The sequence below is a fragment of the Meriones unguiculatus genome, chromosome 4 (assembly GCF_030254825.1).
Source record: "Meriones unguiculatus strain TT.TT164.6M chromosome 4, Bangor_MerUng_6.1, whole genome shotgun sequence".
Taxonomy (NCBI): domain Eukaryota; kingdom Metazoa; phylum Chordata; class Mammalia; order Rodentia; family Muridae; genus Meriones; species Meriones unguiculatus.
In genome coordinates, this window is record NC_083352.1 from 5,870,317 (window position 1) to 5,942,405 (window position 72,089).

Below are 72,089 nucleotides of genomic sequence, written 5' to 3' on the forward strand. Positions count from 1 at the left end.
CTTGGGCTTCTGTTGTTTGTTTAATTGGTTGGTTTTTCAAGACAGGGTTTCTCTGTGTAGCCTTAGCTTTTTTGGACTCCTTTTGTAGACAACGCTGGCCTCGAACTCACAGAGAACTGCCTGCCTCTGCCTCTCGGAATGCTGGGAGTGAATGCAAGAGTGTTAAGCTGCATTTGTCTAGATTCATGCATTTTAACATAGTGCTGCATTACCTTAGTGCCCTGGCTCTCAAGCTCTGCTGAGATGCCCAGAGACAATCACAGGCAGTACACAGGATAGGGACGAATAGCCCACACATGTATGTACACATGCAAGAGTTTGTTTTCTTCATAAAGTTCACTTGGATTATTATAAAAATTATTGCTATTTAAAATATATCAAATAGTGAAGTAGATACCTCCTACTATTAAAATTAGCTTTTAAAATAACTTTAACATATATTAAAAAGATAAAGGACTTTTACACACACTAAAAAGATAAACATAAAATATTTTTGTGGTAAGAGAGGGAATAGAATTAGTCTTTAAGTGTTACAAATAATTTGTATAGACTAAAAAGATAAATAGCATTTTTAACATTTATTTTTATTTATTTAATGCATGTGTGTGTGTGTGTGTGTGTGTGTGTGTGTGTGTGCAGTGCCACCAGAAGCCAGAAGAAGGCATTGAATTCCCCTAGCATTGGAGTAGTAGTCAGATGTGAGTCATCCAATGTGTGTGCTGGGAACCAAACTCTGGTCTTCGGAAGAGCAAAAAGAGCTCTTCATTGCTGAGTCATCGCTCTAACCTTAAAATTAACATCTCTTTTTCACTTACATGATAAAGATCACATTGTACATGTCTATAAGAAGGAACTGAAAGTTAAATTCTATGACAGCAAACTTTTCACAATTATGTAGAAACAAACCCTGAAGTCTGTAACCTAAGAACACACACAGAGTCGACGTAGTTTGCGATTTGAAGTGTGTGTTGTGACGATATATTATGGAGATATCTGTGTGTCGAGAAGCATCGTAACAGAACTGATTGAAGGTGTGTCATCTCTGATGCCCCTTTAAGAGCCTGCTGTTACTCCCCCCCAAGTCTATGGTGACAGCCCATTTAAAAATGGATGGTTTCGGGGCCTGGAGCAATGGCTCCTGAAGAGAACTAGAATTTATTTTCCAGCACGTGTGCTGAGGCTCACAACCATCTATATATCTCTAGCTCTAGGGGATCTGATGCCTCTGGCCTCCATAGACACCTACACACATACACACACACACACACACACACACACACACACACACACAGACATACACATAAAACTAAAACCAATGAAAACAAATATTCCAAGTATAGACTTTCTTGGAGAATGCAAAGAGGGAATATGAAAGCAACTCTACCCTCCCTGTGGAGAAGGATGAGGCTTCTGCACTCCCCACGAGGAGCTTCCTCCAAGGAGGACGTTTCCACCGCTACAGACATTAGTCTTGTGCTCACAAGAGTTACTTCTGTGTAGAACAAAACAATGAACTAAAAAAACAACAAACCAAACACGAATCGATTTCCACTGAGCTAGGAATTTACAGTGTTTTATGGGCAGAATGGCTCTCCACTGTATCCACTGGCATGGGTTCCTCCAGGCAACTTCAGCTGCAGCCAGCTGCCAGGCAAGAAGGGGCACAGAAGGCGCGGGCATTAGGACTGTGTACCGAAAGCTGGCTGCAGGCTACCTGGTCAGAAAGGTACGTGTGCGCGTGTGTGTGTGTGTGTGTATGTGTGTGTGTGTGTGTGTGTGTAAACAACAGGAAAGCCCTCTTCTGACTGTCTTCAGGGACCAGGCAGTGCTGCACTGCTGTGAGCAGGCCTGAGTACCCGGCCCTGCTAGCACTGAGCTGTGGCTGGCCAGCTCCTACAGAAGAGTGTTTTTGTGCTACCAGAGCATCAGCAGAGTCCTGGAAGGCTTTGAATTTCTTGATAACTAAATAGTACTTAAAATTTCCTCCCTTTAGAGCGGTGGTTTGTAACCAGTAGGTGGAGACCCCTTTGGGGATCGAATGACCCTTTCACGGGCTGCATGTCAGATACCCTGAATATCAGATATTTACATTACACTTCATAACCCTAGCAAAGTCACCATTTTGAAGTGATTTTACAGTTGTGGGTCACCACAACAGGAGCCCGTATTAAAGGGCCACAGCATGGGGAAGGCTGAGAAGTCCTGCTCTAGACATTTCCCAACTGTTCAGGGAGCAGTGTTTGATCAAGAAGGCTTCTTGGACAGCCCTGGGACGTGACCCTACAGCAGCAGAGGGCCCACCCATCCCTCATCCAGACGTGCGTGTGACAGCTTCCTCTTGCACATTTGAACAGAAGCAGAGGAGCTGCAAGGTAACGAGGGCCCTGTCTGTGCTACCACGCTTCAGTTTCTAATGAAGGTCTGTATTCCAGCCTGTTTCTGGGGCTGCTGTCAGAGGCTTCCCGTTGCTGGATGAAGAACAGCATGCCCTTCAGTTTGCGCTCTTTGGGACCTGAGAGAGATGGCCATGCTCTCCTGCCTTCCCCATGCAGATATTGGAACAGATTACAGCCTCTGTTCTTTGGTGGAGCTGTGCTTGGCAGCCTTGAGCACCATGACACTGGATTACGATGTTGAATGAATCCCAACAGGGGCAAAGGACAATAGGATTAGCCCTGAGGATAGTTCTAAGGACACATGGCTTTTGCCATTTATTAGCAGCATACATTTACTTTAATGAGTTTTATTATCAAAATTCACATGGCAACTGAGGCAGTGGCTATACCTTTAACCTCATGCTAGAGAGAGAGAGAGGCAGGAGGAGCACCACAAGATCAAATCCAGACCAGAGAGACCTCACTTTAAGCAACAGCCCTTCCTCCTCACCAAATCACCATACACACATGTGCGATCACACCAAAGATTCTGCTTTTGAGTGCAAGTGTTTTAAGACTTGAGTCAAGTCTTTCACAGATCTGGAAATCAGGAAGGACAACTTTTCTGCTCAGTGCCTGTCCTCTGGCCTTCACTTGCCTGCACCTCCTCTACAGTCTCAGGGGATTAGGGAGATGCTGGTCCTGTGAGGCCTGCCTCCACCTTTTTGGCATTTCAGTGAGAAGAGAGGACTAGGACTTCCCCTGCTCAGGCTCTGCCCAGCCCAGCTTTGGGACACTACCAGCCCAAGCATCAGAGACAGGCTGCCTTCTATCTCTCAGCTACATTCTGGAGAGAAAGGGTGGGTGCTCTGATACAGTGTGCCTTGCAGATCACAGCACATGACTAGATGGACTGCAAGATGCCTGCTGCCTTTCCTCACTAGTGTGTGTGAGAGAGACAGATGAGACTGGCTGTGTGTGTGTGATAGCTAAAACTGGCTGTCATTTGACATACCCAGAAGGAAGGACTCTAAATTGATGAATTGCCTCCAGCACACTGGCCTGTGGGCGCATTGATGGGGCATCTTCTTGATTGTTAATTGATAGACGAGAGTCTAGCCCCCTGTGGCTAGCACCTTCCCAAGGCAGTCAGCCTGAGTTGTACTAGAAAGGGAGATGAGTGGGAACCCAGAAGCCAGCAAGCAGCTGGCTCGGTGGCCTCTGTTTCAGTTTCTGCCTCCAGGGCCCTGCCTTGTGCTCCTGGATTGGCTTCCTGGGATGATAGCTGAAGTCTGTGAGCTGAAATACTATTTCCTCCTCAGTTTGCTTTCAGTCAGGGTTTTGTTACAGCAGTGTAAATGGAACCAGAGCAGTGGGCAGCTGGGATGTCTGCCGGTGTCTGCCACCACCTCCAGAAAGCCAGCTTCTCCTTCGGCAAATTCTTCACCAGCCTCCAGCCTCCACTGTACTCCACAACTGCGACCTTCTACCGGTTGCCATGGAAATAATTTCTGGATTATAAATAATGACGATGTGAGTTTCCTAGTTACCAAGTATGTTTGTAAAATGAATTCCAAAGGTACATGACATTTAATTCCAGTCTATTTTTAGAAACCAAAGGATAATAAAGGAAAATATTTTTAAGCATAAAAAACTGAAATGTTTCCTAAATCTCATCAGAGAGCAGTAGATCTATACAGCTTTGGGGGGGGGGGAAATGAAAGTTTTAGTAAGGCAGTGTCCTTGAGGTTCTGAGGAAAGCACCACAGAGTGTAGAGTCCAGGGTTAAAGTGCAATGGCTGCTCCTCAAAATGACCTATTATAAAACTAAAGAACATGAAAACAAGGAGAGAAGGCCCCTCACACTTCTTGCCAGATGTGTGCATAGGGAGGGCCATGGAGCCCTCTATTATGCAAAATGTTTTTGTTTAAGACCATCACTACTACTGTTGAAAATAGAAGTTTAACCTACTTAGCTCGTAGAGAATGCAACGTGAGGATTCATTCCCGGGGAAAATGTTACAAATGAAAATCTATCAGAAAGACTTTTAAGTCACTTTCTAATTGATTTTTGTAAAGATGCAAAAGACTGACTCAAAGAAGACAGGGCAGGGAAACTGATTTTCTGTCTGGTTTTCTATCTTGTCCTTTTGGGGAACAGTGCCAGGAGATCAAAGACATGGAAACACAATTATCTCTTCAACTTAGCCACAGTGTTTCAAAACCGGAAGTTTCCACTCTTCAGAAGCTGAGGTGAGGTATGTGTACAGGTCAGTGTGTGCATAGCTGTGTGTGTGAGAGAGTGGTAGAGTGTGTGCAAAGGTTGGTGTGTGTATACCTGTGTGTGTGAGAGAGAGAGTGGTAGGGTGTGTACACAGGTTGGTGTGTCATGTGTGGGGTAAGGTGTGCATGTGTGTGAGTGTGGAGGCCAGAGGAGCTGCTGGATGTTACTCACTACAGCTCTCTGCCTTGTCTGACTCAGAGGCCAAGTATCTCCCCAAGTACAGAGAGAGACGGAGAAAGGCTATCAGCCCGAAGAGCTGCACATGCTCTCTTCCTCCCAGCGTCCACCGCCACGCCCATTTTTCTTTACCACGAGTTCTGGGGATCAGGTCCATGTCTCTAAGCCTGTGCAGCAAGAGCTCTCCTGAGTCACCTCCCCATCCCTCTAAATTCTTTGAGGTAGGGCAGGGGTACTAAGGGTTGAACATGACCTGCAGATGCTAAGAATTCACTCTAACACAAAGGCAGGCCCTAAACCACCTTCTTACTTGACACAGGTCCTGCTAAGTTGCTGCACCTGGCTTTGAACTTGCTCCAGAGCTCAGGCAGAATTTGAACTGCAGCCCTCCTTGCTTGGCTCCTGAGTAGCTATTTTTACACATAGAGATATGAAGGAGGCCAAGGCCAAATTTTCTGGATATTAAACCAAGCCCCAGCTCATTTTGGCCTTTGGAACACAAAATTGAAGAACTCAGTAATGGAAGCAGAAGGTCTTCTTAGGATCTGAGGATCTTGAAGGTCTTAGGATCTTTCTTTCTCTGTGTCTATTTAGCAGATCATAAATTGTGAATTTGCTTTTTCTGTTGGTTTGATTTGAACAAACATGTTCACAGTGAATTTGTTTTCTGCGCCGCTGCAGCCAGTGACCACCAACTTGGCGATGCAAAATGATGCAAACATAGTTCTAAACATCTGAGGGCTGACATGGCCACGGTGCAGCCTAAGACTGCACTTATGCTGTGGGCTCTTGGGGAGATGCCAGTCTCTTTCTACCTCACCCCATCTGGCTTTTCATCCCCTCCATAGTCATCAAAGGCAGCAACAGCTAACCAAGGCTTTCCATGTTGAATCTGACCTCATCCACCCCAGTTTTCTTCTGGCTCTCTTCTCTGGCCCCCTCTCGCTCTTAAACCAGCCTGCATGTTTACATCAGCCCCACCTGGGCGCCCAGCATGCTCACCTCACCTCGGTGTCCCTAACCCCACCACATTCAAAGTCTGTTTGGCCAAGAAGTCAGTCTGCGTATATTCTGGGGATTAGAAGGTAGACCGTCCTTGGAGAGTGAAACAAATATTATTCCCATCACATGTGTGTGTTAGCTCCCCCAGCAAATGGATTTTGAATGTCTACTTGGCCACTGTGGAGATCTGAGCACAGAAAAACAGGCCCCTTGGTGAAATTGCCAACCATGTTTAGATGCCCATATTCAAGTCACTAGCATTCAAGGTCCCAGGAAGTCTCCCCTCTCTCAGAGATTTCTCTCCCCCTTATGCTCACCCTTGAACCTAAGGAAGAGCTAGCAGGCTCCTCGATGCTCTCCATGACAAACTGTCACTGTCTTCTGTCCCTTTCCTCATAGCAGGTACCACCTCTCACTTCTTAATCACGTGTATTTTCCACACCTCCTGCCTGCTAGCCTTCCTATGTCACACACAGTAAATACAGAAGCACAGCAGATGTGCTGTGGTGTTGTGAATGAAGACCAACTTCGATCACGGTGTCTACGTCTAAGCTGGGGAAAGTCGCCAGTGGCTGGAGTTGAGAATCCTCCTTTTCCATGCTGTTTTCTCAAAGCTAACATTCTGTCTTTTCCCCTTGCATCCATAGGGAATCATGGCATTGTGAAATTAAAAGGCATTATCAACAGAGTCTAATAATGGCATGCAGTAATTTAATGAATAGCAGGCAACTCATTACCCAAATCACATCTTAATATTAACTTCACAGCCAGGCATAGACTCACATGCATTCAAGATGCTGCCAGTCTGATCAGCTCTGCCTCTGGATGGTGATGGCTCCCAATGGTTTGCTTTCCTGTCTACGGAATGCTGCATCTTAGCCAAGGCTTCAAATGCTTGAACTAGAATTGGATAGACCTAGGAGATGAAAGTGAGTGAGAAGAGTATCATCAACTTTTACAAGTTTGAATAAAATCAAGTCAATTATCAATTTGCCTACAGCCTCTGCAGTCACCGGAAACTGCAGTGATCCTGTGTGTAAGGCAGATGCACACTGACTGCGTCTGTAAATGGTCAAGAAGTGAGAGGATATCCCACCTGTGTCACCCCAGACCTCAGCCAGCTACAGTGCTAAGCCACTACCCAACCCGGAAGGGACTAAGCACAGAACCGTCTGAAAGATGTTCTCTTACATTCTAACAGACACAAGTGGGCCCCGCCCACTGTGAATGATGCCAACCTGAGGGAAGTGGGCTTGGGCTGGATAAAAGAGCCAGCTGAGTGTGATCTCAGGAGCTAGCCAGTAAAGAGTGCTCCTCCATTGGCCTCTGCTTCAGTTCCTGCCTCCAGGTCCTTGTCTTGAGTTCTTATTCTGAATTTTCTAGAGGATGTGATCTGTAAGATGAAATACCCCCCCATCCCCACCCTCACACACAGAGCTGCTTTTGGTCGGTGTGTTACCACAGGAATAGAAACCCTAAGTAGTACAGTCTTCATTAAATGCACATCTTGGGCTGAAATCACTGGTTCGACTTTTTCTTTCCATTCAAGAAGTGTGTGTGTTTAAATTAGAAGGGAGAATGGGGGAACCAGGGAAGCCTAGAGAGAGATGATAGTGGAGCATATGATCAAATCCATTCTACAAATAATCGAAGCTTTAGAAAATGAACAAAATCTCTGTTGTGACCAAGTATTTGGTCTGAGGCCCTTCTACATTAAGAATATTTAGAAGAATTCAAAAAAAGCTCTTGTGAGCTGATTCTACTAATTCTTGCTGGACTGAAAATTATCTTGGAAAAAAAAAGGCAATATTTCCTCACTTGCTTGTGATGGATATGGGAACAACCACTTGGTACCATGAAAACACACATCTATTTAAAAGCAGCTCTATGAAATGGAGCAGTTTCCTATTTTCAAGAGATCTTTTAAATGTCTGGCTTTGCAAACAACAGCCAGGCCTTGCTGCTGAGACGAAGGAAGCATGGAGACTGCAGCAATGGCTACTCTCACCCTGAGCTCTGCGCTTGCTCCTGGTATAAAAGCCCCAGCTCAAATCAAGTTCTCCAAGGCAGCAGGTCAGAGGTATGTCAGTGCTGCTATCACAGCTACACACATCCCAGCTAACCTGGCCTTTCTTGAATGAGATCACTCCTACAGTGTCTACTTAGGTCTGGAAGCAGACAGTGGGAGCAAAAGGAGAAGCTGGAGGGAGACAGTGGCGCGCGGCTATGGTCAAAACCCATTGCACAAGTGTGTGGCAGTTCCCAGCATCCTTCACTGTCCTCTGCTTTTCTCATTCTGCTAATTCTTGCTAGCACCACTCCTGGCAACAGGATGGCTTTTCTTACTCCAAGCACCACAAACATGAGTGTAATTGTTCCCCCCCCCCCAGTGGGTGCATGCGTTTGTGAGGTGTGTGTGTGTGCCCATGTGCTAGCTCATGGAAGTATTTATGCATGCAAACACCTGTGCTCAAACATGTAAATGCACACAGAAGCCAGAAGTCAACCCTGGCTTCTCTCCTCAGGCACGATCCACCTTGCTTTTTGGCATGAATCTCTCACTGGCTTGGAATCTTCCCTCCTAGGCTGGCTAGCCAACAAGCCCCATGGGTCTATCTGTCTCTGTATTCCCACTGCTGGGATTAAAGTGCACACTGCCAACCTCAGTATCTCTTATGTGGGTGCTAGAACCTGACTCAGGTCCTTAGGTTTGCAAGCAAGCACTTCACAAACTGAGCTTTCTCCACAGTCCTCTTACAGTTTTCCTAAGAAAGAAGAGATACCTCCCCAGGCCTACCCCCCTAAATGAGTTCTGAGTCCTCTATGGGAAAGGAGGCCATAGCTTTATGCCACCAGACTCGTTGTGTAGCAGGCTTAAAGAGACTCCTTCACACGCAAAACACCATCCCAAGTGTTAGCTTCAGGCTACGCCCAGGAAAGGGCCCAGAGCTTCATTCTGCAGCCTTCATCGTCCGCCATGTGGTTGCTTTCAACTGCAAGTGGAAATCCCAATAAAGAAATTTTAGCTTGTAGCGCTGGCTTATCCATTCATTTTTGTATTCCACTTGTGTTTTCTTTAGTCTGACTTTCCCCACACATCTATGAACAACTATTATTTATTTTTTATAATTCAAACTTAAAACATAGACTCCTAACCTATTTCATTTATTTGGTATAAACCAGGCAGTTTCGAATTGAAGCAGAAGCAGAAGCAGAAGCAGAAGCAGAAGCAGAAGAAGAAGAAGAAGAAGAAGAAGAAGAAGAGGAAGAGGAAGAGGAAGAGGAAGAGGAAGAAGAAGAAGAAGAGGAAGAAGAAGAGGAAGAAGAAGAGGAAGAAGAAGAGGAAGAAGAAGAGGAAATGACCGAAAGTTTCTGAGGCTTATTAGGGTTTTATTGTGGCCATGCTTATTTTCTCCATACTCTCTATGATTAGCTATTCAGAGGAGGTACTCAGTCCCTACTTAAAGCATGGACAGACCCCCATCACCCCTCACTGCCCTGGGAGGGAAGCCAGGAACCCTCAGAAGCACAGTGAAGATGTTCTGAGAAGCAGAGAGACCCACCAACTTCCCAAACAGTTCCACTGCAGCAGTCTGCTTCTTACTCTCCCTGAATAGTTGATCACGAAATTATTTTATACTTAGGACGAGCATGTCAGAGTGGCAAGTATATAATGTGAAAGAAACACAAAGAAGGAGAGAGAATGGAGTAGAAAGAGAGAGGGGGAGGGGCATGAGGGGGGAACTGAAGGAGAAGCATAGGAAGGAGACCATAATAGAAGACAGGGGAGGAGGAGGGGGAGGGAGAACAAAGAGGAGGAGAGAGGAGGAAGGTGGGGAGCAGGAGTGTTGAGGAGGGTGGGGAGGAGAAGGATTGGTAAGAGGAGGATGGGGAAGAGGAGAGTGGGGGAGGAGGGGAGAGGAGGATGGGGAGGAGGACTGTTGAGGAGGAGGGTGGGGAAGAGGATTGGTAGGAGGATGGGGAGGAGGACTGTTGAGGAGGAGGGTGGGGAAGAGGATTGGTAGGAGGATGGGGAAGAGGAGAGTGGGGAGGAAGAGGAGGGTGGGAAGGAGGAGGATAGGAAGGTAGAGGCGAAGGCCTAGAGTGGAGGATAGGGAGCAGAGAGAAGAGGAAGAAGGGGAGGAGAAAGCATCCTGCTAGTTTTCTTCCTGGTCCTAAATGCCCCCTTTCTATTTCATCTCATATGTATGTGACTTATTTTGTTTAATATATTAACTTTCAATTCCACCGTTTTCCTGCAGGAGACATAATTTCATTATTTTTTCTAGCCAAATAAAGTCCCACATACACACAGCCCATATTTTCTTTTATTGATGGGCACGTAGCTTGCAGCAGGACTTGGCTGTCATTAGTAGTCTGAGCTGCTAAAGCCACCACACCCTTGGAGCAGCTGTCCCTGATGGTGGGTGGGCTGGACATGGGTGACACAGTGAGACTCAGTGGGCCCTTCAGGAAGGCATTGACTTTCTCCAGAGGCACGAAGCTTCCTGGGTAATTCCTTTCCAGAACCAGTCCCTAGTTCGGGCTAAGGAACATGGCTGTGGGCAGGGCTGCTCCTGCAGCTGGTCAGTTAGCAAGGGCAGCAGGAGCCTGGACATTGGGTCACTGTTTCCAGGCCTATCACTCCCCCTGCGTTATCTGTGGAGCCTGTGTGCCTCCAGGAGGTGACACTCTTATGGCAGCGACATTACTGTGGGCCTAGCTGGAATTTGTCCTTTTTAAAATTCTTGAGCAGAGACAAGGTAGTTTCAGGTATGGCTGCGATTTGCATTTCCTTGGTAACTGCCAAGATAGATTTTTTCTCTCCTTGTTGTTTATATCCATGATTTTCCATTCACTGCCCAGGCTCTTTCGTTCTCTGCACGGTGTCTCTGAGCAAACTTACCAATGATGCCATTAACACTGTCTTGTCACTAGAGCTCAGGTGATTCCTGCCTATTTGTTTCATTTCTGTTGCTTTTCGTCTTCTGTGTGGTGAGCACGCTGTAGTCAACAATGCGCTGTCCATCTCTGTGACGGACTGTGTCTCTGTACCCTCCAGAACTTGTGTTTGAACCGTGCCTCCCCCAGGAAGGTGGAGCAGAACTTTGCAGGGGAGGGAGCCTTCAGCAAATGGAGCGGGAGACCTTCAGCCGGCTCTCCTCTACATGGAAGGGGGCAGGGGGAAGAGTGTACACAGACCAGCCGGCTCTCCTCTGCATGGAGCGGGAGACCTTCAGCCGGCTCTCCTCTGCATGGAGTGGGAGACCTTCAGCCGGCTCTCCTCTGCCATGGAAGGGGGCAGGGAGAAGAGTGTACACAGACCACAAAATGCTGCTCAACAGACCCCACACCTGCTGGGTGGTGTAGCTCCCCTCGGGCAGGATGCAGAGCTGCTCGGGCCCTGCCAGCGTCCTTCCTAGCACAGGCTGAACTCACAGAGACAGCACCGGCTACTAGGAGTACCCAAGCTCATAAAAGCTCGTAAAAAATATATGTTTTAAATCTTTCTTTTAAAATGAATTTTTGCTCTCTAGTTCTTAGCTCTTTTGACACATGGTGTATAACGGGCTTTTAATAATTCTCTCTTTGTCCCCTTTGCTACGTAAAAGCTTGTTGAAGTACCAGCTGGGGAAGAGCCATTGTCCAGCTTCTTCTACCTTGGTTATTGCACAGCCCAGGTTCTGAGGTGCTACTCCCAGGGCACAGTGCGTCAGACAAGGCTGTAATACATGTGCCAAGTGGGCACCTTTGCCCATCAGTTGGCCATTAATGAGAATGACCACATGCACCTGACACCCTGCTCCACATGGCACTAACACACAAGACTCTCTTTCTATCCGGGCTTGCTGGAAGTCACTGTCACCAGCGTGGGGCTGCACAGGCAGCTCAGAGAGTAAAAGTAACTGTCGGACGAGCGAGAGGAGCTGAGTTTGAACCTAGCACCAGCATAAAGCCAGGAGTAGATTCCTGGGCTGCACCTGCAGCATTGGGGGGTAGAGACCAGAAGATGCTGGGAGTTCTCTGGCCGGTCAGTGTCAGTTCAGGGAGAGACTGTGCCGAGGAACAGAGGAAGAGGTCCAGTGCTTTCCTCCGGCCCCCAAATGCACATATGCACACCTGCATTCGAACATGCAAACCCGCACAGGCATGCTCCCTGCACCCTCACTATATCCAAAACCAGCTGCCCAGTCTGGCATCTTTCAGTCGCAGACTTTCTTTATTTTCTTTGTGTGTGTTCGTGCCTCCCTGGCCCCCACATTTCCACACAGTACGGACAGATGTACCTAAAGGATGTTAGTGGTTTCCAGGGTGCACTCTGTCTGTGCAAAGGACAGCAATCCTCACTCCGCAGGAAGCGGAATGAAGCTGCTCAGAGCTGTGCCTTGAAGCCAGATGAGGAGGTGGCCAGGGGAGGGAATGCTTCAGGCAGTAAAGCCCTCGCTGTTTAAGAACAAGGCCCTGAGCTCAGATCCCCAGTGGGTAAGGCTGCATGCAGTTAGCTCACAGTCCGTGCTGTGGGGAGCTGGAAACAGGGGGATACCTGGGACTGGATGGTCAGCCAGCCACCCTCATTAGGGATAGACCTTAATTCAAAACCTAAGGTGGAGAATGATTGAGTGAGAAATTTGGTGTCACCCTCTGGCCTCCATATATGCACACCTAAACACACACACACACACAAACACTCATGCAATCACACGCACACACACGTACACACTCACACACATGCACACACTCACTTTCTCACACAGGCCCCAGTGGGGAGTCAGAGCCACAGCAAGATTGCAGAGCTCTGACTGCTCCTGTCCTGGGTATAACACACTCAGGGTTTGCAGCAGGAGGTCATCTTTTCAGACCAAAGGAGCCTTCCTGAGCGGAACTCCCACTAACGCTGACAGGCTGTCAGGCCACATTCCTGCAGCTGCCTTGGCCTCTCCAGAACCTCACAAGCAGCCTCATTTCTACCCTCCCTTTTCTCAGGGAATGAAGTGGATTTCAATTCTTTCCATTTATTTGAACTAAAGATTAGGTCTCTCGTTTGTTTCCTTGCTTTTCATTCTGAAGAGAAAGAGCGATGAATGCATCCATGAAATATTTCGGCGAAGAATAGAGCCAGGAATTCTCCATTAGCCCCATGCAGCCATTGTGCCCGTCCTGCTCTCAGCCGAGGGATTAAAGTTTGCTTCTGTGGACATGAATGCTTCCATTTCCTTCTGAAAAATCACCCTTCTGTGTGTTTTTGTTCTGTTTTCTCAGTTCTGCTGACCTTGAATGCGGGGTGACTTCGCTTAGCTAGAGTTACAAAATGCAAAATAAAAATAAAAAGGCAGTACCAAGAGAAAGTCAGGTTTTATTGGCTTTTTTGTTTGAATATTTAAAAAAATATTTTGGGTCATGTATGTATTGCAGCCACATCCGACTCAGACAACACTGAGTCTTGCTATTCAAAAATGTCCCTTGGGGATGGGGGCAGAGAGATGGCTCACAGGGTAAATCGCTGCCCGCCAAAGCTGAGACCTGAGTCTGATCTCAGGCCTCACACGGTAGAAGGCACAAACAGTCCTGCCAGTGTCCTCTGACAGCCACGTGTGTGCCGTGCTGTGCCCCCCACTCCCAACTTAAATACATAAATAAATGTGAAGAAATGTTTTAATAACCCTTGAATTTTTGTCTTATGTGTATTTACATGTATATACATACATGTGCACATGCACACATACATGGGTGCCTTGTATGTGCATTTATCCATGCACATGTGTGTACATGTGGAGGGCAGCCTTGAGTAGTGTTCCTCAGACTCGGGGATCCACCTGGCTCCACCTCCTCGGCCTGACTATTGCAAGTGCTGCCGCATCCCTCTGCTGTTTGCTTTCCCTCTTCTGAGATGTAATCTCTGTTGATGATGCCAGATACCATGGCAGCATTATAGCCGTGAAAAAATCTGGTGGAAATTCTTGACCCTTGTTGTGAGATACTAAATGTTCAGAAGGGCATGAATGTCTATTTGATGTTCTATTTTCATAGCCTGATGTGTCCCGGTATCTGTATAATTTTCCTTCCTTTCAGCCTTTTTGGGAAGAATTTTAACAGTGCACACAATTGAAAGGGGGTCAAAGATATCTCGAGACCAAGGATGTTCCCAGAAAATGTTCCTGTGTTTAAAGTACGGTTCAGCAGGGCTTGCTGTGGCCAAGCTTAGCGTGTCCCTTGAAGGGAGAGAGAAGACATTCTAACATGAGTTGCAAGCCTCAGCCTAAACTGAGGCAAGCGCCTTTGGGTAATTTAGGATCTACAATGCTCTGTCATGTCTAACATCTAAACAGCTCACTTAGAGAGGGACACCACCATTCTATGTCTTCAGGGTGTCACGGTGAATGCTCTAGTCACCACTGAGGCTGGGTTGTTTCCTAGATGTGCCCTACAAACTGCACAGCTGTTGTTATAAATTCCCTGGATGGCAAGACCAAGGAAGGGGTAGACCAGAAGTCCTGAAGGATGCCTTATGGGGAAGGGAAGTCAGCCCCTCTCCTGTAGTCCAAGAGAGGAGACAGTGCCCTGTTATAAAAGCCCAACAAATAGAGTCCAATACAAGTTCATGCTCAATAGAGTCAGAACAGAGCAGAAGGTAGGGGTGTGTGTGTGTGTGTGTGTGTGTGTGTGTGTGTGTGTGTGTGTGTGTGTTAGAGGGCTGTCTCTAAGAGGAAAAACACAACCAGAAATAGAGAACAGCCTTTGATTCTGCTGTGACTCATGCCTATGTCTGAGGACAGCCATGTGCGCCAGAAGGGCAATAGACAGAGTACTCAGGGACTTAGAACTGGAGACCTTTAAGAACCTCCTGTGGTACTTGGGCTTCTAGATGTGAGAGACATACAATTCATTTCAAGCGCAGTGATACCCTGCCATGTGCCTGGCTATCCAGAGTGGAGCGAGGGTTTGGTTTAGGCTAGGAAGGAACTGAGAGACTCAAGGTAGCAGAGCGTGAAGCCCTGTGTGGGATGGGGTACGCTGTGTAGCAATCCTCCGAGCAACGAGAAGAAAGTCGGGCTTTGTTGTTGTTGTTTTAATATTCAAAACCATTCGAGTCATGTATGCACTGCCTCCTTCGCCAAGATGTGTCATTCTGTGCTGACTGAGACTAGCTCATCTCACAAGTGAACTCCTAAGCCAGAACCAGGAGCCGGATGTTAAAGTTGCAGACTCAAGGGGGAGGCACAGAAACAGTGCGAAGCTCCTGGACGTGAGAGCAGGCTTCTACGTTCTCCACCATTGCCCATTTCATGTCTAAATAAAACCCAAGGCCTGGAACGGATCCGACCCAGGGGACGTCAGCAGCTCCCGGGCTGAGGTTTCTGCACCAGCTGAGATCTCCTTACCTGCTCGTTGCTCAGGTTGGCACCGCTCTCTCTGCCCTGTGAAAAGTCGCACCATGGTTGAGTGAGCGTGCTTTTAAAGTTAAAGGGCATTATAATACACTTTGGGATGATGGATTGAGATGTCTGTAGCAGACATCATTACTGCTGCAGCAGCAAAGCAGGACTGGCAAGCAGGGCTAAGCCTACTGAACATGGCTGAAAATCAGCTGAGGGAGAAAAGTGAAGTGTGGGAGCGGAAAAGCTCCAGCTGCATCCGAAAGGAAAAACTGAACAAGCATCAGCTCAGCAAGGCGCTGCCTGGACCGGAGCCCCTCAAGCACCCTCCCAGAAAGCAGGCACACTGTCCTTGCAGAATCTTGCTAAGAGCTTACATGGTGGCTGTCAGCCTCACCTGACATTTTGTGCCACATTCTGTTGCTGCCTCTACAGTTCACTCAGCTGTGGACCAACCACAGGGGTCTCTTCATTCACAGTGCTCCATGGTGAGGTGACGAGAAAGACATTCTTCTTTTTGGTGACTGCTGTGGCCTCATTACAATGACAGTTGCATCTGTGCCCAGATTGGCCCAGCTCATCTCACTCAGGTCTAACCTAGGAGCCATGTCTTGCTGAAAGGGGAAGTCAGTCAGGGGCTGAGGAGATAGCTCCATTTGTAAAATGCTCACTGTGTAAACAGGACCTGAGACTCACTCCTAGCCACATACATTTCCAAAGCCAGGCGTGATCATGATGGAGTGTGCTGTAATCCCAGTGATGGGGAATGGACACAGGCTGACTCCTTGGCTTCCGAGGCTACCCACATAGTCTACTTGGTGATCTACAGGTGACTGAGAGTGCTGTCTGATCTGCACTCGTGTGTGTGATGTGTGTGTAAGATAGACAGCACCCTCGAATGTTGCCCCTCGAGAGACAACCTCCTTGGCTTTTTGTGACACTGCCTCTTAGTCACCTGTAGATCACCAAGCTGACAGGTCTTATGTAGCACAGGCTTCCCTCAAACTTATTGGGTAGGCAAGTTTTGCCTTGCTCTTCTAACCCTCCTACCTCTGTCTCTCCTGTGCTAGATATATTTCTCCTCCACACCTGCTTAACAAAATAAATTTTTAAAGAACTCTGGAATCCGGGTGTCTTACATGTTAAGCACTGATCAGCATGACCAGATCAGACTTGCCTTAGTGGTGGTATGATTCACTTGATCCCATCTGGTGCAACCTGGAGACCCATGTGAAGACTAGCTCTTCTGAGATCATGCCAAATGCCATTTGAAGGCTAAGGAGGAAAAGCAAACTGGAGTGTTAGCCACTGAACAGTATTGTCACATAACTCAGAAATACAAAGTAAGCCAACCTCTGTGTCTTGTCTAGTTCTTATACTCTCTACACTTGGGAGGCTGGGGCAGAAGGATTGCCCCTACACAGTGAGTGTCAGGCCAGCCTGGGCTACAGGGTGAGACCATGGCTTCAAAGACCCAAACAAAACTGAAATGATTTGGTACATAGCGGTAGGGCCAAAGTGCTGGGTCTGGGGAGTGCATGCTGCTTACTGCCTGTGAGGCTCTCGAAGACTCACTGGATGCTCTGATCCTGCGTCTGAGCAGGCATCTGAATGCTCTGCTCGCCTCCTGGCTTCACCTACACAGTCACTTTGCCCTAGAACCCGGGGATGACAGGGTACACACACGACACCATGTATGAACTAGATAAAGCGAAAGCCCCTTCTGTATATTGCAAAGACACCTGTTGAGTGGACCTGTCCTCTGGCAGATGGGAGGAGAGTCATGTCGCGGATCAGTCGGAGGCTGAGGGCTACCTCTCCCCCTCCTCTCTCCCTGCCACACGGGCAGAACACTGAGAACTTTGGACAGTCAGTTTGATCAGCTGATGATCACAGGCACAAGCTCCTCCCATTTCTTGTCTATTCATTCAGGAAACATAACCCTGAACTCTCCAGTGAAGCACGTAGGGAGCCCAAGGGACTGGAAACTCTCTTTCTTGGCTTCTCTGCATCCTTTTACTCACTTATTAACATGCTTGCCCTATTGCGGTCTTAAAATTAAACCAATAATTTATCCACCCATTATGACACCCACCACTAAGCATTTTTATCCTTAATTGAATTTACTCCTATGTGCAACTTTTCCACTCTTCAGATTTTGCTCTTTACTCCAAATAGCACTTAGGCATATGTAAAGCTGTGCTCTCATATGCTTGCCTCACCCCCAAGTTCAAAGTGTGTGTGTGTGTGTGTGTGTGTGTGTGTGTGTGTGCTTTAAACTAAGTATTTTATATTGGCTCAACAGAGAAAGAGGTAAATTTGCCTCAAAAAGGAAGAGAGAAAGCAAGAGGGAGGGGACAATGAAACGCTTATCACAGAAGCATGAAACCTAATCACAGATGCCTTGAGTGTGTCCTGATTTATCCATGCACATTTACATGCTGAAGATAAATTCAAATTGATGAGGAGACTATCATAACAAAATCCAAAAGGCTGTATAAGGATCCGCCATCTCAGTACAGAAATGTCCGAGCACAATCAACACGTCCTAGGTCACAGCTGCTTCCTGAGCCACTCGACTGGCTTAAAGCACTGCTTTGTAGTGCCTTCTCACAATCCCTAATTTCTAATAAACGCAGCATAAACCACCCATCTCACACATCACTAAGTTTCGTGTGGCTCTTAGCAGCTCATTCTCCGTTGTGTTTTAAAATCAAGGATTTATGAAAATCTTTCTGAAAGACAGTATTTCCTAAGTTTAGCAGTTGCATATAATTTTCACGTAATCCTAAATTTTATTTATTTATATGAGTGAGGCCAAAACTTTATGTCTCCCTGAAAAGGGTGTATTTCCCTTTCTTAGACAAAAATGGGAGAATCCCACTGCCTTTCTCTTGGCTCACAACCAGGGCAAGCAATTTGCTCCTTGAATCAACCTAGCCAGTAGTCCCAGTAGTCCCAGGTGCAGCAAGCCTTACAAGTACAGAAGGGAAACTGAGGAAAAGAACCTGGCAGGGTGAGAAGAAGGGAGAGGAGTAGAGAGGGAAGGAGGGTGAACAAGGCCAAGGAGCATGACACAGCTCAGAGTGGGAACTGTCTTTACGAAGCCCTGCAGCCTGCATCATGCACAAATATTGACAAAACATGTCTATCAAGGGGACAGAAAGGGGCAGCGTGTGCCATTTGCCTGTCTGAGCAGGAATAGCAGCACAGTACGAAGATTCTGACTGCAGCGGCCATCCATGCTGAGCCTGGAGCAAGGTGGCCCAGGATGGAAGCCAGGAGGGTGAGTGGTCTGGGCAGCCAACACTCCCTCCCTCCAAGAAGGCGAGGCTCGCCATGCCACCATGCAAGGGACAGGTCAGGTAACTGTTCCCTGCCCAAGGGTAGGACAATGGGCAAAGTGGACAGTGCCAGGAGTTGACCCTTGAGACCCAGTCTAGGCGCCTGTCACAAGTCCTTCCTGGTTCCTTTGAACACGCAAGGACAAGAAAGTGCCTCTGGGGCTCACGGAAGTTGGTGCTGGCAACTCCAACCCCTGGAGCTCTGGCTAGGAGCTGCTCTGTGCAATCAGTCATCACGTGCTCCAGTGCTATTTTCTTTCTGCTGGGAACACTGGTGTTCAGATGCATGCAACAAGCCTTAGGGTGTTTGAACTCCTAGGAACTTTTCATTCCTGCCTTCTGTGTTGGGACAGTTTAGGGACATCATTACTTCACGCACCTCTCCGGCTCTTCCTCTTTCCTGTCTTTAAGGCTCTGGTGATACATATCTGGGGTGTCACTCCCATATGTGTTCGTGTGTGTGTGCGTGTGTGTGTGTGTGTGTGTGTGTGTGTGTGTGTGTGCGCGTGTGTGTGCGCGTGTGTGTGCGTGTGTGTGCATGTGTCTAGGTGCACTTGGGAACGCCAGTGCACAATGCAGAAGACAGCCAAGGCTGTCACTCCTCACATGTGTCTGCCTTAGATCTTTGGGACATGGTCTCTCAGGGTCCTAGAGTTCACGGATTCATCCAGGCTGACTATCCAGCAAGCCCCCAGCCCCCAGCCCCCAGCACTGATGCTGCAAGCAGATGCCGCCACACCTGGCTTGTTGCTCATTTATTCTCGGGTTTGTGAGGCGAGCACTTGGGCTTCCTCTGGATGCTTCCTCTGCTGACCCCTCCAAGTCCCCCAGTCTTTCTGTGTATCTTGGGGCTCCACAGCTCTCGCTGACCATGTTTCTCTCCTTAGGTATTACTGCTTCCCTCGGGTGTCTGGCCTCTGACTTCGATTTGTGTGACTGCCTGGAACGGGCCTATCTTCCCTGAGCTTCTAGGCGCCACACCATCCTGCCCTACCAGCTCGGGTGTTATTTTTAGATGGAACTGTGTTTTCACTCTGTTGATCTGCCTTTTTCCATGCCAGATACGTAAGAACGATTGGTGCACGAATATTACATATTTGACCTTGTTGGGTGTTGGTCACTTGTATGTCCCTGTAAACAGCCTTGCTCTTTGGTCTAGGACACAGTGAAACCCTTCGGGAACACTTGGGTCTTTTTACATTTTGCACTCTGGCTCTAAAGTGGGGTCAAAGGGACCCTTACTTCAGGGCTGAGCCTGCTGCTCCTGAGGCAATCTTCTACAAATTCTCTCGATGCCCCAAACAGTCTTCCATCCAGACAGTGAGAACATGTGACCTTTCTAGGCTGCAGGAGCTCAGGGGGCTTTGCCTCTGGTTGTTCAGGGCAGTTCTTTTCCCAGGGTAGGGTCGTGTCCTGGCCTGGTCACAGTGCCCTTCAGCTGAAGGCCCCAAGGGCTTCTGCAGCCTTCGGCGTTCTTTCTGCTGGCCTGCAGCTCTGCTCCCTGGAGCCCTCCTAGGGGCCCTGTGTGCTTGACCTCTGTGGATTCCTGTCCCATCTCCCCCTGGGACTCCCCTCCCAGTGAGGCCGCCTCATATCTCCTGACAGGAAGCATTGGGGACTGCTAAGCCCTTGCCATTGCTTTCTGCCCCTGAGGAGCACTGACCCCCATTGGCTGCTTGTCAACATCAGAAAACCCCTGCTCCACATTTTCAGCTCTCTCAGTGTTTGAGGAAGGAGAGATCAAGGTCTTGCAAGGCCATCTTAGTCAGAATTGAAGAAAAGAACCAACACAAGCAAGAGCTGTTTCTTTAAAGAAAGCGCTTAGGTTGATTAGGTGACAGTCAGAACTAGAGCAATGACAGGCTGGTATGCAGGGGGCTGGTGTGCAGGGGGCTGGTGTGCAGGGGGCTGGGGTGCAGGGGGCTGGGGTGCAGGGGGCTGGGGTGCAGGGGGCTGGGGTGCAGGGGGCTGTTGGGTGCAGGGGGCTGGTGTGCAGGGGGCTGGGGTGCAGGGCTGTTGGGTGCAGAGGGCTGGGGTGCAGGGGGCTGGGGTGCAGGGCTGTTGGGTGCAGAGGGCTGGGGTGCAGTTTTGTTTCTGCCGTATGGTACTCCTGGTTGCTGTGCTGTAGTTCTTGTTTCTTCGTATCACACACCCACTGGCCTGTGCAGACACTGTTCAACCCAGTAAGTGGGTGTTAGCATCAAGCCTCCCAGTGCTCCTACCCAGAAGGATTTGCACTTCCATGAGCATCCTGACACACACACAACTAAAGACACAGCACCCTACTGAGCTAGAGCAAACATGTAAACAGTGATAGCATCTGCCACAGAAACTGCAAATTAACAAACTCCGTGGGCTCTGAGCCGAGATGAGGAATGAGCACCACAAAATGCAGAGATGAACTGAGCATGAACACACACATGTATGCTCACACACACACGCACACACATGCACACATACGTGCACATACATATATACTCACACATATACACATGCAGATAAATGCACACACATGCATACTTACCCATATCTACATGTGCATGTGCAAGAAGATATATGCACATGTGTACAGTCACATACACAGATGCAGATGAATTAACATGTGTGTATACTCCCACCCACCCACACATGCATTCAGAAAAATGCACGTGTTAACTCACACCCACATATGTAGGCACATGCACATACATACACACATATAGACATATAGACAGAAAGGACAAAGACTACACACACCATGTGTATTTACACACATGTGCATGCATACACACACAGACACACACAGAGGGGGCACTGGGCACACTCTGACCTCACACTATTGAGGATTGTGTGCCCGGATTCCTCGGCCACCTCCAGGCCCACTGACCTGCTGTGACCCCAGCTGACTCTTGAGCTGTTTTCTGTCTGCTCTACCAGGGTGTGCGGGCTGTGTGTGCCCAGAGGCGGCCACGGTTCTCTCCCATAGGCGAGATGACAGAGAAATCCTGGAAGTGAGATGGTGAGTGTGTCGATGCTTTTCCCGCTGTACGGCTTTGTGGAGAGACGGCGGCAGGGGCCTCCCATGACTGTCCAGGGCGATGCCGACGGCTCTGCCTTGTCAAGGGACCTATCGTCCAGGAGGCTGAGCAGCACCAAAGCAGGAGCAGAGAATACGTCGAGGGCTGAGGCTGCTCTGTCTGCCCCATGCAGGCCTCGAGGTCCCCCAGCCAGTCACAGCCCCTGCCCCCAGGAACTGCCATGGCTTCAAGCAAGCTCAGCACAGAGCCCTAGACACATGTCCGCCAACACAGGCACATGCTGGCCGAGAGCAAACGGCACAGGAAGATGGGAAGAAAACAGTCAAAATCAGCTCCTTGTGCTGGTGTGCGGGATCAGCTCCGGCGCGCACACACGGAAGTTTGTTCTGCTTATTAGGGAGTGTAAGGCCAGGGCAGCTGCTGGGTTGTGAGAAAGCAGAGGTCAGGGGCACGGCTGCTCAGCACCAGACCGACCATGCACTCCTGCTGATGATCGGTCATGAGCCCACCACCACATCGACGTCACCCCTCCCCCTCTGAGAAGACCCCTTTAGCTTTCGCTCGTGGGCATCACTAGCAGATCATTCAGGAGAGAACCGACGTTTTACTGGTGGGGATGGGAGCACGCCTCTGCTCACTCCTGTCTAACAGGCCTTAGTTTTTCCCTCCCCTGGAGACAAAATGCTCATTCCCAAGTAGCAGCCAGGCAACAAGCACTGGAGGGACAGTTCGTGAGAAACAAATAGGTCGTCTCTTCTGGGGCCTGGTTTTACAGGGATGTGAGTCTCAGCACACACTGCCTTCTCGTCACATGAACCCGTCTCACACCAGATCACACAATACGAAAGAGCGTCAAACAAAGGGATGGAGCCAGGCGGAACAAAGGTCTCTTCCCGGGCACATGGTACATGGAAGATGTCAGCCAGGGTTTCCTCGCCTTAAATGTGCACTCCCTTTGTCTTCTGTCATGGGCACAGGCTGGAAAAGAGCAGGGACAGCCCACGGTTCCCACCTCTGAGCCCCCAGGAGGCTTGCTCAGTCCTGCATAGCTTGGAAGTTTCCCTCTACCTTCCACTCCGTCTGTTGCCAAGTTTCCTTTTTTTTTTTTTTTTTTTTTTTTTTTTGCCAGTGTCATTAGGAGATTCTCTGCCTGAACGTTTTAGTGAAGTGAAGTGACATCTTTTCCTGCCTCTGCTTAACCAATCAAAGACCCACAGAAGGTGGAGTTACATTAGTACAGGGACAAATGTACGTTGTTTTTATCACACCGTGTTTGTGCATTTAAGCCATAGGTCCTTGTTCACAAAATAAAATATGTCCCCACGAAACACCCAGGACAAAGGTGCATTCAGGTAAGCTTTCAAAACATAGACTCTGACGACATCCCCAGCATAAAGTATGCCACGTTCTGCTAGTGCTGGAACAATTCTATTTTCTTCTGTGTTTAGTGTTCTCATGAGAATATATCTTGATTTCATTTAGGCCAGGATTTCTTTCATGTTCATGTCATGCTATTTCAGTTCATAGGTCCAAATCTAGTTCTAACTGGAAGGAAGTTTTGTCTGTAACAACTTTAGCGCTTGCTTCTATCTCTTTGATTTCACATTTCAAATCTTCCTGCTGGTCATTTTCATGAGGATTTGACTGCTCTGTGACGGATCTCCATTTCTTGAGGATGTGTGACCTGCCCCAGCAACCTGAATTTGAGCTCAGAGGGGAAATCCTATTTTAGGCAAGTGTAAGTGGTGCTGGCAGGGCTTGGAGTGGGAACCTGATTGCTAATTCTGTAGTGATTTGATGTGGTCGAAGCCGACGTGAACTCTGCCATTCCTCACAGATTGTGGTGGCCATTTCTCCGTGTTGCCTCACCATCCATTTCAGCCTCCTCCTGGGTGCTTTATGGGGAAGGATTCCAGTGCAAGTACCCTGGTTTAGAAACCACGGCACGCCGAGTAGACAAAGCTCTCCAGGTGGTACAGTGTGGAGGACGATTCACACTCTAAGGTGTAGAAATCCAGACCTAGCCAGGATCCGGGAAGCTAGCTAACCTACTCTTGTGGACTCACAGCACTGAGGTTTGAGTTATCAGTAATTTCTCTGAAAGTGTCATTTCCTGGTGGATTTCGTGGTTGCTGCTTTTATGGGTTTTTGTGTTTATGATTCAGGGGATCAAACTCAAGGCCTTGGGAACCAGGAAGCAAACCCTCTACCACTGAGCTGCAGACACCAGCGACTTTTGTTTGTCTGTGTGCGTGTTTTCATAACAAAAGGTTTTCAAAGTTATAATGGAACATATATTAGTCTTCTCGGTGTGTACATGTATGTACTCATGTGTGTGCATGTTTGTGCATGTGTTTGTGTGTACACTCATATATGTGTGTTCATGTGTGTGTTTGCATGTTTGTATGTGTGTACACATGGGCATTTGTGTGTTTAAGTATGTTGTGACCCTAACTTGTGTATGTGTGTGTGTGTCTATGCATGTGTGTGAGTATGTATGTGTGTGCATATGTGCATACCTGAGTGTGTGTGTTTGTGCAGGTGTGTTAGTATGCATGTTTGTGCATGTGTGCATACAAGTGTGTGTTTGTGCATGTGTGTGAGAGTGTGTGTGTATGTCACTGTTGCTTTTATCATGTGAAGCTTGTTTTGATGTTGTAAAAGGAAGGTAGTCTCACTCTATCAGTATTTTTCCTGGACATATTAGCTACGAGCAGCAGATGCACCACACACAATTCAAGCTGGCTTTCAAATACATCATTGTTACAACTTATAAATTCACACACACACACACACACACACACATTTCTTAATGCATTCAAAATTTGCATATTTCCCAGAATTTATTCCCCTTGTGTCTTTCTCTTATTTAATTTTGTTAAAGTGATGTGGCCCTGACCACAGCCCTCCTTGCCCGTGGCTGCACTTAGTAGGCCTGCTGCCTTTAACCCAATGTTGTGCTGGGCTGGGGATTGAGCTGGAGGGCCATTTATTTCTGCATATGCCTTGTTTGTAAAACTGTCATTACACGGATGCAAGTGTGACTTTCAGCATCAGCAGAGACAACGTGCGTGTAACAGCTCCTTGAGAGCCACTGTCTGCTCACCTTTGTGATCTGCAGCGGACTCTGGAGCTTCTTCACGCTTGTCACTTTAATGAGCATTTATGTTCCATAAGCAAATTTGTTTAGAATTGTTGTTACTTACATGAGTTTAATTCACGAATTCTAAATATTTTCCTATTTACAATTCATAGCGAAATTATCTTTAAATTTGGGGACCAGCTTTCTCTGCTTTCCGGAATCAGAATTACAAGGTCCCCACACACGCCCTGAGCAGACACTCAGAAAGGCTTTTTCAATGTTAGTTCTGTCTTCCTGTGATGATCTGCCTTGGGGACCTTGTTAACAGGTGAGCTTCATTAGCATTAAGCTCATCTGTGTGTCTGAATCTCAACTCCATGCATATATTTCATCAAAAATCTTAGACTTAATAAAGCCTTCTTCTCTTCCATTAACCATTTCAGAGGGTATGAGGCTCCCTGTCTTCCCATGGAGCCTGCAAGCGCACTTGCTTTCAATAGGTCTGTTTCCACGGTTTTCCAAGAGCCTTTCTTACCCAGCGACTTCTCTGGTAACTGAGTTTCTTCCTCATATTTACTGGTGCTTTCCATCTGCAGTGTTAAGTGAGTTGTTGCTCTTTTCTAACTCATGCAGTTCAGCAATCGCTTCCTTGGCCTAAGTCCCTCTGTGTACTCTGTTTAAGGCGCTGGTTTCCTCTTCAATGTCGTCTTAGTTGTGGGCAGCAGATTCTGATGGGCAATGTTCTGGAATCTTTTTTTTTTCTCTACTATAATTTGGAGGGGGGTTATTCTATGATTTAAAATCATTTGCAAACCCAGAGAGACAGCTCAGCACGTAGGAAGCATGCTCACTGCGCTTGCAGAGGACCCGAGCTCTATCCTCAGTATCCACATTGGATGACTCACCACCGCCTATATGACTCCGGCACCAGGCGGGCATCAGAGCCTTTTCCACACTTCTGGGGACTAATCAGCAGCCATAGCTGGCTTCTCAGCTTACAGTGGTTCCCTGAGTACAACACCCTAGACCAGCGATTTGGGGAAACTGACTACGGCCCAGGTAGCCTGAGAAGCTAGACAATATACTTCATCTATGGATTGAGGACAGCGTCCACCCGCCGCCTAGCCCTTTGCCTTGCACCCCGAGCTGCAGGATAGAAGAATCGCTCTCCCACTGAAGGGCAATGGGCAGTTCGTGTCATGTGGTCACAGTGGGTGGTGTGGGGGCTCGTCCCCAGGACTTGAGCAGTGAGAAGAAGGCCTAGTGGGGTAGGTCCCCGGGAGGCAAGCAGGGAGCAGAAGGTCCAGGAGCTTGACTTCGGTGAGAATTCACTTTCAAGTTAGACTCGAGTCATTGCTACGATGTGGGCAGGCTTTCCAAGAGGGAGGGGCAACAAAGTATCCAAGCCGGAGCTAGCGTGGATGAGCCCTGCTGCTGGTGCCGACCCTAGCAGGCCTCCCCAGGAGACTCCCACTCCCACCGCCTAAGCCGGCCCTATGCTCAAGCCCCAGCCAGGACCTGGGTAGACCACCAAGTTCTTACAACAGCTCCCAACTCACTTATCAGTGTCATCCTAATCTTGCAGAGGAAGTAATCGTGGAAGCCTACATCATGCTGAACGCTTCACGCTCAGGGACGCATCCCATTCTCGCAGCAACCGAGAGGTAAGCACCCTGACTCCCTGCCTTTTGCGGAAATGAAGCTGACATAGAGCCCGTTCTTGGACAGATTTTATGGCTGGTGTGTCAGAGTCAGGGCCTCAATTCACTGATGTTGAAAGGCCTTCGGAGAGAGAGCTCTGTGTCCAGAGACCCCTGCCCTGCTCTGCCACTGTCTGCAGGCATCCTGCGCGGGGGATCTCTTTCCGTCTGCCCACAACAGAGTTGAAGTGTTGCTTGTGAGGGCTGGGCATGCAATGCGGCTTCCCCTGACATGGTTCTCTGCCGGTTGGGGAGGTCTCCAGAGAGACCAGGGCGACGCTGGCCGGATCATCCTTGCCCAGCAGCACCCGGCTGTGGGGTGTCTGCCGTTTCTCGCCATGGTCTCTTCATTTTAGAGACCTGTGTTGCTCCAAACACCCTGCCTGACCAAGCGTAACGAAACCTGGATCTTTCCTGTTGTGTTTCCTGACTGCTGAGGGTCCTCGAGGGTGTGTGATGGCACGAGCATTCCACGGCTGAGGCAAAGCGGGGATGCGTGAGAAAACGCAGTTTGTACATCAAAGCAACAGAGACCTTGTTGACCTCAGGGTCACCCTGAGGGGTGAGTTGCTGAAAATATCACGAGAATGTGTCAAAAGTTTCATTGAGAGCAACTGGCCTAGAGAAAACAATGTATTTCATTAAAAACAATACAAGGCAGAAAAGAGGGAGCTTGGGCAGGGGCTGCCAGCTCTCACTCTCAGCCTGCTCTCCTGGTTGAGCCTGGCTGGTTCCGGCAGGCAGCTGCCTCGGACTGCCAGATGCCTCAGGCACTCCAGGGTCCACATCAGCATCTCCCCCGGGGAGTGAAGAGGCCTATGGTCCCAATGCGTCACAGGTCATCTGTGCATCCTCGACCTACCTGTCCAACCTCCAGGCTCTTCCTCCTTGTCCGTACAAAGACAGGGGTCCCCTGATTTTAAAGGTATTTCACCTCCTTAGGCAAGCAGGGTTGAGCACAAATGTCACGAGCTCCCTGGATATCCCCCGCCTTTCTGGAGGTGTGGAGGTGTGAGGGATGCACAACTGGCTTATTTACTTTTCTTTTGTACCCAGAAACCCTACAACCTGCTGCTGACCCAGGCTGTGCCTACCCTTGCTCGGTGCTCTGACACCCTCCCCTGGGAAAGTGCAGCCTCACTTTTGCTTGCGCAGCGAGGCAGGACTGGATGTAGTGCTGATAAACAACCTGGTGTGGAGGCCTCAGCAGATCCCTGCTTGTGGACCAGGACTGACACAGCAGAGGCAGGGACTCTGGCTGCAGCCCTGCCCTGGCTCTCCTGGCTTTCCATCCTCGCTCTGAACTGCGCTTCCAGCCATTTGGAAACCTCGCCTCTCCCGCCAGTGTCACTGATCAGCATCATACACTTGCAGCGCTTGCCAGGAATCTCTTAGCAACCGAACCCTGTGTTCTGCCAGCTCTCTCCTCACGCTGACAACCTGGATTTCACAGAAGTTGTGTTTTCTAGAAATATTTCTGGACTGGGCCAGGTGACGAACGGCTGTCTCATCCCCGTCACAGATGGAGAATGGTGCTGGCTGCCCCGTTTGCGATTTCCAGGAGAGATTTGAGGTCCTCATATGACGGCAAGGAGTTAAAACAAAACCATTTCTTTCTCATCACTGCCTCCTTGTCAGAAGCCGACCCACATCAGACAGCTCATAGAGCTGATGATCAGCGTCTGGGAAGAAACAGCAACAGTTTAACCATGAATATTGAAAGCCAGCGTTAGGACCGGTGTGCGGCCAGCGAGGTTGCGTCCTCTCGCTGGAGGTTCTGCTCACCTCATAAACAGGAGCTTCGACTCGTGAGCACAGCAAAGTTCATCCGAGAACTTCAGTGGCTTCCACGGGCAAAGGGTGATAGGTCACTGTACCTCACCTTCCCATTGTCCTTACTCACGAAGGGTGAAGGCTGAAGGCTGAGGACATGTGCAGCACACTCTGCTGCAGACCAGTGCTGCTGTATTAGCCCGGCACTGATGGTCTCACTTGAAAGCAGCCCTGTGTAACTATTTAATATGTATAGAATAAGCAGCAACACGTGGGCATGGCTGTTGCCCCGTTGAAGAAGCCTCGGGTTCATTTTATACTGTGCCAGCCAGCAAGTGGTAAAACTAATATGGAAAAGAACAATTAAATCCACTGACTGGCATGGGATCGGACTTGTTTTCTCTGGGATTTCTTCACGAAGTGATGATGTGATGGTCATAAGAAATAAAGCGATTCGCTGGGTAATGCCAGACACAGGCTTGAAGGGATCGTGGGGAAACTGGGGGGAAAGGCATCAGTTTTACACAATCCTCAGGCTGGCAGTGGCGGTGAGTGTACTGTAGTTCCCACAGGTAAGTTCCCAGACCAATTAAATTTTTTCACAACTCCTTTTAAGGTATAAGGTGCTGAGTTATGAAATGGCTTATTTTACATTCAGATGGCCTGTAGTCTGCAGAAATGAACTAGCAGATGGGAGTTTAATAGCCAGCTGATTAGCGAGGAGGACTGTTTTTTTCCTTCCAGGATATTCTCTGGAACGTCGCAGGACTAACGTAGCTTGCGGGGGGGGGGGGTGTCACCTGCTCCACCTGTTGCCTCCAAAGCTTTAGACAGGGACAGGGGCTGAAGCACGGCTGTAACCTTCCCCCCCCCCCCGGCACTGTCTGGGTCACTTCTGCACTGTGAGCCAATACTTCAAGAAGGGTTTGTGGCCTTGGCCTCCGTGGTCCTAGATCCTCACCATTGCAGGTGTGGGGTCTGGATGCAGCTGCTGTGTCTCTGCTTTTGACCTTCACTGGGAGGACACGGTCTCATCTCATTCAAAGTCGTTTTCATCCAGGAACACGGCACACAGACATCAAAGGAGGCGCATGCCTGTAGACGCGGCGTGGGCCTGGGGTGCTGCGGATTCATGCTGTCTCCAGCTGTCATGTCCTGAAGTCAAGATCCCTGCTGAGCCAGGGAATACCGGGGGCTGGTGCTGGAGGGACCCTGGGGTTCTGGCTCCGGGGATCTCTGTATGTCATGGTTTCTCAGTCCATCAACATGGAGCCTTGCCTCTGCTGGGCTTCTGCTTAATAATGTCAGGTTTCTGTATCATTGACTCGGTAGCCCCAAGCTTGTGGCCAAACTCAGGCCAAATGAAACTCAGCTCACACACCTGTTCTCGGACAAAGAGCACCCGACAGTAGAACACCCGCACCTGATACAGAAGACATCCCATCACTGTGACAAAATCAACTTAAGAAAGAAGGGGCTTGTTTTGGCTTGTGTTTTGAGGGCTGCAGCCATCATGAAAAGAAAGGTGTAACAACAGACACACAAGGAGACTAAGCATACTGTATATGCAGTCAGGAAGTAGAGTAGTTAGGAAATATGGCCAAACTTTATAACCTCAAGGCCCAACCTCAGTGATCCACTTTTTCCAGTAAGCCTCCATCTCCTAAAGATTCTATAATCTTCTAAAAGTGCAGGAGCCAGCTCCCAAACACATGAGACATTAGCACATTCAAATCACAATGTCTGTCCATCTGTCCATCTGTCCGGGATTTAGAGACTTTTGTTTCACCGATAACTCATAGCCTGTCCACCAGGCAAGAGAGAGCAAGCAGGTACTGAGGAAGGAGCAGGGTTGGCACTGCCCTGGTGCTGCCAGGATAATTGATTTACAGAGATTCAGAACTCACAACTAGATCCTGCCACACAGAGGCAAGCCCAGAGCACCTCCATGGATTTGACAGGAAAGGGAGAATCCACACTGAAAAGAAACTGGTGCAGTGAGGGTGGGTGATCGAAGGCGGGAAGACCAGCAGGTCCATGTCCAGCAAGGACAGCAGGAGCCAGTGACTGGAAGGGCCACTGAGGTGCCATTTCCTTGCTGTCACCCAAAACCACACATGGTGCCTTGCTGAATGCGTGGTCATGTGCTAGCTGAGGTAAGAGAAAGAGCCCACGTTTCTTCCCCAGCCCCACACCCCAGCTTCAATTTTACGGGCCTCAAACCAGAGCCAGTGTGTGCTGACCTGCTCCAGCAGGATGAGCTGTGTGGCAGGTCACCGGCAAACCAAATGCTCCCAAAATTCCTCGGGGTCAGACTGGTAATCCCATATAGCTATGCCAATTAGGTCACATGCCAGAACAATTCATTCTCCTGTCTTTTCCATTTTAAAAGAAGCTGATGTCCTCCACTACCCCTGAATGTGATACTTACCTGAGGACTTACAAATGATGCTTACAGAAGGACGCAATGATTTGATTGTGCTTTATAAGCTACCCAGATGCACCCCCGCAGTTTACACACTGGGTTTCCAGGCCAGTGCACCTTGGATGACATTCTTGGCTGGCACCTGGCTCCCACTGCAGACTCCAGTAAAGAGCCCAGCTGTCCCCCAGTGTTTCCCAATGGGCAAGGCTGATGCCCTTTCCCACTGGAGACCTACCCAGAAGTTGAGAGGCAAAAGCACTGTGGCTAAAGGTCAGTGTCACCACGTTTTGGCAATTTTTTTTCATGGCTCCTATTCCAAACAAAAAGAATCTGCTGGGTGTGATCACACGTTCTTCACTGTGAGCAAATAATAGCAGGAAGGAGACTAAAGCACGGGACAGGTTTTGATCAGTCAGAGGACTTTATTCACATTCTTGGCGACATTCACTGTTTTCCAGGGAGTTTAGGTGGTGTTACTGGCTTTGAACCTCTGCGATGTGTTTTCTTAGTTTATGAATCACTGACTGAGGAAAGCAACCTTTACCTTAACACAACGCCTGGGGTCAGCCATCCAGACACCAACATAGCCCTGAAGGAAACAAAGTACTTGAGGGAGGAGGGGAGCCAGTGGTTGTCCCTGCACTCCAGTCCATGCCCTCCACATCCCCAGAACCAAGCTGTGGCCAGCCGGTGCCAGAACAGGAAGTGAGACCTTTGCTAGCCTGCGAGCACTTCAGCAGTACTTCAGCAAGCCCCTGTGTGTCTCACCGTGCCATCCTCCTCAACCGAGGGTAGCTGAGGCAGTCTGGACTGGAACTGGCCCTCTCCATCTATTTTTAAACTGCTGCATGGACTAACTCCAAATTGTGTCCTGGACTTGGACGTCCGCACTCTCTGGAGCCTTTGAGTGGAGTGTTTCTGCCTCATTGCTGCACAGACATCTGCTAACAAGCACAGGGTTCTTGGAAGCCCTTTCTGCCCCCGATCACGTGGGTTTCCTTTAATCTTCCGTTCTTCCCATGAAATAGACATTAGAGATTGTGTCTCTTCCAATTAGGTACCTGTAACATGGCTCATGGCATCTTGCAAGACTTAGAGAGAGAAAAAGTAGCATGGTAATTAGCATTGCAAAAATTTCCACTCTCGTTTCTATTTATTAAGCAAATGTTCTTGGAAAGGCCTTTCAATTATAATTTATATATCACATATACATACATATTCTTAGAATTCTACTCAGATTTTTCTGCATAAATTTTGAGGCCTTAAAATGCTTACATTTGCATTTAATTACTCTTCTGATTAATAGAACCAGTAAAAATAATCAAATTATGAACAATTTAAATATGGATTCTTGAACCTCCATGCCAATTCTTTTACCTTCTCGTTTTTTTTTTAATGGTGGTTTTGGCCTAGAGCATCAGAGATGTGAAGAAATTAGGGGGGAAAAAATCTAAATTACCAAGTAGCTTATAGCTGAGCTGTCTTACCCCGTCTTTCTTTGTTTCTAAGAATGTAGACTCCATCTTGGAACGTTGATTATAGTGTTCATGATCTCTCTCAAAGGACAGTCCCGGTGTGAGTGCCTGAGGAAAGAGAGAAAGAGCTTTAGGCTGCCCTTGGTAACAGGATATAAGGAGCAGTCTGTGCTGCAGGGGACTCCATAGCACAGCAAGGAGGCACGCTTGCTTACAGTCGATAGATACTTAGCAAGAGACACCTTTGATGGTCGATTTTAGATGCCAACTTGCCCCAAGTTGGAATCAACAGAGAGGATGGCCTTGGATGAGGAGTTCGCTAGATCCCGTTGCCCTGTGCGCAAGTCTGTGGTGAACCACCTTCACTTTTAATGCATCTGGGAAGAGGCAGCCCACTGAGAGTGGCACCATTTTCCAGGCAGATGGTCCTGAACTATATGAGAAATGAAAAGGCTAGCTGAGCAGAAGGAAGCAGCAAGCTGCCAGCACGGGTGTGGATAGGGCTGTAGCCGCCTGTATCTCCCTGCACCAATAGGCTGTACCTCGACCAAATAAAGAGGCCAAAAACACCCTTTTCATTCCCCAAGTGACTCTTGGTTGGGATGCCTCATCACAAAAACAGGGGGAAACTGTACCAGCAAGCATCTTCTCAACCTACAGCAAAATGCTCTCAAATATACCTTCTTCCTAGAGAACTCTCTGTGGTTGTTGTTACATGACAGGTGTTTGTCTTGCGTGTGTGTCTGCAATGCAAGCTTCATGCCCTCAGAGGCCAGAAGAGGGCATCACATCCCACTGAATAGGAACTACAGACACTTACAAGCCACCGTGTGGATGCTGAGAAATGAACCCAGGTCCTCTGGAAGAGCACTTAGTGATCTTAATCTCTGAGCCATCTTTCTAGGACAAATACACCTTCTTTGGATAAGCAAAAACTCTGGCAAGCTTGGTACACAGGATAGTGCTTTTCAGTGTGAGCCTTGGACCAACTACCATGGGAGCAGCAACAAGGACTTGGAAAAGCAAGCTGTGGCATGGGCAGACCACTGTCAGGAATCTCCCGACCCCTTCAGGTTACAGCTTAAAGGAAAAGTACAGTGTTAGGTAAGGAGACTGCTGAGAAATGACAGCACCTCAGGCTGGTGGGTGGGTAGTGGCTGTTGCCCACGCCTAATTGCAGCAGGTGGAAAAAGCCGTGAAGTGTTTTTAAAATCAAAATGGAGAACATCCTGAGTACAGCATGAACTTCAGAGGTGGACCACAGGGGCTGGCTTCAGGGACAGACTCCAGCTGTGGACTTCAGTATTGTCACCATATGCTCAATGACATAATTTTTTTTCTCTCAGGTCTCTTCTAGAGTAAAAGAAATAAAAAAAATTTAAGAAAATAAAAAGTAGGGTCTGAATGATAACTAGTTTCCTCTCTGTATGAGGTCCTTTCTTTTACCTGGGATGGTGAGTGTGTTGGCAGATGAGGTGGGAAACGGCCTGAGGAGTCAGCAGGATACGTGGGACTTAGGAAGGCAGGCTGGCCTTTCTCTTGCCCTAAGTCTCTTACACCAGTTCCTGACCCATTGGCTTCATGGCCCCACTAACGTCACTCAGGCCCCCACTCCCCCGATTTCAGAAGAAGAGCCGAGGACGTGAGCTCTCAGCTTCCTCTCTCTCCACCGTCCACCATGCCTGCTGCCTGCTGCCTGCTGCCATGTGTCCATGCTGTCAGGGACCCTTATCCCTCCTGACCAGAAGCCAAAATAAACTCTTGTATAAGTTGTTTTGGTCAGATCACAAACTGGCTGTTTTATCACCACAATGGAAAAATAGCTAATACACCCCATTTGACCTCTGTGTGGACGTCACTCAAAGTTAAGCCCTATTGTCTCTGCTGTCTGTTGTCTCATACAGCTTATCTGCATCTACAGTTGATGAGATTTGATTCCACATATGCACAGACAACTCCAAACCACGCTTCTACATACTCCACCTTGGTGTTTTCCTCCCCAGATCTCCACCTGCTGTCTCAGAGCCCCTACACACTGAGTTCTTTCTCTTAGCTTCACTTCCCACTGGGTACACCTCATATCTGTGGTTCCAGAGAGAGTCTCAGTTAAAGAATTATCTGAGTCAGGTTGGCCTGTCTGTGGTGGACTGTCCTTGTTATTAATTGACCTGGTCCACTGTGGGAAGCATCACTCCCTAGGCTGGGCCCTGAGCCCTAGTTGAGAAAGCATGATCCCTTTCTTTTTTTTCTGCTCTTGAATGCGGATGTGGGTGACCAGATGTCTCCAGCTCCAGCTCTGTGACTTCCCTGAAATAATGGAGAGCATGAGGTCAGTTCTCTTGAACATGAGCTATTACGACAAGCGAACTGTCTCCTGAGTCACTCTGGTTTCCTCTCTCTCCGTGTGGTGGTTTCCCTGTGCACACACTCTTGCTGATTCTCACACATGTCGTTTTCATTGTCCTTTGATTTGTTTTCACTTTTATTTTAAATGTTTATCTGTTGTCATGGATAGAGGGGGAAGTGTGCATGCAATAGTGCAAAAGTGGAGGTCAGAGGACAATTTGTAGACTTGGTTCTCTCCTTCCACTTTCTAGGAGAGTTCAGGGCTTCAGAGTTTCTAGGATTGAGTTCAGGGATTCAGGCTTGTCCAGCGAGTGTCCTACCTGATGAGCCATGTCTTTAATAACTACATTTTGATTGGTATATGAAAAAAAAGTTTTAAAACTTTGGGCAAGTATTCCTTCTTAAGGGTGCTTACCACTAATACTTTTGATAATCCTCTTGTTAATATTCAACTCGACTACACTGTAATCAGAGAATCTGGCCTGTTCTAATTTAATTCTTCAAAATTCACTTAGAATTATTTTGTGACACAGGGATGATATTTACGTAAATTGTCTTTGTAGAAATGAAAATAATGGTCCTGAAATTGTGAAGCCTGTGAGGTCTGGCTTGTTAATTGTATGGCTCAAATATTTTTCTTTGTAGTAAATATTTCCTGTCTGATTTATCAATCTCTAACCAAGTTATATGAATAGATTCAATCTATTAATGAATTTGCCTGTACCACCTTATAACTCTGTCACTTTTTAAAATGTTCTTTGGCTATTTTATTACATCCATAAATATTTAGACTTTTTATAACCTCTTGGGAAATTTAAACTTAAATCAAGACATAATGGCCCTCTTCATCTGTAATTGTGGCTCTGCCTTTTGACTCTTTTCTCTGGTATTAACATTGCTTTGCCCAGCATCTTGTGGTTGTCCTTCGCCTAGCAACCATTTTTCAATTAATTACCTGAGCATTTCTGTATACTTAGGCTTTAGGCAAAGTGCATGCAAAGGACATAAAATTTGACTTTTTTTTAAAAATTCCCGTCTGAAAGTCTTCTTCTATCCTGTAAATTTATGCACTGAGATTACTATAGCATTTTAATTCTACATTCTTTTTTTGAACTCTTGTTTTTGTCTTTCTGTTTTCTGTACCATGTTTATTTTTCTCTAATTTGCTTGATGTTTCCAATTAGGATGGAATCTAAAGTTCAACAGACACAACGTCTTCTCATGAACAAGACAGACCCGGAGCAACCAGCTCACTGTCCCCAGCAGGATGACCTGCTGTGGCTATGTGTAGTATCTCATGTTGTTAGTTGTAGATTAAGCTTGACATTTTGATTGTCATTCTGCAGCCAGGGCTGGCGTAGGCTACCCCACTTCCTGCTAGATCGCACCTGCTCCTGGATGTTTTCCTTTCCTCCAGACTTCGATGCCCCGAGTACCTTTAGAGAGGACGGTAGCTATGAATTCCTTTTTAGTTTTTGTTCTTTGGAAGCACACAACTACCTTGCTCTTGATTACAGGAGACCATGCACCACCTATAGCAGTTTGCAATGACATTTGCTTGCTTGTTCCTTTAATGGTGACTCTTTGGTTTCATTTATTTTAATCAGTTCTGAAATGCGATGTCAGTGTGCCTTCCTCTTCTCTCCCCTTACACCGTCTCCATTTCCTTGACCATTTTTATTCTGCTTCTTTTGGTGTCTCAAGTCTTTGAAAATGGAAATAAAATGCCGCCATTTCTGCTTCCCATTTACAATGAGGGAATGCTTCCCCTGGTGCACGGTAGTAGCGGGTGGATGTGAGCATGTGTGTGTGTGTGTGTGTGTGTGTGTGTGTGTGTGTGTGTGTGTGCAAATATCAGTGTGTATGTGTGTGCAAATATCAGTGGGATACACACACTGATATTTGGCCAATTTTAATAGGTAGGACTTGCTCAGGAACGTGATTGAGGCTGGTGGTGCAGAGGACATCTCTGTGAAATGTGCTGACTGCAGCTGCCAAGAACTGACATATGCAGTGCTGTTCTTTGAGGATCCCTGGGCAGCACCCACTGACCACTGAGCCACACACAGACACACACACACCACCACCACCAAGCTTTCCACACTATGGTCTTGGAGACTGAGCTGACAACAGATAGAAAGGGGAGTGGGGAGGTGGCCTCCCAGGTCCCCTGCATGTGGGCATCTTCTCACTTTCTGAGGCCGCCCCTCCTTCTGCTAACCTCGACCTAGTCCTGGAAGCTTCCAGCCTCTGCACGCTCTATCAAGACAGGGCGAGCTTATTCAGCAGAAAGTCTCAGAGGCTGAGAACATTCTAGGCCTAGGTTAGGCTGTGCTGAAGCATCCAGGACTAGGTCTGGTTAGCAGATGGAGGCACTGAGCCTCCCAGGCAACAACTGAACCAGGAGAATAAGGGTCTTCCTGCCTCCGCAGTTCCTGGAACTGCCTCCAGAGACCTTCCCACAGGCCTGTCTCTCTCTCATTGGATCCCACAGCCAGGCAAGCTGACAGTCACAATGAACCTCTTCCCTGCATGACAGTGGAGCTTCGGTCTCCCTCTTGGCACGTCAGCTTCAGTCTGCTTTCGCCCAGGTCCGATTTATTTTTATCTATATACCTTTTCTATCCTTAAGGGCTTCAGCAGTGTGTGAGTGTGTATGTGTGTAGACCTGCATATGCATGCTTGTGAGAACATTTGTGTGTACGTACATCCTTGTGTGAACACATGTGTCTGTGTATGTGTGCTTGAGTGAGCACATGTGTGCATATGAATAGTTATCTGAGCATCTGTGCATTCACATGCAGGTTGTGCATGTGCGTGCTTGTATGAGCTCCTGGTTATGCACATATGTGTTTGTGTGAGCATCTTTGTGTGCAAACATGCTTGTGTGAGATATATGCATGCATGTTTGTGTTAGTGTATGTGTATATACATGATTGTATGAACAAATGTATGTGCATCTATGAGTGTGTAAGAGGATGCATATATTTATGCATGCTTGCATGAACATAGTATGTGCCGTTGCATGTTTGTTTGAGTGTATGTGTGTACATATACATGTGCACAAGTATTTTCAAATAACACCTCATGAGGACACTTAGGAAGCTGGGTCTGCTCACTCTTAACAAGTCCTGCAGCTCGTAGAAGGCAGCCTTCTGGGTAGGGCCCTCTTACATATGTTGCTGAGTTTCCCCAGAAAGACAGAGGTAGAGCTGGCACCGGGTGGGATGGTGGGGAGGTGTGGGCGAGTCTGTGCTTATCGCTCCCTTCGTCCCTCAGCTCCCTTGGGGAGCAGGGATGGATGAGTCTGCAGTCTTGCTGCTGCTCTAGCACCCCACAGTCTTGCTGTACCCCTCCCCTCAAGCTCCTGTGTTATTGTCACTGACCCTATCTTCTCTGTACCAAAGCTCTGACAAATGTGTTTGTTGAATGTTTTTGCCTAAAGTGCATCCATGAGGGATTCAGGGCATGAGTGTAAAGACACCCATGTCATGCTGTGTTCTGGATTCTGCTTTTCCCTTCCACACCACTTGAGTCATCCCCATGTTGCTGTGTTGCTGGCGTCTGTGCACAGACAGCAACTCCTGGCTTTCCCCACACGCTGTCTGTCTGCTCAGCTCACCACAGACACACATCTAGATTCTGTCAAGTCTCCCTGATTGCCACAGATGTTGTGTGTAACCCTTAGAGGCCACATGTCTCTGATCCACAGAATACACTGCCCAGACCAGCAGCAAACACCAAGAGCGCTCTCCAGGGTAGTGTGCAAATCTCTCCATTAACCAGCAGGAAAGGGCCGATTTCAATTCCGTAACTTGGTGGAGAAGGAAACTCTAAGTTTGGTTTGAGTAGCTTCAGGAGTGATGGTGATAGGCTGTCAACTAAAAGTTTTTCATGGTGAAATCAATGAAAAATGTGAGAGAAAGAGGAGTCAAGTCAAGCCCAAGTACCAAATGCAAGGAAATGGGGATGCTACCAACTGAGACAGGAGTGAGTGTGTGAAAACCAACCCCCAGGAGAACAGAATAAAAGGGCCAAGGTAGGGTTGGCCCGGAAAGCCTGGGTGTCTTGTGAGAGCCATTTGGCAAGACAGAGCTGGCAGGTGGGCCTGGAGTCGGCACTTCCTGGGAGATGCTGTGTTAGAGGCATAGAGTCAGCCATTACCCACAAGCAGATGGTGTTTTAGACTGTAGTGACAGATGAGATCTCACAGAGAGTATATGGAGCAGGAGGAGAAGAAAACGGACAAATATTCAGCTCTTAGGTGTCTCAAATCAAGGTGCTTTCTGTCCTGGAAAGGAATAAGCAAACAATACATATGGAGCAACCAAAGAGGAAGGACAGTGAGTGCATGAAGCTGACAGTCCAGGGTGGCTGTGGGATAGCAGAGACAGAGCTGAAAGACAGAAATGTTGTCAGTAAAGAGCAGGAGGCATGCTGCGCCAAGGACACACAGAGAAAGAGAACGAAAATCAGCAGGTAAGATCGAAGAGGACCGTCTACCAAGGTGACACTCCCTGGTGCTCCCTGGTCATCTTCTGATGAGTTGGGGAGGGATACGGCAAGTTCTACATTGTGCTAGGCTTAAGGACAAATGGGCATCAAACAGACAAACCTAGTGAGAGTTTTCACCTGTGACAGGCAGGAACATATGAGGTAGCAGCAGGACAGACAGAAAGGATGATTGGGGCAGAGTATTTTAGGTAAGAAAAGAAAGTGCATACTCATAATGAAAGTGGTCCAGTCGTGAGAGTGCTAATCAGAGGACAGAGATAGGATGGAGAGGACTAACCCAGGAAGGAGGAAGAGGATTCAGATCCATTCTGTAAGGGCAGAGTCTGCTTGGGCTGGGGTAGAAACTGAACACCTGGTGGGCAGGCAGAGAGCGCATTCCCTCACCGATACAAGAACATACAATTACGGAGATAGGTACACACACTCATGTGATGTTGTCAGGATTATGAGTGCGGAGGGAAAACCTGCTGGAAACTCCAGGAGAAAGACGTAGGTGTGAGCTAGTCATCATATATATCCTATTCATGATACAGAATACACATATGTGTGTATGTGAGTGTGTGTGTGTGCAATACCAAGTAAACATACACAGAACATCAACATCTGTGTTAGTTACATATTTACATATCATATCAGTTACATATAAATCTATCTTATGCACATATATGTATATATACACACATGTGTGTGTCCATATCAGATATGTATACACACATGTTAGTATACACACACATACACATACATACACACACACACACACACAGTTGCCTCTCTGAGGGAGAAGCCAACCATCAGAATAACAGTGATTTATCATCTCTTCAAGGTCTCACCAGTAGGTTAACTTTAAATAAGAGAGTCAGGTTATGGGATAGAAGCAACAAAAGCAAACTGGGAGAGAGAGAGAGAAGAGAGAAGAAAGAGCAAGAGCGGGAGATAGGGGTGGCATACATCCAAGCTGTAGTGTGAAGGGAGCACTTTGCAAGACCCAAGACAGCCATGCTGAAATAAGAGGCACTTCGCTCGCACTCTCCCTACAAGCATCCAACATGGCATCTCTACTGCTGACAGACGGGGAAACGGCACAGAGTGTTTCCATCGAGATGAGAAGAAATGGAAGCACCGAGAAGTTAAATAACTGTTACAAGGACATTCTGTTTAATGAGTGAGGGTTCCAGAACACAGGCTAGCGTTGGAACGTCAGCCTTCTTTGCACAACTTAAAAAGCAAAGGGCTTTTAGAAATAGAACTTTCTGGAAATTCTAAAGCTGTAAAGTTGTCTTTTTCTCTCTGGACCAAGAAAGACATGTCGAAGAAACTTGAGATGCTCATCCTCTTGGTTCCCCAGAATCCTTTAAAGATTAGCTCTCAAGGGCAATTTGAAACATTGCAAGAAAAATCAGTCAATTCCTCACATGTTCAACTCAGGTATTCTTGGAATTGAATGAACAAAATTTTAGAGGGGCCGAGGAAGAACAACTGCTCTTCCCACTGAAGCTAACAACAGCTCAGTTTCTGCCTATGAATATAGCACCCAGAAAAGGGGTCAACTTTTCCTGGTGTTCTATTTCTGATGCCTTTGTGGACAATGAGCTGAGCAAGCCTAGCTGCCATCCTGCTAGGTAGGAAAGAAGTTGGCAGGACCCCAGGGTCTGTGCTAAGTCCGTTAGCCTGGGGCTCTGAGGCCCTGGACATGAAGTTTCCTCTAGCCTTGGTCTTAGTCAGGTAAGCGCTAGGGTCTGTCCCAGATGTGTGACATGAGAGGCAGCATAAGAGGCAGACTAAAGACAAAGTGGGTGGCCCTCCTCCATCTCTTCAGAACTTTGTCCACATCTGCATCTCGAGGGTGAGGGGATGGTGTAGGCATCCTTCGGCCTCTGCTCCAGACACAGCTGTGTCCTGACAGCAGGCAGCAAGCCCAGGGCCAGAGCAGATGAGGAAGAGTAAGTGCCCCACCCTAGGATGTAGTGAACTGTTCCTGCACTGAGGTGGGCTTTCTGGGTTGTATTCCCATGAATAACCAAACCTTGAGAATGTAAAGAAGAAAAGGCTGCAAGCTGAAAAACATCCCATGGCATTAAGGACAGGTCACGGGTCAGAGTCCCGGGCTACTCGCTGTGGCCACCATCAGAAGCCATTCTTTTAATAATAAGTTGATGAACTCTTTCTGTATCCAGAGGTGTGTGTCCAAAGCACAGATAGTGGACATCTTACCTTCTGTCACTGGACAAGAGAGGCAGGAGAGAAATGCTAGGGCACTTTCAGCACATGCACACACATTCAACCAAGGCCTTGACAACACTTATCAGAAATTCATGATTCAGACTCCAACCGCACTGCATCTCTAGCGGTAGCTGGCTTTTCCTGTGACTTGTAGGGAATGTGTTAGGGAATCTTTCGTGCTGTGAGTGTTGTTCTAAACTCCACCAGCCAAGTGTGCAAGGACAACACCCATAGAACTGGTAGGAGAGGAACAAGTTAGGATTGTAAGTCTCTGAGAGACCATGTACACACAGGCAGGCACTCACACACGCAGCCACTCACACTCTTATACACATGCATAGGCACTTGCACATCCAAGCACACATGCACACGCACATACGCTCACCGTGCATGCACTCACATACAACACACACATGCAGGAACTCACACACCCATACACACACTGCGTGCTCGCAAACACACACAAACACACACATACACACATGCAGACTCTTCTCAAAACCTTTCTGCTTTGTTACCTTAAAAGTTTACCTTTAACAAAATGCCTTTTGACACTTTTTTTTCAAATATGCGTTGTATTTGTTTCTTCCCTCCCTAATCCCTCACACAGCTCAGGGAGGATTAACGTTCTTGGGAACCCACATCCAGGACCTGTCCTGACTTGTTCTGAGCTGCTCCGGAGCACAGCAGTGGACACTGGAGACTAGCTGGACTCACCTGTGCTGTGCTAGCACTCACAATGCTGCAAGGACTGGTCTCATGGAGGCTGTGGCCTAGAGCATGGAGCAGCGCCTACTCATACAAGCAGAATGGGGACATGGGTTAGGAGAGCTGCCATCTGTAGTTACTGTAACATAGACCCCAGACGGTGGTGCTTCAACAAAAGAAAGCTGCACCTGACTTCCTAGGACCTGAGAGTTCCCGTCAAAGCCTCAGCAGGCCACACTTCCTCAGCGCTCTGGAAGACTGACACAATGTCTGGATTATAGAAGCAAAGCCAAGTGTTCGAACACGGTGGCCATTTCCTTTCCCCACCAGGGCTGTGAAGGGCACGTCACATGACTGGGGGTTTAAAGGACCCACCATTAATCACCTGGTTATTTTCAATCTGTTCCCAGAGTTGGCTTCCTGGAGGAGGAAGGTAAACACAATGACAGTCCCAGCAGGACCATCTTCCGGGTGCTGTGTGTGCAAATGTGTCCTGCTGTAACACCGTCAAGTAAGATGTGCTGACGAACTGGTCCTGCTTCCCCTGTGCCAGCGTCTTCACCTCCGTCTCCCACTCACACGTCTCTGTTCTCCAGACCTGACTCCGCTGCATCCTGACAGCAGCCTTTCTGATGAAAACCTCCAGCCCTCCACAGCCCACATCCCTGTCACTCCAAGGCACCTGCATCAGCTACCACGCAGTTAACAAAGCTCAGAGAGACCAAAGCAGCCCCCAGGTGCCTCTAATGGAAGGTGACTGTGCTCCTCAACCAAACTGTGGTCCCAACATTTCCAACCCCAGTTACTGAGTGAGCATGAAACGACCCCTGACTGCTCGCTCCCGAGGGCTCCTTACTCCTCCTCTCAGTGCCCTGTCTCTGTGGAAACCATACCCTTGCCCAGGTACCTGCCACACTGCAGCCTCCCGACCTCAGTGTCAGACTTACAAGTTATACTAGAAGTGTCGCTATGCAGCCGGGTGCCTGGTGGGACCCGAGGAGACAGGAAGATATCTCTCTCGTGGACAGTCTCTGACCTTTTGTTTCCACGCTTCATCCAAATTCCAAACGTGCTTTCTTCTTGTCCTCTCATGTGTGCCCTGAGTAACGCTGTAACGTAGCCCTGCAGGTCTTCTGCCTTCCGCCTTCTGCTGGCCAGCCTTCCCCTCTGCATTTTTCAGGTATTTGTCTGCCATCTGCTTACTTTTAGACTTGAGACCATTTGGTGAGAGTTGTTTGCTTGGTGATTTACACATGGATTCAGCCTGATGATGTTATTTTTTCATATTTTAAACCAGTCTTCTTAATATTTATTTACAAAGTGAACGGCACCAATGTATTTTCTTGGTTTTGGTTCCTTCTCTTAGCTCTTGATACTTCCTTTTCTTCCAAAATTTCTCTGCACTGACCGCCTTTCTCTCTCTGGCTCCTAACAGGCTGTTTTGTGCTGTCACTGTTCCCTGAACAGGTGAGGCTCAACTGTGTAGAGTATTTTTTACAATTTACAACATACCAGAGTGATGGAGCAAAATTAACATTCCTTTTTTTCTGTGTTTCTGAAAGTGTCTTTATTCTTCCCTGGTTTTTATGAGTATATTCATTTTATGATGTGTATTCATTGCACATAGTATTAGGGGTCCTAAAGATCTTTGCATGTATGCACATCATAAGATTTGGCCAAGTAAGTATCCTTCCACTTCTCCCCATCAGCCTCTCATTAGTCTCTTTTTCAGGCAGTCTTGCTTCCAGATATATATATATACATATAATTATATATTATATATAATGTATATAATACATATTCATAAACTTTATGTATGTAAAATATAGGGCATAGTCAAACCACATTGGTCCCTGTGTTTGCTTTTTAAGTGTTTTTTTTAAACTCATCACTATAGGTACTTTTAAAGATTTATCTTATTTTTAATTTGGGTTATGTGCATGAGTACAGGGACCTCAGAGTAGGAGAGAAGCATGCTCTTAACTACTGAGACATTCGGCTCCACTGTGGATACTTTAAAATACATAAATTTTATGTGTATAAAAGTCTAGGATCCTCATATGAGAGAAAACGTGTTGTTTGCCTTTCTGGGTCTCGTTCATTTTGCTAAGACAGCGATGTTGTTTCCATCTTATCCCTTTGTGACTGAATCAAACTCCTCTGTGTGTCTCTGTCTCATTTTTATCTCTATTCTGCTGATGGTCACCTAGGCAGATTGCACAGCTTACAGAGAATACCATCACACGGAAAACATGTGTGTGCAGCTGTCTCCACCATATTTTATTCCACGCTTCAGACTCACAGGCCTTTCACGCAAAATGCAGCTTAGAAAATAGGGTAAATATTTCTGTCTACAAAACTCGGTATCCTGTTAGCCAACATGCACCAGAAAGGTTACCATGGTTGCCTCACCAGAGCCCTGAAGAATAGTTTTCTGCTGCCAAGACAGACAAGTGACACTGGTAGCACCCTCACGTAATTTCTCAATGCTTTTAAAGACTGGCTAGGCCTGTCCGTATTGGGGGGGGGTCACAGCTGCACCCCAGACCTGCCCTGTACCCTCTTTTTCCCTTTGCTTCAGCACACTGACTTCGGATAAGACGCTCCAACTCACCAGTCTGTGTCACCTCAGAACCTTCCCACAGGCTGTCTGTGCAGCAGCCTGCTTATTCCCTGCACCCGTCAAGCCGCCCTCCAATGCCAGCTTCTGTGGAACTCCAAAAGCGTGCCACCCTGGTCCAAAAGACAGAGTTAGAACCTCCTTTGATATAGCAGCAGCCCATGATGTATTGTAAGCTCCTGAGGGAAACATATGGATTGTCCTAGGCATTCTCACACCCTGGCTAGCATCTGTCCTGGCCCACAATAGCTCTCAACAAGCAGGGTGTGATTTGTAAACAAATAAAGACATTTTACATATGCATATCAATAGTCCACACTGTAAGAGTAGCTGTCATCCTATTTTACCATTCCTAGTGAGTGCCAATGAGGAAAACAGGGCTGAGAGAAATCTTGTGATTTCTGGAAGGTCACTTAATTGGGAAGTCAGGAGTTCCCTGAGTCAAATTGGTTTCCAGCCTCTGCTCAGGCTGTCCTGTCCAGTGAAATGCAGAGCCCAGAGCAAACACTGTGCTACAGCCTGCTGTGTCTCTGAGAGGCTGTAGACTTCTCTTGTGTGGAATAAAGATGCCAGCAACAACTACAATGGCAGAAGGCTAGAGAGCATCAGAGGTCAGCTTCAGTGCCTGTGTGTCTGTGTCCTCATGGAGGAAATGACAGACTCAGGTGTCTCTCCTCAAGAGACCTTGCTTTTGTTTTGTCACCTGGGGCTCACTGACTCAGCTGGCCTATGGGACTTCCCATACTTCCCTCCATGGTGCTGGGATTGCAAGTGAGAAGCTGCACTCAGCTCCTGACACAGGCTCCGGGGATCTGAACTCAGACCCTGGCGTGGGAAGCGCTTTTCCGGCAGCCAGTTCTCCAGTCCCAGCTGTATTGATGTTCACCTGAAGCCAGGCAATTGCCAAACACAGGTGCTCGGCCCATGCCTGGACTCTCCAAGGACGAAGCCCGCCTTGCACATGGTATGCCCTCAGCAGTGTGCTGACCGACTGGGGAACAGCATGGCACAGGAAGGCTCTCCGAAACATAGACTTCACCCACATCTAGAAATAGAGCAGAAATCTATCAACCTGAAGTGACAAGCATTTCCCTTTTCACTTCCCTAATGCTTGGAGACTTTCTATTTTGCATTTCCAATTCATCCTTTATCTTCAGTTTTAGTGGTGAATGACAATAATACACACACACACACACACACACACGCATACATACATGCATACATGCCTGTGTATATATTTGCTGTGATCTTGCTGTGGGGGCAAAGCAGACAGCTGTACTGTCTTGTACTGTCTTGGGGGGCAAGAAGTCTGTTTAGTGGAGTTCTGTTTCTTGGTTTCTTCTATCTAAACTTCATTTGTGCCTAAAAGCAGCAGACATATGCATATGAAACTGCGAGGTCCCCAGGGGGCCATCACACCTTCAATAGCTCCAAACCCTAGAACTTCCTAGAACCAGAGTCAGAGATGGACACTGAGCACTGCTACGGTCACCCCTGCAATGCCACCATCACACTGTCACATCCTAATGCAATTCTCTCCTCTGACAGGAGAGCCACTCTAGACACCCCAGCAGTACCCCCCATGACCTCACCATACCCCTCATCCGCAGCACTGACTTGCAATTTTAATGACAGCTTTTACCTAATGAGAATGCTCACGTCTAGAGACTAAGCATCCTGAGCCGGTGTCTAGGAAATCCAGGCCTCACCTTCATCCCTTTCCTAATCGTCCGTGATGAAATCTGAGGCAGGGGCTCCTTCCTGCGCTTTAACAGGGTTCCCAGAGCAGCAAGGGACTTTGATTCACAGTTCTCTCACATGTCTGACACACACCCTGTTTCCCAGGATGCAGTGCGCTATACTCCTAGGCCAGCACTGCGGTGGCGGAAATCATTGTCCCTGGTAGAGACACAACCAGATATCTGCTGCTTGTCCATTTTCTCCTTTCCACAAGGCTGTTTTGGTAGGTGGCGGTCACGGTCTGTTGTTATAGCAAACATCTGAGAGAATCAACTTAAAAAGATGAACGGTTTGTTCTGCTCCGTGTTTTGGAGACTACCGTCTCTGACTGGTTGGCCCTGTTGCTGTTGTACGTGCCATGAGTCAGCACACTATGGCGGTCACATGTGTTATAACATGTCCTCACCTCATGCATGACTGTCACAAAGCAGAGAGAGAGACCCGCATTCCTCCTCTACAGGCTCCGTCCTTGATGACCTATAGCTTCCCACTGGGCACAGATTCGTGAAGGTTTAACACCACCTCTCAGTACTACCCCCAGAGCCTTTGTGGACAGTCCAAAGCCAGGCTGTAGCAGCTGGCACAAATCCTTGCATATTACAGAGACCTTCGATTATCAACCCTCCTGGTTTCTGTCACCACCTCTCTGGTAACCTGTGCAGCCAGATGGGTGAATGGATCTGATTTCAGAGCAAAAACAAGGAGCAAAAGCTCTGGCTGGGGTCTTGATGCATTGCTTAATCATTAACCCAATTTGTTAAATTTTGTGTTAATCACATGTCAGGGAGGTCAAGGGGCTTGCCCAGATATTTGCAAAATAGCGTTAGGTTTTAGTTTCAGGATTAGGTATGTGTCCCTCCAGATATCAAGGAGAACTGCAGGTTTACTCAGGTACTTACAAAATAATAATGGGGCAAGAACGACCTCAGCAAGACCTTTCCGGGGCAGAAGAAGAGGGGAACAGTCCCACACCCAAGCCACACCCCAAACTGATGCCATCTCTCAAGGCAAGATTTTTTTAATCGATTTTCTGTATAGGTCACACTGCAGGGGCCAGTGCTGAGCACTTGGACAAGAGGACTTTCCAGAGGCCTGTTGCTCAGAACGGTAGTTACCAGTAACATCAATACACCACATGTGTGAAGGGTTCTTAAACAGGTAGAGCTCCTGTTGTGTGGGACTCTTATGAAAGAGAAAGGAGGAAGAGGAAAGAGGAAAAGAAGAAAGAATGGAAGGAAGGAGAAAGGAAGGGAAGGAGGAGGAGGGAGAGAAGGAGGTGAAAGGAATGGGGGGAAGGGAAGAAGGAATGAAAGGGAAAGGCCATTCCCAGCGGATTCAGTGATGAGCACTTCTGAGGCCCATTCCCATCCCTGAGCTGGCCTCCAGGGAAGAAGGATATACCTGGACTTGTTCCCACAGCCTCTTCAAGGACAGACTAACTGCAAGTTTGACCAATAGATTCATTCATCCTTCAAGGTCAAATCTCACTGAAGAAATCTTCCTGGAACAAGCAGACTTGAGTAATTAGTTTTTCCTTCCTTCTTTTGTCCTTCCTTCCTCCTTTCCATTTTCCTCTGCTTCCTGCTCTTGCTGTTGTTGTCACTGTTGCTGCTGCTGCTGCCTTTGCTGTTGTTGCTGTCGTAGTTAGCACTGGGAATGGAATCCGGGCCTTCGTACTTGCTAGGTGGCTACCACAGCTATTGAGCTGCATCTTAACATAGGAAAGCTGGACATATCTGACCCATGCTTTCCTGCTTTTCTTTAGAGCTCCCAGCCTTTGCTCTCACAGAAACTCCTCTTCCTGTCTGGGAGGGCAGCTGGCACACCCTAGGCAGTTTTGTCAAAGACAGTTTCCACAACACAGGTCCACTGTGGGTAAAGCAGAGCTGGTCCCTGCAGTATCCTACTGAGCTCTCAGTACAGAGTGTCTACTTGGTGGTCACTACGAAATGAATGGTGAGACAATGTCGCATTGGTGTCCCTTATTCCTAGAGTTTTCCACCTCTGCCTGCCTGTCCACCATAATGCCAGCTTGGTTGGTCATCTCCAGCATGACAGGGATGCTTCAGCACTTGGCACCTCATTGGGTTCCTCTCATCCCAGGTTGTCACATTCCCAGCTGTCAGACTCAAGCATGCAAAAGACATTACCTTGATTTTTGACTGGAGATTTCACTTCAAAGTACCAGCTCTTTCTGCTGGCTTGTGCTGGTATGGCAAAGCTGCTGCCATCTCTGTCTTCCCCCAGGTACCACCTTATACTGCCTTCCCATCAGAGGAGCCAGCAGTGGGTGCTAGAAGCAGCTCCAGTCTCTCCACAAACAAGCTGTTCCCCTTCCCTTCCTATTTCTCCGCATCCCGATGATCTAACATCCGCTTCTGTGTTCCATGGGGCTCTGAGAGTTTTCTATTGCAGCACTTTTCTCAAGCTCCAGCATAAATGGCTGTGTTCTTATCTACCTGACTGGAGGAAGCAAGACCACATAGCACTCTTAGTCATGGCACCAAGGTCCAGACATCCTTTACAGGTGACATAGAAAGAGTGGCCAAGGAGAATCTGAAGCTGACAGATGTGGCGAACATGCTCTGATCACCATTGTCCATGCAGAAAAGGACTAGGCAAGATTAAATGGAGAACATTGTCCAAAGTCGTAGAGGAAGCCTGGATCCTGCAATTAGTCCTGGACACTGAGGGAGACACAGGGTGAGGGTCAGAAAGAGCCTCATCTGACCTCTGCTCCTTCTACTAGCTCACAGCCCCAGCAGGAGACAAAGCAACTCCAGCTAGTAAGATCCAGTCCTTGAAAATGGCTGCAGAAGATTAAAGGGGAAGCTGGCGGGGGGGGGGGGGGAGGAGAAGAAAGCAGGAAAGAAGGAAATGCAATGAAGTCAAGCCGCACAGGTAAGAAGTAGAGCACTCAGAGCCTCTGAGAAGGCGCTCACCATGCGGCCTTGGGACTTTATCTGCAGCACCCACATCAGAAGCCAGGCTCAGCTCAAGCACCTGTAACACCAGCGCTGGGAAGATGTGCATAGGAGGCTCCCTGGGTGTTTCCGGCAGCCAGCCTAGACTCTTGGAGAAGTCTAAGGCACTGAGAGACCCAGTCTCAAAAAACATAAGGTGGAAAGCAAACGAGGAAGGCACTTGATGTTGACCTCTAGCCTGCACATGAATGTACACAGAGACACACACCCGTGCACACATACAACAATAAATAAACACATGGGTAAATAAATAAGCGTGGATAGGGCAGCAGGACACCTTCAAAGAAAAGCTGGGGGCAACCTGGCTCAGGGGCACAGAGCTGGAAGGGGGTGAAGTTCACGGGCAGAGGAGGTGGTCGACCGAGTGAAGAGCAACAGGCCATGGGAGGAAGGAAGAGCTATCACATGCCCCACTGTCTGTGGGAAAAGAGGCCATCCACTGAGAGAGGCTGAGGCACAGGAGACATTTGCTGCAGCTTCTAGGAAGAGAGTGGTGGGGACGGCCAGCTGGGCTGGGCCTGCAGTGAACCCGGCTTGGCTCTTAGTGTTGCCACAAACCGATTATGGTTATAACCAGATCAGACACACTCCGTTATCCACCATAAGCCTTCCTGAAGGTTCTGTTCTTTAAAATGCTGTTTCATTGTGCACGTATGTGTGTGTGTGTGTGTGTGTGTTAGCAAGGGTTTTACTCGCTCCTTCTGGCCTTTCTCCCATTCCACCTACCCTCTCCAATGACCCACCCTCCAAAAAAAATGCAAAAGAAAAGTTTTCATTTCATGAAAAATTTCAATAATCTCCATGTGAACCTTTTTGTAACGCTAAAGCTGGCAGGGAACAAATGGGAAATGGAAAGGTTTCCCACAGTGATCCCTCTGATGAAAAACTTATCTTTCTCCAAAGCACATGTGTGGGACCTCAAGAGAATGAAATGCAAAACCCACTGGAAAATCACTGCAGGCTCCTCCAGAAGTCTGCCCCAAGCCCACATGTTGGCTGTTTGAGATCAGTCAGTTAACTGCTATAAAAACAGCTTCCCAGGGTCATTTAAAAATCTGCCTCTGAAGACCAAGGCAGCCTCAAAAGAGTCTTGAGTGTGCAGTCTGGGGCCTTTGACCAAAAGTTTTCAAATCCCTGTAAGTTTCTTTCACAGGGGTAGAGTCTCACAGCATCGGCAGTCGCAGCCTTTGATTTCAAACCGTTTTATCAGCTTTGTAAATAAAAAGAGTTGCTGATTCCACTCGCCTGCAGTTTCTCCTCTGAGAACCGCAGAAGCCGTGTGCGCATGTCTGTGTGGAACGCAGCGCCCTTCACTTTGGGCCCGGCTTTCCCTTCCCTCAGAACAAACAGACTGAATGCTTCTGCCAGTTACTGTGCACGCACTGAAGCCTTCCCTGTTTCTTTTCGGCTGCTTTTCTCTGGCCATGAGCTAGTTCTGCAGTCACACAGGGGTCTGCCAACAGCTCCCAAAAGGCCCTTCTGAGAGACAGAGGGCTCTCTGGGTCGTGGCAGCTGGAGTCTCATCCCTGGGGCAGAGTGTGTTAGCTTAGGCTCCTGGGGCCTGACACACGTGTTCGCACAGAGGCCAGCCACACTCGTGTCTACTGCCCTCTGCACAAAGGAACTCACACAGAGGTCTGACTGCCTCTCCACTTCATAAACCCAAGATCCTCTTTCCTTCTTCTGGGATTGGATGCGACGACCTTTGGGATTTTCCCCCTTCCTTGCTGTATCTCGAGCCTCGAGTTGCAGTTCACCCACACCCATCAGTGCTTTCCGGTTAGGGGTACAAAAGCTCCCCCAGACTTGAACAGCAAAGCTTCCTAAATGTTAGCAACTTAATAAGAATTGTACCTCCACTCCTACGGGCAGCACGGCCTCAGGAAAAGCCAATACCAGGCTATGAGGATGGAAGTTTTTTCTCCTTTGGAATTGAAAAGCAGTAATCTCTTTAATAATTCATCTTTTCCCCCTTCAGCCTTACTAAATATTAAGCAGACGAAGGTTAAATATTTGAAAAGTGAATATGGAGAGAGTCACTTAGGGAGGTGTGGCCCACCGGTGCCTCCCGGGTGGAGGACAAGATGAGGTGTCACCCAGGCCAGCTGTGAGGAACCCTCCCGGGATCAGCCCCAGAGCAGGGGCAGCTCTGGCCTGTGTTCTCATTTCTGAGCTGTTGACCATCATGGACTGCCCAGTATCACAGCCTGGTGGCTTTAGACCCACCTCTGCTGTTTGTCCTCGGCCCTCCTCAGTCCCCAAAAACAAGACACCAGTGACCTGGTTGAGGGCAGCAGCAAGCTTTTCTGTCTGGTGGGTGACTGCATAGTTCACCCATTTATCTGAGCTAGGAGACATGGCTGTGTTTCCCATCCTGCCCCGCCCCAGGGTGATTTCCCTCAGTGATTTCTGTGGTGCTTTGAGTGGGATGTTTTCTTGGGAGTCTTGGGAGCTTGAGTGCTTGGCTCCCAGTTGGTAGAACTGTTTGGGAAGGATTAAGAGGTGTGGTCTTGACAGGTGTTGAGATGTATCACTGGGGGTGGGCTTTGAGGTTTCAAAAGACTCCTTATCCCTATCTTCTCTGCCTCCTGCTTACTGCTCAAGGTGGGGCTCTCAGCTCTTCCTGCTGCCACACCTTCACCCACCATCATGGTCGCTAACACTCTGGAACCGTAAACCCAAACAAACGGTTTATGTTGTAAGTTGCTATGGCCATGGTGTCTCCTCACCACAGCCAGGGAAAGCACCCACTGTGGTTTCCATGGACCAGACTTGTCTATGCAATGGTTCACAGTGTGCATTTGAAACTGAACCATCACCTCAGAGACAAATCTCTGTGCACGCCTGTGAAGAAGTCTGGTCCCTGGATAAGGCTAATTTAGATGGGGAGATCCATGCTAACTATCCTGGACTGAATGAACAGGAGAGAGACAGCTCTCATCCCTCTGTTTCCTGGTAGTGGGTGCAATGTCAGCAGCCGCCCCAGTTCTCACTGCTGTGACTTTCCACTGTACCCAAAACTGTGAGCTGGCCGAAACCCTGCCTCCCTCCTGAGACCGTTAGGGTAAAGACTCACCACTGCTGTTGAGGAGAACTCGGTTTTCTTTAAAGGATAGGTTTATGCACACACTAAGAAGTGTGAGTGACTCTGAATGCAGCAGCTGAGGCTTTCAGTGTCCATGTGAGCACAGACCAAGAACAAGCCCTCTAAGGTCCAGCCACGCCACACAGGCAGCTCCAAAGGCAGAGAGCAGTGAGTCATGTCGCTTGTTGGAGGTTATGAATGCTGCTGCTGCCGCTGCTTCCAAACTGCTCAGCAAGAGTCCAGAAGCTAGCAGGGGCCACACTGCCACCAGCAGCCAAGGAGCACTGACCCAGGGACTCTGCATTCTGCCAGCCACAGAGATGGGAGCACCAGTGATTGTAGCCAGCTGTGTTCCTCCTATGTCTTTCATGTCTCCCCATTAGACCTGCACCCTCTTCACAGACCTGACCCATTTCCAGGGGGTAGAGTAAGCTATCAGCTAGGCTTGGCGGGGAAACACAATGAACATGCAAATTGATGACACATTCCTGCTTCATGTTTTATTAATGACTACTGCGCCATATTTGTAAAGTGATTTGCATAATACGCTAATATGCTAATTCTCCTCAAGAAGAAGAAGAAGAAGAAGAAGAAGAAGAAGAAGAAGAAGAAGAAGAAGAAGAAGAAGAAAGGGAGCCCTGAGCACACAGAATCAGCACTTTCGTGCTTGTGTCTAAAACCACATAAGACATCAAACCCTTGTCCCTCTTGAGGCTCAGGTTGAATTTAAGAATCTGTCAGAACGGCATTATCAAGTCTTCTCTTTGGGATAGAGACTCATTAGTAACATCCGAGGTGGCTTTGGACCTCAGGTGTAGCAACCTTGCCATTTGGACATATTCAACACGAGTGGGGCAAGAAGCTCTGAAGGCCGAATGTGATCTGAGCCCTGCAAGGCTCGGCAGACATTGAGGCTTATTCATCATTTCCTACTCCTTCGCGTCACGTGACTGATCCTCCTGTTTGACAACTTCATATGCGTATATCCACCCTCTGAGTTCTCTCTATCCCACCTCCTCCCATCATCCTCCCATTTCTGTCAACCCCACGTCCTTACCAACTTCCTCTTCCTGATTCACCTCCAGCCCTTTTTTGGTACGATGTGGATATCCTTTCTTCACATAGAAACACATTGTGTGGTTTAAAAAAAAATGGACCCCATGGGTCCATCGTTAGTGGTGCCTTTAGGAGGCGGGGCCTTGTTGGAGTGGGTGTGGCCTTGTTGGAGTGGGTGTAGCCTTGTTGGAGTGGGTGTGGCCTTGGAGTGGGTGTGGCCTTGTTGGAGTGGGTGAGGCCTTGTTGGAGTGGGTGTGGCCTTGGTGGGAAAAGTGTGTTCCCTTCCTGCGCCCTGCAAAGCGGGAGGTAGACTGGCTGCTCAGCTCCTTCTCCAGCACCATCTCTGCCTGAATGCCGCCATGCTCCCCACCATGACAATAATGGACAAGACCTCTAAACTGTAAGCCAGCGCAGTTAAATGCTTTCCTTTTAAGAATTGCTGTGGTCCTGGTGTCTCTTCACAGCAATGGGAGTGAGGAAGACATACGTCAACTTCTGCCAGAACTTCAAACGGGTAAGAGGAGATCTTCCAGTCCTGAGGCAACCGGGAGAGATGCCATCAGTGATTCTGGCTGGGCACCGAAGCTGCAGGTCCCTTTAGAGACCTTCTTTCATGTTGGCAGGGAATACCCACACTGTACAAGAATGCTCAGCCTTCCGAAAATGCAGCGAGACACCCCCTACTCGACATCAGAGAGTCCTACTCACAGAGTCTGGCCATATTTATATATTGTTTGAAAAGGAGGAAATTCTAAGTCTTCTTTCGCCCAGTTCACAATCAGTCTATGAGTTCCTTGTGCATTGTCAACAACATAATAATAACACATGGGAATTATAAAATACAGGAAAGATAAGCCAAACCTACACCTCATCTGCAACACACCCTATTATGAGCATGGAAGCCTCCCAGGACAAGGACAATGACAGCGGCTAGTCTTGGGAAAACATCTCATGTCTCCTAAACTTCACCTGCGACCTGGATCTTGGCCAAAGATTTTTTTTTAATATATGTGTGAGTGTTGCATGCATGTATGTGCACCATGCATATGCCTGGTACCTTCAGAACCCAGAAGAGAGTGTTGGATCCCCTTGGTCTAGAGTCATGGACAACTGTGAGTCCTACCATGTGGATGCTGGCAATCATATCTGGGTCTTCTACAAGAACAGCAGGCACTCTTACCTGCTGAGCCATCTGCCCAGCGAAGACACTCTTAATTGATTATCGAGTTACTCTGGGTATTCACTCATGGACATAATCAATCATGGACATTTATTTAATGAGGATACTCCCTGGGTGTCATGCCATGCCATATGGTACTTTGTGGCACTGTGTGTGCCCCCAGAGCCTGCCCCTACCCAGGCTAGAATAAACTACTCTCTCCTTCCTCTTCATTCATGTCAGGTTTTTGAACTCTTGTGAGAATGCCTTGCTATGGATAATTTAGTTTCTTCCTATGAAAAGGAAAAAAAAAAGTGCTTAGAATTCAGCACTAATTTTGCATGGACAATGACATTCCCAGATAAACTGCTTATTCATCTACTCCAACACAGTAGCATTCTAGGACACTGAGCTGCTTTCCTGTACTGATAACTGCAGAAACCCTTGAATTATTTTGGCAGCAGAATGACATCTTTCGTGGAAAAGCAGATGATGAGTTCCTCAAATATCTTTCCTGACAACTCCCTGGAAGAAATCAGAGAACCTGAGGAAAGCTTGATTCTGAGGATGCCTGTGCTAACTCATCCAGGCAAATCCCAGCTATGGAAGGGAACAGAGGAAGAGCCATCTTGCAGACTGGTTGTACCTCAGGGTTCAGAAAGAATGCAACCAAACCAGGGCACTGCTGATTGAATGCAGTCCCCCTATGTCTGGACAGTGTGTCCACACACACCTCAGTGTAGCTCATTTCACTCAATGTCTGCTCCACCATCACAGCAACTGTGTTTACATCATCTTAGCTTTCTGATCTTTATAAGAGTTTTGGGATTATTTTAATTCCAAACACATCAAAACATTGAAGCAGTAAAAACTGACATAACGAAAGAAAACTATTTTGCTGTCACTTTGTTTGTCTATTTGTAGTTGGTTTTAGGGCCACATTCTGTAGCCTTGGCTGGCCTGGTACTCACTACATACACCAGACTGGCCTGAGACCCAAAGAGATCCTCCTGCTTCTGTCTCCTGCGTGCTGGGATTAAAGACATGTGCCATCATACCTGGCTTACTAATAACGTCTCAGAGGCAGTTTTCAGAGTTCTGCATGTCACACTCAAATGTTGTATGCAACCCAACACAGCAGAAAATGGAAAATCGTTTCAGTTTCATCACAGGAAGTGAAGAAGTCAGTGGCAGGATCCACAGGACGAGTGTTCATGTCTTTCATTGTTTGCTTGCTGGTTTTCACTCCAGAAGAACATTACAGCCAGTCACAGTAAAATATGTTCTCTGTGATCCAAGTACTTGGCACAGCAATTCATCCCAGCATTATGGAAATTCTGTCTTCCTCATGATTGACAGATTTTAGTGTCATAGTGTTGGATCCATCTGAAATATGTCTTTGAAGGTTATTGGTAGAGTTTACTTTTGTTTTAAACAATTCATGATCTGTTATTTGAAATCATACAGTTCCCTTGTTTACAAAAGTACTATGCTTCAAGGCTGTAACAGCCATACCACGGATGTGTAGCTTTAAGAGCAGTTTGAATTACTTGATTCCACAGGCCTGTCCTCCATCCATCTGGTGTAACCACTGTGAAATCTGTGCTAACTGAAAAACTCCTTTGGAATGTGAAAAGATGGACAGAAACAGACACTCCACTTGCTGGCAGATGATGCTTCATTGCACAAGAGCCCTACGTTTGTGCTTGCTGAGGAGACTTCGACAGGCTAACTAACTTGTCTTTTTCTCCCCACACGTTTCTGCTGTGTCCCCTCAACTCTAAAGAGGAGCGTCTACTTTTGGTGCTGGCATCAGTACAGCCCCAACCCTTCCCAAGACTAACATCTTTCATGTCAAGGGCATGAACAGGAATGTGGAGCAAAGAATCCTGGGAGCCTCTAGGTGCCTAGTCTTGGGGTAATGAAGGATAGGTTGTTTGAGACTGTGGTTATAAGGGGGCAGTGCTAACCCCATAGTGACTGAGCAGCAGTTGGCAACTGGTGATCTCAGGACAAGGGATGGCTTACAACTGGTTCAGCTGCACTTTTCTGAGCACAGTTGCCTGGCAACTAGAAGCCAGTGTAGTGTTTCTTCCATAAATGATGGAACAGAGGGAGGGAGGAAGGAAGGAAGAACCATTGCAGAGGAAGGAGTGCTGCATCCACCTTGAAGGCAGACAGGTACATTTATACCTATGATGGATTCTGAATTGCGTGTGAGTACAAAGAAGCTGTGTCAAAGCCTACTATGGAGATCCTTCCCCCAAGACTCGCTTAAGCGGGATTTTTCACAAGGAGAAATACAGGCCCAAGCAGTGCACAGCTCAGCCTGGCTTCTCTTCTCGTCCACACTCATGTTGTGCACTTGGGATGTTCGTTTGCTTTCGTGTTTCGTTAACAATTTGAAGTTTTGTTTCTGAAACCTCAATGCTTCCTTTGTATCCCAAAATAGAACTGTCTGCAAATGACCAGAAAACAGGGTCATCCCTTAGCTCTTTGCAAACCCAATGAGAGCGGGGGCTTTCCAAACCCTTCTGAAAAGGGGAAGCAGCACTTGAATTGTTACTGTGTACACAGCCAAACACCCCAGGCTGGAGCTCATCATGAACTTCATAGGCTTGAAACTGCTGAGGTCACCCCAGAGGGGAGGGGAGGGGGGAGGGGGGAGGGGAGGTAAACCCAAGAAAGTAAATAAGAGTGAAACAGACCAAATGGAGGAGTCAGCATTCTAAGCCATCACCCTCCCAGAACAAAGCAAATGCGGATTCCTGTCCAACTCAGGGAAGCCCCGAGTGCCTGCAGCAAAACCAAGGAAAGCACGTCCCACGGGAAGAGCCACGTGTGACACTGGCGTGTGTGTTGGGAGCAGAAAAGAAAGAGGCAATCAGCATCCATGACACATTCCTGTCACTGAGAGCACCACTCCCATCCTCTGGGAAGAACCCAAGAAAGAGACACAAAGCTCTTCCACAATCCATGCAAAGGCAACCTTGGCAATAAGTGTCACCCAGAAAGAAGACCAATTAGGGAATGTTGAACTTGACCCATGTTTTAGGCCAGGTGGACCTATTTAGAATATAACTAGACTATTCCATCCAGCCACAGAAGGATACAATTTTTCCCAATCATGCACACAATAATCTCCATCATAGATTACAAGACCAACTACAAAGCAGTTCAATAAATGTAAAGGTTTTGAATATGGTACCTTTCCTAACCATAATACCATAAAAATAAGCTGAACTCCGGTATTTAAGACGAATCCCCGAACAAGGTGTCAATTAATAAATTTAAAAGTTAGGAAATGCCTTGAAATAAGCAAAACAGACATATAATGTATAAAATTTTATGGTGTCAGAAAAAGAAAAAAGGCCTGAGAAAAAAGTTGGTAGCAGTAAACACATCAAAAGAAGTAAGATCCTGTTCTTGGGACTCTTGCTGCCTTGTCTACCCTGGAGGTGAGGGCTTTGCCTTGTCTTACTGTATCTTGTTTTGTCTTGTTTGGTTGATGTCTCTTGAAGGCTTTCTCTTTTCTGAAGGGAAACGGGGAGTGGATCTGGGGGAGGAGAGAGGTGGGAGGAAAAACTGTGTTCAGGATATATTAGATGAGAGAAGACTCTATTTTCAATTTTTAAAAATTGTGGAGGTCTTTTTTACTTCTTTTGAAATTTTGTGTGGGGAGGATGGTGGGGTGCTTGGCCTACATGTATGTACCACAGGTGTGCCTGGAGCCTGAGAAAGCCAGGAAAGGGGGGTCAGCTCTCTTGGACTGAAATCCCAAGACGCTTATGAGGTGCCCTCTGGAAAAGTAGGCAGCATTCTTAACAGCTGAGCCTTCCACCCACTCGGCAATTTGCCTTCTTCAAAATGGCTAGGTAGTTTGAAGTGCTCTTACACAAAACAATACAACTGTGGGGCACTGTAAATACATGTGATTATTATTTGTTACAAACAATAAAAAAATTAAAAATGGACAAATATTAAATTCTACCTGCTTCCTCAAAGAAATACAGAAAATTTGAAAAAGTACCTGAAGTGACACATCAAATCAGAAAGTGCACACCAGAATGCAATGGCGACCTGGGGCCTGGGGGAATGTGCATCGGTCTGTGCACACTTGGCTCCCTCGCAGGGCCCTCAGCACCTTCAGAAGGCACTGTACGGCTTTCATCTTATAGTCCCAGGGTTCATGATGGGCCTAGAAAATAATAAACATTTTAAATAAGCATTATAAAAGAGAAACAAAAACAATTGTCACCAACTGAGTCTCTTCATGTAAGTACAGCGAGCTGCCCCATTCTGCACCTCAGGTGGGAGGACCCACTCCTCTTCCCACACCTGCTGGGCACAGGGACACACAGTAGGGCTCCGCTGTCCCTGCACAGAATCCACATCTGCTTGGGTCAAACAAGCCCAGCCTTGGAAGTACTGATGGAGCCCAGCTTAAGCCTGACCCTGAAAGCAGACTGCTCAGTGCCATCATTGCAGACCACAAGGCACTGCAGGGGACAAATGACCTGCCTCCCACCTGATATCAGCAAGATGCGGTATTGAGCTAACCAGGCAAAGATGCCTGCTGTGGATTCTCCAGTCTAAGCTATGAGCATCAAACAATCCCATAGCCCAGGCTACTTCAGCTCTGAGCTCTCCTTCACAGCTCATTCTCCCTGTCAGTCACATCAGGAGCCCTGTGGGGAAGCTCAGGGCAGCTCTCCTGCCTCTGCTCTACAGCCTAAGCACATCTCTGAGGGTACCATCTCTGGCAGCCATTCAATAAATGCACAAGAAGGGTAGGAGGACTGAAAGAGGTGGATAGTAGGGGTGGGAGGAAGGAAGGATCCTTCCCAGGCTAACTGCCAGAACAGGCTCCAGTGATTTTTCAGGCTAAAATCTTCTCAGACAACTATTACCAGGCCTGAGTGTCGGCACAGTTGGGACGCATGTTAAATAACCCTTAGTCATCTTATTCCCCTTCAGGAGGCCTGTGCTGATGGGGGATCCTGCACTGCCCACACATACCTCAGATCACAGAATGGACATGGTTGGGGCCATGGAAAACTTCACCTTTCCATCATCAAGGGCTCAGGTCTCCGCATAACAGGTTCAAACTATGTAAAAGACCTGTGGCTACTCACCCTCCTTGTGTACACTCCCCAGTATCCTAAGGGAAAAGTTGGCTCTGCCCCTGTTTATCTAGCTGTCTCTCCCTAATCTGCAATTAGCCTGCTCTGTACTTCCCCTCTGGCACTGACTGCCCTCCCTCTTATCATCTGCCATCCAGCCCTGGCCAAGCCGCCTCTCCATGAAGCGCCCACAGAGCATCTAAGGGAGGCTCCTATCTAGACGGCCCAGGGCCCATCCAAACCTCATCAGAGCTGAGATAAAGTGGGCACATTAGTGAAGTCATACCTCTGTGTAACTCGGATTTCCACGGAAGGCTGCTTCAGGCTATGGGCTAATGATGCCCTTACACGCTCTGGAGGACCAGATTCACTCTCACCAGCCGGAACCATGACTCAGAAGGGGTCTCTGCTGAGTAGGCCCGGGACTTTCCACTCTTAGGTGACAGTATGTGGAGGCTTGTAAATCCCTGTTCCTCCCCAGCTGCCACAAGGCTGTCTGCTGTGCAGTTCCTGCATTTAGTGGGTTTAGCCACTTCTGCCTTCAATTCACTAGCTTTTTACCTTTATTTGTCTCTCTTGTTTGTAAGAGATTTTCTGTCTTTGGAAGAGATGATATTTAATGTCTATCTATCTATGTATCTATCTATCTGCCATCTATCTGCCTGCCTACCTGTCATCTATCTAGCCTTTTGTCATTTATCTCCCTATCATCTGTCTATTTATCATTTATATCTATCTATCATCTATCTATGACTCTCTAATGAAAAGTTATGCTAAATATATATCACTGATGTGACACAGCAGATATTTTAAATCTCTGCTGTTGCTCCTATCAATCTTGGGCACAGGAGTATAAGTGGCCAGCTATCCTGCATCCTCAGGAAAGTCGGCCCAGGAATGTGATGTCATCGTGACAACATCCTACTTCCTCTACTGTCTCCTTTTTGTTCTTGGTTCCCAGGGATCTCGTGAAGGGATGGAGGAGGCTCCTTTGTGGAATTTCGTTTGTCTATTGTGGAGCTCAGACTCTTCTGTCGCCCTCCTTGTGTGAGGGGATGATTCTTCTCCGAGGCTTTGGTTTTGCAACCCTCAGCCCAGATCTCTTCAGGTTCCCAGGCCACAGAACCAAGCTCCCCACCACCACCATGCCGAAAAGCTTAAGTAAACCTTGTGTGAGTCAGAACCACGTGCCATGTCAGAACTAATTCTCTGCAAGGAGAGCTGAATGGAAGAGGCTGCAGTGAGCTTTGGAAAGAAAAGTGCTGTCTAGAAATCAATGCAGGCTAGATCCTCCTTTGTTGAGAGTGGTCCCTTCAGACATGGCCTCCCCGAGTTTACAGTTTCCTAAAGTAGGTATCCCAAAGTCAGATTGGTGGGAAGTCCATGTCTTCCTCAAATGTTGGTGGCTGAGGGGCGAGTCTCCAGATATTGGAGTTCACAGGCAGTGTGAATAATCTGTCGCCATTGCCGTCAGGTGACCCATGGACCCAGGTTGCCTGACATAGGACAGGCTGGGGTGACGGTGCAGTGAGCGAGGTGCTCACCTCGGAAGCATGAGACCTGAGCTGAGCCCCAGGATCCCCAGGATTCTTTTAAGCCTGGAGCTGAGGAGAAGCCAGCCCAGCCTAACTGTCAATTTGGGGCAACTCTGCCTCAAAGAACCAGGTGGGTGGCACCAATGAAATGCCAGAAGATGACCTCTTCCTCCATGTGCCTGCAAGCATACACACACACACACACACACACACACATGCTCACACATGCTCACACGAAGGAAAAACTGCAAAAACAATGACATGATACTTACTCTGCTGCAGGTTTCTACTTGAGACTTGTGATATATTGACTATCCTTTCCGAGCCATATCGAAAGCATGGGCAATTTGGTGAGTGTCATGCATGTGTGTACCTATGAATTTACCATCACTGTCAGCAAAGCCACGCTTTCTACACACCCCACACACCCTGTGTCGCTTTCTGCTCTGTCACACCTCCCAACACCCTGGCCTCAAGCTCTGTTTTCATTTGTGCAAAGGCTGATCTGATTTTTCTCCATAGACCAGGATTTGAGGCAGGTATTTTACATAATTTCACAGTCATGCTGTCTGAGCGTCTCATGGGGCTCAAGTATGGGACTCCTCTGCGTAGTCTTTCTGTCAGCCGCTCCCCTTTCCTGAAGAACAGTCCTCCCTCTCTGAAGGGGCTCGTGCTGCAATAGAATATTGGTAGAATTCTAGGTTGTTCCTCAGCCTGGGATATTAAATTTTAACCGTCCAGAGCATGAGTGTGAGCGCCCTTGGATGCACGTGTTTCCCTTCCCTTTGCTGAAGTCTGAAAAATTAACCATGTCTTAGTAATGGTAATGTGAGGTCAGGTCGGTTGCTGGTGCTGGGCTCTTCTAAATCCCCACCATTGTCGAGAGAGAAATCTCTGAATCTGTGGTTGTCTTCTGATTCTTCTTTCTTCTCTGTCACTACCAGTTCTCGCTTGGATAAGCTCCCGGGGTGTGCGTGTGTGTGTGTGTGTGTGTGTGTGTGTGTGTACCTTTAGGCTAGTGCTCTCTCCTGCTGAGTGAACCCTCTATCATAATGATTTTTTTTAAAGGAGTGAGGATTTTCCTGACTGGCAAGTTGAGGCTCCCCCTTCTCTCCTCAAGCCATGGGGACTACAGAGAGGGTCACATGACTGCTGTGGGAGCACCACTGCCTGGCTCACTCACTATACAGAAATTCCAGCGCAGGCATCCCTTTGTCTACAGACTCATCCCTTTGTCTACAGACTCACGGCGCGCACAGTGTTGGGAAGCTAGTTGGCCACGGAGGTTTCTTCATGGCACTATCCCACGAGAACCTTCCAGAGGGCCCGTTATTCACTTTAGGACGTTTCTGTTTGCGCATTCCAGCATTGCTGCAGTATTGCCTCGGAGTGATCTGGAAGACATGAAGTCCCAGGTGGGTATAACATCAGTGATGAGGGCTCACTGCTTTGCCTTGAGTTAAGGCCTCTCAGAGGCTAAGGTGGCCGCCAGCTCAAGCTGCCCTCCCCGAGCGTGAGAGCCCAGATCACCTGCCCTCCCCACAGCTGTGAGTCTAGATCCTCTGCCCTCTCCACAGCTGTGAGTCCAGATCACCTGCCCTCCCCACACGTGAGAGTCCAGATCACCTGCCCTCCCCACAGATGTGAGTCCAGATCACCTGCCCTCCCCACAGCTGTGAGCCCAGATCACCTGCCCTCCCCACAGCTGTGAGTCCAGATCACCTGTCCTCCCCACGGGTAAGAGTCCAACTCAACTGTCCCTTTTCCTGCACAGATGTGAGCTCTAAGCTGTGTGAATCTCACAGGCTCTAAGCCTTAGTTCACAGAAGTCTTCTTATCCCTGTAACTGTCTACTCTGGTGAAACATTCAAATCTCTTCTGGCTTGTGGAGATGCCCGTTCTATATGCAGGCATCCACCTTGGAGTCAGGAGCTCTCTCGGAGTTTGTCTTCCTGTTCTGCTCCCATCCTTCATCATTGTCACCTAGAAAGCATCAATGTTATCACATGCACACATGTGTTTGTGCACACACAGATACAGACACACATAATGATATACACACATTCACATACACACAGAGACACAGACAGACACACAAACTGACACACATGAACATGGACAGACACACACAGACCCATACACAAATTCATACACCGTTTAACATACACACATTCACACAGAAACATACACACAGACAGGCACATATACACATTCACATACAAATATACATACATGCACACAGATACACACACACACACACACACACACACACACACGAAGCCACCACACACAGCAGACCCTCCTTGGGTCCTTGCAGTCTCCCTGCCAACCTCCCCTCTCATCTCTTGCCACAGGCCCTGTCCCACGCCATCCCCAAGGGCCACCTGCTCTGCAGTTCCCTTGGGAATTCTGTCTGAGCTATCCCATTCCTGTATTCTATCACCACGTGAATACTCAGCTTTTCTCTTTAGGTATGTGGGGGCCTCCTCCCTGTCTCCTGCCCTGTTTAGCCTTGAGACACAGTGTTTGCTGCTCCCTGTCTGAGCTCCAGGATCTTAGGCAGAGGTGATCCTGCTGTGTGTGTGTGTGTGTGTGTGTGTGTGTGTGTGTGTTCCTACAGGAGCCTAGCTGCACTGGGTGGTAGTGAAACAGATCTTTTCCTGTTTATTTACTTATGTATTTGTTTACGTATTTATATATTTAAACTCATTATTTATTACTGATATACAGCCTGATCCCAGGCCCCTCCCTCCTCTCCTTCCAGTCCCCTCCCCCATTCCTCCTTCTTCTTAAAGAAGGGAGGGGGCCCAAGGGCTATCAACCCTCCTGGCACCTCTAGCCACAGCAGGACTAAGCCCTTCTTCTCCCACTGAGGCCAAACAAGGCAGCCAGGCTAGGGTAAGGGAACCAAAGGCAGACAACAGAGTCAGAGACAGCTCCCACTCCCATTGTTAGGAGATACATGTGTTGATAAAGCTATACCTCAGCTACGTATGTGTAAAGGGCGTAGGTCTAGCCCATGCATGTTCTCTGGTTGGTGGCTCAGTCTCTGTGAGCCCCTGGGCCCAGCTTAGTTGACTCTGTAGGTCTTCTTGTGGAGTCCTTGACCTCTCTGGCTCCCTCTATCCTTCCTCCTCCCCCTCTTCCACAGAACTCCTGGAGCCCAGCCTCTTCTTTGGCTGTGGATCTCTGCACCTGTTTGCATCAGCTGCTGGACGAAGACTTTCAGAAGATAGTTATGCTAGGCTCCTGTGTGCAAGCAAGGCAGAGTATCATTAATAGTGACAGGGGTTGGCTCTCTTCCACGGGATGGGTCTCAAGTTGAGCCGCTCTTTGGCTGGTCATTCCCTCAGTCTCTGCTCTATATTTACCGCTATGCTTCTTGTAACCAAGACACATTTTGGATCAAAGGTTTTATGGGTGTTTCCCTCCCTCCACTGGAGGTCTCAGAAACAGATTTTATTTGATTCACCATCCAGAAGTCTCGTCCTGTGTCAACGGAAGAGTGTAAGTTGGTGGCCTTCCCATTCTTGCTCTGCAGCCCAGCCTTGCTGGCGCCCATGCACTTAACAGGTCCTCAGCGCCCTCTGTTTTCAGTGAGAGGTTCCTATTACATGCACACACAGGCGGAGTGACCTTTGGTGTGTGCTCTGCACTCACAGTTATCTCCTCTTAACTCTGCTGGGAGTGGATACTTATCTCCCCAGTTTGCAGTGGTATTATTTCTGGGAAAGGAGCTGGCTTCTTGGCAGCCTCTTGCTGGGCAGACCGTTGCCCTACAAATGAAGCTCTCCCCAGCCCCACTGCCCTGCCACACTGAACATGCATATCCAAAGGCTGTTTGCCCTGGGGTTGCAGCAGGGGACTATCCCTCCTGGGTCACTAGAACCTGAGTCCCCTGCACCTCTGCAGAACCTTGGAGTTACTCAGTAATGTGAAACACAGGAACATGCCCATGCCTGGCTAGAGACTGTAAGGAAATGACAAACTAATCAAATGATTTGTTCACAAACCAAAGTTAACAGAGACATCTAAAAGCAAAGCATTGAAAAAGGGTGTGTGTGTGTGTGTGTGTGTGTGTGTGTGTGTGTGCGTGTGTGTGTCAGGTCAGCATGGGGGTCATCCTCAGTTATTCTCCACGTTATAATTTAAGGGAAGGTCTTTCACTAAACTTTCCAGTTGGTCAGCAAGCCCCAGAGACTTGCCTCCCCCTCTCCACTCCTGGGACTAGGTCTGCAGCTGTGCCCATCTTTGTCACAAAATGCTGGGGATTCAAACTCAGGTCCTCATGCTTGCATAGTGAGCGCCTTATCCCCTGAGCCATGCGTACATCTAGCCCAGAGGCATCTTTTAGTGCAGACAAAGAAGGTGACTCATTGAATTAAAGATTTCTTCCCTTGCTACTCTTGTCATGTTCCTCCTCCACCACCAAAGGGAAATAAAGCCAGGTTGAGTTTTTCCAGGGATACACCCAAACAACAAAAGACACCATGGTCGCTTGTGTTGTCCAACGGTAAGAAACATTTCTTAATCTGTTCGGTTAGAAAGTCTCAAAAACTCACTGGTCTTCTTTCCAGGATGAATTATTTAAAGATTGAGTAGGCGTTCTCAGCTTGAGTAGATCTTTGTCATTTGCATGTCACTGACCTTACAAATGGACAAACATCTCTCAAACAAGGCTTACATGTCAGTAGACTCCATCAAGCTTCATCAACACTTAATGGGAAAACAAAATTCAAAGCAACATGAATAACTTCAAACAAATATATTTACTTTCTAAGTTGACATGTAAATACCCAAAGAGGTTCCAGTGGAGATGTAAATGATCTAAGAAAATGTCATTCTAATGCACTACCTAAAGATATTAACCCTCTCTCTCTCTCTCATTGTGTGTGTGTGTGTGTGTGTGTGTGTGTGTGTGTTCCACTTTCTCATCAGACTGAGAAACATTTTTCAGCAAGCAAGCAAGGCAGTTCAGGAGATTCCTCCCAGATATAACATTTTTGTGAACTCATAAAGACCCTGAAATCACAGGCAAGATGACCACAGCTTTGCTTATCTTAACTCTCACTTAGAAAAACTGAAAATTTATTTAGGGGTTGGTTATATTAAGAGTGACTTTTCTATTGATTTCCTTTTGGTATTTGAGAATTGGTGGAAGCTGTTTATTCTGAAGCTTCATGGACAAAGGTTTCAGTGTGTTGAATCACTTTTGCTATCTCAACCTTTGAAATACTAGAAACCCAAGAGCAAGGAAGACTGAGGTGGCCAGAGAGCTAGCCCAGCTCCTTGCTGCCAGAATCAAGTTAACTTGTGTATCTCCAGGGACTGTAAGGAGCTGTGATCAAAGCTTTCTGCCCTAACATGACCACTGTATGATTCCCTTTCAGACTTCGTACTTGCCGCCAGCTTGTTTATTCAAGAGAACAGATTTCGGAGAGCCACCACGCAGTAGGCTGGCTGTATCTGGCGCTGCCTTGGGACCCTCAGATAACATTTCTACTGGTTCAGGACCCACACAACAGTGAGAAGTGGGTACTTACACCGCTGTCTGTGGCCATTTTCCCCATGGCTGCTGCCCCATGCCAAGAAGTGACCGGGTTCGTTGTAGGACTATGAGGGAGGTATCACGCTGCAGGCCCCGGGGAAGTGGTTGCAGGTCCCACCTCTTGGGTGATTGAGGATGCTAGCCAGGACCCTTCTAGTTACTCCTCCCCACTTGGCCCCAGCTCCCTTCTCTGAGCATAAGACGACTGCTTCCTGCAGAGACACAGCAGAGGCCCAGGCTCTCTCCCCTCACTGCGCCACTCTGAACAACACCAACTGAGGAAAATGTGAGTCTAATGTTTACCTGAGCAGGACAAGAGAATGGCCCTGAGTGCTGGCAGGTGACATATGTACCTGTGCACGCCTGTCTGAGGGTGTCTAGTGGTTCCTGTGGCCTTGGGTGTGCTGACTCAGTGAGGAGGGAGTGTGGCCCTGCCCTGTGACCTTGCACTCTACCCTGGACATGGAACCTGAGCTTTGGCCCACGTTAGGCAACAGAAGGAAAACTGAAAAACAAAATTCTGTGACTAACGCTTTGAGCTCTGGCCTCCCTGATGCAACAAGCCAATGCAGGACTGCAGCTGCATGGTCAAGGCAGCAGCCCTCGCCTCCCCGCCCCTCCCTTCCCTCCCCTGCCCTGCTGGAAGGCTCCGGCGCTCCCCTGGCTGCTTCTAATGGAGCGCACCGGTCAGACTGCCAAGTAGAAGGAACTGGAACTAGGTTTCTGATCCCTTGCTGCTAGTTCCTACGGAGCAACGTCCCGGCTCTTCTAAAGTCACTGGGTGCCAAAAGACAGCAATGTCTGTGTGCCTGTTCTTGGGGTCAAACGGAACAGAGCTTGCTGAACTCTGAGCATCATACTCATGCACGTGCTGCTCTGCCTCCGCCTCTGAGCTCCATCGGAGACCATTTGAGCCATCTTCCTCGTGTTACCTGCAGATTCTGCCTCCTATGTAATGTCACTAACAGAATTAGATATAATTACGTAGTAGATGTAATTACATATAATACTGTATATAATTTTCTGTCAAAGTTCTTCAGTTAAAAAGGAGCTTATTCTAAGATAAACATACACACGGGAAGGAGACAGAGGAGAAGAAAACGGGAGGCAGGAGAAGAGGGGGCGGGAGGGCCAGCACCGGAAGGTATCAGCTTGGATGCACGCTTCAAAGCCATGTTCTGCCACTGAGCCACGTGCCCAGCCCTTGTGTGTCTGTGTATATATATATATATATATTTTTTTTTTCAGACAGTGTCTCACTGGCCTCAAACTCCAAATTCTCCTGCCTCAACCTGCCAAGCACTAGAATTATGGAGTACATCAACATGCCATGCTAGCACTCAGAAATTCCATGCGGAGGAGCTTGTGAAATGACTCAGTGGGTAAGAGCTCTGGCTTTGCAAGCATGAGGCCTGAGTTCAAGTCTCCGACACTCTCGAAAAAGCCCAGGCCTGGCTGCCTACACCTGTAACTCCAGGCCTGGGTGGGAATAGAAACAGGTGAGCATCAAGGGCTTGCTGGCCAGCCAGCTGGCCAGTGTTGCTTTGATGAAGCTGAGAGTCTAATTGGAGACAGGAACAGAAAGTAACCCATCAGTTCGATGGGATTGCATACCATGAGTGAAGCGGGAAACTGGCAGGACCCTGTCTTATCTGATGGTATTTTTCACAAGCCCCTTATGCAATGGCTTGATGAAGTAAATAAACGGGTCTATTAGTGAAAAAATCTGCTTCTGGTCCCACCCAGTGGCCCCTATGGCATTTTGGCAGTCCAATGATTTGCACTGCAGATACATGAATATAGGAAATTAGGAGGCCGTCAGAGCATGCATAAGGGGGGATTAATCAGAAGAGTAGGGTACTCAAGCCATGCTTTCTAGTAATCCTTTCAAATCTGTACTTCTTCCAGAAGGCTTTTTATTTCAAAACCCATTTTAAAAGTCAATGATCATTAAGCATGCAGAGACGTGAGCGGGTTTCCGCTTTGTATTTCATTTGACACGCTTCCAAATTAGTGTCTGCTTGCTACTTCCATGAAGGGGTGGGTATTGAAAGCTAAATGCACTATACTCCAAGCTACAGACCTTTTCCTGTGTCTTAGAGACACCTGAACACAGTGCAGATCTGTTCTCCCCACAGCCCTGGAAAAGCAGAACGCAGAGGCACCATGCCAGGAGCCTTCTACAAGGCTGGAATCCCCCTGTCCCCGCACTCATGCTCGAGCTCCTAAGTGCAAGTGATTCAGGCCTACAGCTGCACCTTGGCTCTCTAGGACCCTAGGTAAGGTCTAGTGCTAATATTCTTTCTTCTAGGACAGACATCCTGCTGTCCCTTCCCTGGGAGGAAACCCCCGCCTGTCTGTACACTCCTTTGGCCATGTCTGGATCAGCTCCCACCTGCCGGTCTCCCCCTTGTTCCTTCCCTTGATACTCTAGGGTAAAGACTAGTTGGCAGCTTGGCAAGGTGACCGTTTCCTAAGGGCATGTCCTAAGGTAACACATGGCCTCTTCCTGGCAGGGACAACCGCGGGTACAGGATAGAACACCTTGCCGCTTGGCCTCTGGAGTCACCACTCATTACACAGCCTTTATCTTTGTGCATATCCTGGAACAATACTCTTAAATAAATACTCTCGGGGGCATTTTTCTCTGTGGTTATTTACTTTGTGTTTCCATGATCTCAATGGGACACAGAAATGGAGGAGGCAGAAGGCTTAGCAAATAAGCACTGGCCACTGTCTACGCACAAGGGGAGCGACTGTGAGGGATAGTGTTTTGTTTTCCAAGGGAGGCACGTCACTGACTTGACACGGCCCATGTGTGTGAGCACAGAGTGGCTTGGAAGTTTCCACTTGACCCAGAATGCCAGATAAGCCTATATCAGGTGAGCAGAGGTGGCCTGGGCTTCAGGACAGAAGGCCCGTGTCACTACCCAGCCTCTGTCCCTGAGTCCGGGGCCTTGGTCACACTCTTGAGCCTCCCAAGCTCTCAAGTCCACTGTGCAATCAAGGACGACCCCATGGTTTACACCTGATGCTCTGAACAATTCTGTACTTATGAGATTCTGTATATTGAATGTAGAAGTCTGAGGGGAAAAAAGAATGAAAATTATAGAAAACACCGAGCAGCCTATTTTGAAAGTCATGTTTTGTTTTGTTTCTTTTTCACTATGGGTCACTGTTCACCACCATAGTCCTGGTGGCAGCTTCTTTTACATCTGGGGATATCAAAGCTTAGTTGGAGAGATCACTGAGCCCACAAATAGAAGTACAGCAGTCATGGACAGCTATCTACGAGAGATCTACACACACTCTCCGTGAAAACCCAGCTGCCAAGCTTAAGTACCTCTCCCTCTGCTCATCCTTGGTAGCGGGGAGCACAAAGGTCCACACACTGAAAGCCAGGTTCCCATGAGAGCCTGCCAAGAGGAACCACAAAAGAGGAAGAGGAAACCCAAGCTCCCCGGGGCCATTGTGTTTATTTGTACTGAAGCTAGCCTGGCTCCATTCATGCCATAGGACTGCAGGTGTGTTCTTGTACGACACCCAGAGGGTGATGGGACTTTTCCAAGGGCCTGGGAGAGCGTGAGTCTATTTCTTTGTTTCTTTTATAAAAAAACAAAAATAGGCAGACTCCAGATCCCACATCAATGATACCATCTCTCTCTTGCATCTTTCTAGGCTGGCCTATGACTGAGGCAAGCCAGAGGAATTCTCACATAGCCAGACATACCTGGCCTCCCCAAAACCTGAAGGAACCTAGGGCATATGTGTTAGGGCCCTATCCTGTTCCTTCTCACATAAAGACGCACAGCTCACAAGGCTGAGCACCCTTTAAAACAGACGGTGAAACTTATGGAGTCGCTGTAATGGCAGCACAGCGCCCTGGCAGAACAGGGATCTTCTGCAATTATCCTTTCTTTGTCCCAAAGGGCGTCAGAAAACATCTTTTACAATTCCAGCATCTGTGCTAAAGTTGAGTGTGAGGTGGTGCAGTGGTGCACGCCTGTGGACCCCGAATCTGGGAGGCCGACACAGAAGGATCCAGAGGATGATGGCAGCAAGAGCCTGTCTTTAAAAATGTTAGAAGAATCTCTGGGCTGAGAAGGTAGCACGTATGAAGCCCAGAATTCCAATCTTCAGCCCCCTTGGGAGAGGGGTGGAGACTACAGAGAACACAGCACTCTTTTCTAATGTCCAGACTAAATAAAACCCTCAAACCTTTAAGGCGGGTTTGATTTGGGAAAGGGCTCCATTGTGTGGATTTCTGTGGGCAGGTGTGTGTATGTGTGCATGCGTGTGTGTAGGCTAGAGGTCAGCCTCAGACACCATTCCTCCGGGGCTCGCCACCTTGTTTTCTGAGTCAGCTTCTCTTGTGGGACCTGAGCAGATCACCGATTAGACAAGAACAGCTGGCCAACAAGCTTCAGGGACCCAGCAGTCTTCAGCAGTGCTGGGATTACGAGCCTGGGCCACCATGCCCAGCCTTTAAGCTGGGTTCTGGGGGTAGAACTTGAGTCTCTATGCTTGCATAGTTTTACTGACGCTTTCTTCAAGTGTTTTGATCCCAGTTTAACGCATGTGATCAGTTCCTGATCTGCGTGATATTGCTCTGTGAGGCTAAAGGCAACGAGTGTGCAGTAACTGTGAGGAGGGGCTGGTAGCGCAACGTTTAGTGACAGTTATATTCCCAGGGAAGATTTAGGAGCTTCCCAAGCTCACTCCTCTGTAATTACCACGCATTTCATTTAATGATGCTGCTGATATCATTCTAAACAGGTGACATAGAAGTAGCACCTTAACATTCTCTCCCACGACCAAGTCCACAGGGAAAACAGGCAAAATTCACACCCAAAAGAATAATTTCAACAAAGCCAGACCATAGAGTGTCTGCTTCCCTAGCTCACAGGCTTTCAGAATGGGCTTGAGCCTTTTCAATGGCAGTCCAGGATTCCCAGCTCACAGATGGCTTGTGGGGGATCTCTCTCCTCCATAACTGAATGAACCACCTCCCCATAAATATATTCACCTGTCTGTGTGTCTATCCATTTACCTATCATCTGCTTAATCTGTCTATCTGTATCCATCTACCCATTGTCTAATCTTTCCAGTTACCTACCATCTATCTACCTACCTGCCTCTCATATAGCTAACATATCTACCTGTTACCTAGCAATCATCTCTTATCTGACCCATCCATCATCCATCCATCCATCATCCATCACTCTATCATCCATCCATCCATCCATCCATCCATCCATTTATCTATCATCCACCCATTGATTCATCCATCATCCATCCATCATCCGTTTATCTAATCTATCCCTCCATCCATCTGACTGGTCTTCTTCCTCTCTCTACATCTCTAGAGAGCACAGAGAAACCCAAGGCAGCAGAGCCTTTGGTGGAGGTCCCCGGGAGACCG